The sequence below is a fragment of the Elgaria multicarinata genome, chromosome 9, assembly GCF_023053635.1.
Source record: "Elgaria multicarinata webbii isolate HBS135686 ecotype San Diego chromosome 9, rElgMul1.1.pri, whole genome shotgun sequence".
Classification (NCBI taxonomy): Eukaryota; Metazoa; Chordata; class Lepidosauria; order Squamata; family Anguidae; genus Elgaria; species Elgaria multicarinata.
The window spans coordinates 8540282-8612370 of record NC_086179.1 but is presented as its reverse complement, the minus strand read 5'-3'; the positions used below and the strand labels follow the sequence as shown (position 1 = coordinate 8612370).

The 72089-nt window shown below is 44.9% G+C and overlaps 1 protein-coding gene across 4 annotated transcripts; it reads right to left on the bottom strand.

Annotated features, from left to right (window-relative positions):
• Window positions 1–36838: 36838 nt before the first annotated feature.
• RBM17 (RNA binding motif protein 17) lies at window positions 36839–56751 on the bottom strand. Of its 4 annotated transcripts, none has more exons than XM_063134668.1 (12): window positions 56613–56751; window positions 54852–54990; window positions 53051–53167; window positions 51889–52055; window positions 50039–50136; window positions 48162–48218; window positions 46485–46623; window positions 42585–42736; window positions 40895–40968; window positions 40376–40474; window positions 38073–38145; window positions 36839–37174 (listed from the first exon to the last, which is right to left on the bottom strand). In XM_063134668.1, the coding sequence occupies exons 2-12, from the start codon at window positions 54978–54980 to the stop codon at window positions 37071–37073; spliced, it is 1209 nt and encodes a 402-aa protein (XP_062990738.1). In that variant the 5' UTR covers window positions 54981–54990; window positions 56613–56751; the 3' UTR covers window positions 36839–37070. The 4 variants fall into 4 exon arrangements, with proteins under 4 accessions (XP_062990738.1, XP_062990737.1, XP_062990740.1 ...); XM_063134667.1 differs by having other exon boundaries at window positions 40895–40971; window positions 56613–56750; XM_063134670.1 differs by having other exon boundaries at window positions 54858–54990; window positions 56613–56750.
• Between the last annotated feature and the right edge of the window lie 15338 nt (window positions 56752–72089).

Sequence of the window (72089 nt, the reverse complement as noted above, 5' to 3'; positions counted from 1 at the left end):
GGAATGATCATAGGGTTGCACTCAGTGCCAGATCTGAGAACAAGCCAAGTAAGCCAGGTCTCAGGGCCTCATATTATGAAGGGTTTCTAAATACGTTGGAGATGTCTAAGATGGAAGGCGACTAAGACGAATTCGCTTTGGTTTAAATATGTTGGAAAGTCTGGTGTGACTTTCAGCAGAGTTGGTTTATACAGGGAAAGCGCAGCAACATAGCATTTAGTATTGGAGGCAATACGCACAAACTAGAGGCAGTTTAGAAGAAGTTCGAATCAACTTATTTTATTAGTGCTTTTACACAAATCTTCAGAGAAGGCTATCTAACACTGTTTAACTACAAGAACCCCCCAAATGCTTGGGGGTACCGTTTCATTGCCCTTCGTATGATACTGTAATATACTGTTTTTCTCTTTATTTTTCCGGCATAGGACCTCTGAATCTTGATACGGCTTAAGGCTTCAGCGTATTTTAATATGGCCCTGGTTGCACGGATATTCCCCTGAAACCAATACTTCTCTGTGTACTTTTGATTTTCAGTAGAATTTATGGTCAGCTAAATTTCACTAGACTGCACTCACTAAATTCACTAGATTGCACTAAGCTAGGGTGACCATATGGAATGGAGGACGGGTCTCCTGTATCTTTAACAGTTGTATAGAAGAGGAAATTTCAGCAGGTGTCATTTGTATGCATGCAGCACCATGTGAAATCCCCTCTTCATCGCAACAGTTAAAGCTGCAGGAGCCCTGCCTAGTGTGACCAGATACAAAAGAGGGCAGGCTTTATCAACAGCAGCTTTATCTGTTGTGATGAAGAGGGAATTTCATCAGGTGCTGGATGCATACAAATGACACCTGCCGAAATTTCCTTTTCTATACAACTGTTAAAGATGCAGGAGCCCTGTCCTCCTTTCCATATGGTCACCCTAACTAAGCTGCATTATTGGCTATCAAGGGGCTCAACTGTGGTGGCCATGTGTCCTCTTTTACAGAGGACGGTCCTAAAGGCTGTCCTGTTCATTTCCAGTGGAGGCTGGTGGCTCCGATGTCAGTGGGGTGGTGAATTCACTCCTGGTTTCAGCCAGAAACAGTCAGTACTCTGAAGGAGCTATCCAAGATGCTTAAGCCTATCCCCTGGGTGCAGTGGAGGCTGGTATCTGGACAGCAGATTGAACAGGCAGGCAGATCAGAGCCTTCCACCCTATGGTGAGACGTACTATATTTCTATTTAAATTATAACTTCTAAATTTACATCTATACATATAACTCAGCACATGCAATCTTTATGCAAATCATGTCCCCTTCTGTCCTCTTTCTGTGATGCATTTTCCTCATTTTTAGGGATTCATAAGTGGCCACTGTTTTCTGGGAACTGCTCTTGGACTTTCCGGTTCATGGGACCCATGCAGGGAGCCCCAGAGGTAGGAGGTAATCTCCAAAACGTGGTCAGGTTGGTGCAAACTACACCTGTGTGACCCTCTGCAACACAGATCCTCCTGTGTGAAGCTTACAAAGGGATTTCATAGATTTTGAAGACATGATTTAAAAAATGGATGGAGAGAACTATTCCTAAAGCATACATGGGAATAGGGAGCTAGAGGTCTCTTGATCTTAAAGACACGCCGCTTATTATTAGCAGCTGCCCATGAGAGCCAAGCTGTGGGCAAAGGACTCTTTAATTACCATAATTATCATTAGCATGGTAGCAACAGAAGCGCTGAGAAAGCCCCCCCCCCTTTCTGCCTTTCAGGCATACAAGGACTGAGAAGATATGTAAGGAAAAAGCTTCTGTTATTTACATGAAAGGAAGGGGTTAAAGAGCTACCTGTGTCTTAATAATAATAACGATAATAACAACAACAATCATATTTAAAACATGTCCAATAGTCAGGATATTCTTGAATCAGTAAAAGGCAGCATGACTTGGCAAAGCCCGCCATGTCCATCAAGGAAAAACTGCCATGAGCGAGAAAAGAAGGATAATGATAATAATATCCCTGCACAGAGAAAGCTAACATTGTCAAGGAGATGGCTATATTGCTTCTCCCTGAAATGCTGGTTTTCTATAAGCAGGGACATGTTTAGTAAAGGGGCAGATTCAATCACAGGAGCCCTCCCCACCTGCCGCGTGAAATGGTACAGGCCAGGCACTGGTTTGGGCCTGTGTGTCAGACCTTGCGCATAAAGCCAAAGTTGTCTCTTTGGCCTTGGCTGGCTTCAGAATATGGACCCTGTTCTAAAAACTAGTTCCTAACAAAAGGGCAGGCTTTTTACAGGTGTGGTGGTAGTTCTCTCTTCCTGGCCATTTTCAGCATGAGATCCAGACACAGACTCTAGACCAGAGCTTTCCAAACTGTGTGTCGCGACACGTTAGTGTATCAGCTGCAGTGTGTAGGTGTGTCACGCGAACGTAACGAGAAACCCCTGAGTCTATGTGAAATAAGCAATACCAACTTGCATGCATTTTTACGCAGCAAAGGTGCCGATTAGTATGGTGCACTGGTACATTCCCCTTCCGCCGTATCCGTGTATGCACACCACGGTTGAGGGATCATACAGGTACTGCGCATGCACAGTGTGCATAATCGGGTCGAAACAGCTGATTCCGCGTCACTTCCGGTGACGCGGCTGCACCTGAAGTGACGCATTCGAGAAATTCCGTGGGTCCAGTTTTTTGATAGAAGACCGTCTCGACCGCCGCTTAGTCGCAGCTCGACAAAACTGGTTCAATGTGAAAAGTCTTGGAAATGTATGTTATTATCATGCAAATCATATATTTTTAAAAATATAAATGAAAGGTTTTCATGAGATACGTTGTGTCCCCATACATTTCGTTATTACAATTTATGTACGTGTCCGTATCTCTTACAAGGGGTTAGTTTAACTAGTAAAACTGAATTACTGTGTCGCGAAATGAAAAGTGCGTCACCAACATGAAAAGTTTGGAAAGCTCTGCCCTAGACACTGACTGAAGGCATCTTCCCTATACATTTTCCCAAGCCTATAATATTTACTTTAATTCAATTTCCTGCCTCCCCTTTTATCTGGACTTCCTAGTTTGATGCAAGTCAGCCTTTCAAATCCACCGTGACTCACAAGACAGTACCAGCCATGGCAAAACCGTTTCCCACCCCCTCATCCGCCAATGCCCTCTCTAAATATAGCCCCCCCGGGGTGTGCAAATTATATGTTGATACCGTCACTAGCAGGCTCCTTTCTCCCATTTTCTTTTTTAGCGGCACTTCTACTCGGCCTGTTGCTCATGAATAAAGCCCTTGCAGGTTTAATTGTGCCGGATATTAAAAGCCAGTCAGTCGCTGTACCATAAATTTTGTTTACAGAGGTTGTTTCCAGTTCTCTGGCAAGAGATCGTGTTTCTCTACTACAGCAGAAGTGTATGTATATGTCAGAGATGGATGGTAATGCTAGAAGCCTCCGAGCGAAGATGGAAGAGTTGGAGTGCTTGCTTTTAAAGGGAAACATGGATATAGTTGGCATAAAGGAAACCTGGTAGAATAAAGAGAACCAGATGGATGCAGTCATTTCTGGATAGAAACTCTACAGGGAAGGATGTACTGGAGGTGGTGTTGCCCCGCATGTCAAAGAGGGCAGGGGTCCCCAACCCCCAGGCCACGGACCAGTACCGGTCCGTGGCCTGTTAGGAACCGGGCCGCGCAGGTGAGCTGCTTTCACCCCCGCCCCCACCCCAGCGTACCTGGGCATGGGGCACCATCTCGCCTTCGCAGCCGAAGCGAAGCCAGGACGCTGGAGGGGTGGGGGGCTTCCCAAAACCATCCCCTCAATGCACCTCCTTCGGTCCGTGGAAAAATTGTCTTCCACGAAACCGGTCCCTGGAGCCAAAAAGGTTAGGGACCGCTGAAATAGGGCATCGTGTCAAGCATAGGAGTGCGCAAGGGGTGTGCCGGATGTGCCCAGGCACATCCTAATGTCTCAAACAATAAGTGCCGAATTGAGGGGGACACTGAGTAGGAATCCAGAGGGGGATCCAGACACAGCGGAAAGGCCACGCCAAAGAACTGCTACCTCCGAAAGAGCAGCAGGAACGAAAAGGAATTGCTCTGTTGGGAGCCGGTGAGCATAATCAGTTCGTAACTCAGGCTGCCAGGGTCCCTTGCGAAAGAACAATCTTTGTTCAGCATGAACGAGGCTCTCTATTCTTTGTTCGTGACTTTCAACGTCTATCCCTCAATTGCCACCGGATGCTGATGGAAAGGGTACAACCATATATTCCACAGTGGCGGCTCTAAATCAGTGGTTCCCAAACTTTTTCAGGTACCCGCCCCCTTGTTTCCACAAACCTATGCCCAGTGCCCCCTGGAATTCCAATGGGGTTGGGGAGGGAGGGGGAGGGGTTAATGGCAGTGGCAAGTCCCACGTCAAGGAGCGCCCAGAGGGGCCAAAATGCTGCTCCAAGAGAACGCATGTGCTTAAAACGCAGGTCAATCACAGCAGTATCCTAAATTAATTTTTTTTAAAAAAAATCTCCATTTGTTGCAAACCTCTGCTAGGAGGAGGCACTTTGAGGAGGGCCTTAGATGATGAGAGTAATATATTTGGGTAGGGTCATGCCGGGCAGAAGAGCTGAGCTGAGGAGCTGAGAATGAAAAAGGGGCTGTGCTGCACGTGGCCCCTTTAAATGGGAAGCACCCACTGCAGGCTTGCCGAGGGAAAAGAGAGCCAACGCCTCTGTTTTGTAGCCGGCGTGGCAGGGCACACCAAGCAGGGCATGTCTCTTCATTAGCGTTTTGGTGCTTTGGAAACATTTCAATTCACCGTTAAAAGGACTCTTCTTAAACGGTATTAATATATGTGTGGATTCTTCCCCTATATAGCTTGGGACCAAACTACCTTCTCCCATAAAAAAAGGTTTTAAGACCTTCTGGAGAGGCGCTTCTCGGAAAAGCCCACCTCGAGTGCCCCCTTTACCTCTTAACGCCCCCCCCCCATTCAATCCCACCGCCCACTTTGGGAACCACTGCTCTAAATCAACTCGGGTACTTCAAGACAGATAGCTCCAGCATTACGATCCTAGAGCTATTCCGTCTTTCCCACCTTAACAAGTTTTCTTTGGTAAGCGAAAGAGAAAGAAGTGGTGGAAAAACACGTATCAAATGGAAGATGACTGTGCCTCTGCCTGCTCCCTGCTGTAAAATTCCATGAACAAGACAGGCTGATTGCACAATAAAAAAACTCATCTGGATGCGCCTATGTTCCCACGTGAGCAGGCAGCAAGCCAAGCCTCAATCCACTAGACCAGCGGTTCCCATACACAAAAGATATTAGATTGTGCACTGTGCATTTTTAGAATCATAGAATAGCAGAGTTGGAAGGGGCCTACAAGGCCATCGAGTCCAACCCCCTGCTCAATGCAGCAATCCACCCTAAAGCAGTAATTTAAAGGGTAGTACATAGCCATCCCAGAAGGTGGCTAGTAGTAATTAAAAAACAATAAATACAACCACATAAACGGCCAACAATAAATTAATTACTCCAGCTCAAATGTCTTCTTGAAAAGCCCATTTTGCTGGCCTCTCTAAAAAAGAGGCTGCTGAAATATCCTTATCTCAGACTGTTTAGGTCCTTAAAAGGTTGAAACCACCACCTTGTTGACTTGGGCCCGGAAACAGAACGCCGACCAGTAAAACTGGAATAACGCTGGAGTGATATGGTCCAACAATCTCACATGTGAAGCTTTTCCAAATACAGACCCACCTAGAGTACGTTACAATCATCTCTTTTGAGTGTGAGTAACACGAGACGACGGAATAGTGGCCACACTTTGGGGCCATGACTGCTCACCGACCCCATTCATAAATGTTAAGGGATTGCCCAATATTTCTGGAGCTCTATCACCATGAGCTGGAAAGTGGCTGTTTTGTTGTTATTATTATTATTATTATTATTATTATTATTATTATATTTATTTGTATCCCGCCTTTTGCCCAATGCTGGGCCTCAAGGCGGACTTACAAAGTTTAAAATATACATGGGGGGGGGGGAGAGAAACAAAACCATAAACAATTAAAAAATACACAACAAAATTGTAAGACATTAACATAGATGGAGGGCTGGATTATTCTCCAAAGGCCTGCTTGAACAAAAAAGTTTTAGCCTGCTTCCGAAAGCCCATCAAGGAGGGAGCCAGCCTAGCTTCCCCGGGAAGAGAGTTCCAGAGCACCGGAGCAGCCACCGAGAAGGCCCTCTCCCATGTTCCCACCAAGCGCGCCTGTGAAGATGGTGGGACTGAAAGAAGGGCTTCTCCAGAAGATCTCAAAGCACGGGCAGGCTCATAAGGGAGAATACGTTCTTTCAAATAACCTGGACCTGAACCATATAGGGCTTTATAGGTCATAACCAGCACTTTGAATTGTGCCCGGAAACAGACTGGAAGCCAGTGGAGCTGTTTTAACAGGGGAGTTGTGTGCTCCCTGTAACCAGCCCCGGTCAACAATCTGGCTGCAGCTCTTTGAACCAGCTGGAGTTTCCGAACACTCTTCAAAGGCAGCCCCACGTAGAGCGTGTTACAGTAATCCAATCGGGATATAACTAAGGCATGTGTCACCGTGGCCAGGTCCGACAACTCTAGGAACGGGCGCAGCTGACGCACTAGCTATGCGTAGAGCCTGCCCGTATACCTGCTTATATTCCATCACTGTCCAGATGTTTAGGCTTACAACTCCCATCATCTGTCACCATTGACTAGGACTGATGGGACTTGTAGGTCAAAACATGTGGAGGGCCACAGATTGCCCATTCCTGCTCTATCAGGTGGTATCAACAGGAAAGGAAGGAAGGAAGGCTTCCCTATCTAGCTCTTGTCCAAGACTCACAGAAGTCCTGTGGATGTCCCAGCCCTGAAAGTGCAGAAAGATTCCCAGGGAGCACACAGGGCCCAGCCACATGCCTGGAAAGTCGTCTTTTCCTCTTGCCAGGCAGTTCAGCAAGAGCAGAGAAGGGAAGCAGATCCTGCCTGCCGGAATGTGCCCGGGGGAGGAAAACAACGGGTCAGAAACACTCTCCAATTACATGCCCCACGGCGGTCTTGGCATCAGAGGGCCGGTTCAAAGGCCAAACTCTCGGGCTCCTGTATATTTCCTTCTACTGTTGATTTTCAAACTTCTCGCCTTCAGGAATCTCTTTCTGCGGTAACTGGTCTACCAAACAACTGCTGAACATTGCAAAGGATTCTGGAGCATGCTCTAGATGTAGTCTTGGCCTACAACTCCCCTCAGCCCTAGATGGCAGCATAGTCAGTGGTAAGGGATGATGGGAGTTGTTGGCCAAAACATCTGGAGAGCCACAAGTTGTCCACCCCAGCTCTAGAGTACACATATTTTGAGCTTCTTCATATGAACGAAATAAGGCACGCTCGTGACTGGCCACTCACGGAAGTTCGCGGGTCCTTCTGACAAAGCCCGATTCTGGCTAGACATCAGGAAAAACTTCCTGACTGTTAGAGCAGTATGACAATGGAACCAGTTACCTATGGAGGTTGTGGGCTCTCCCACACTAGAGGCCTTCAAGAGGCAGCTGGACAACCATCCGTCAGGGATGCTTTAGGGTGGATTCCTGCACTGAGTGGGGGGTTGGACTCAATGGCCTTAGAGGCCCCTTCCAACTCTACTATTCTATGATTCTATGCTTTGTATGCAAAAGGTTCCAGGTTCAATCCCTGGCACTTCCAAGTTGGGTTGGAAAAGTTACTTGTTTGAAACCATATAAGCTGCTTCCAGTCACTGTAGATGTGACAGACCACAGCTTCTGAAGGTGCTTCCACACCAGATTTTTTTCTCTGGAACTACCATCCTTTGTTCAAGGCCCGGCACAAGGTCTCTCGCCGCCTAAGTCAAGAGAGAACATGTGCCGCCATGTTAAACTGCCACAACTCCCTCACCCCCTTCCCCCAGGCCATGCCCCCTTTAGCTTCACCTGTTGTGCCTCTGTTTGGGATAGAGGAGGAAGGTTGAATGGCTGAGCCTGAGAGAATTTGAGGATGAGCCCTTTACAGGAGCTAGCTGCAATCCAATGCAGCTGGCCTCATTCAGGCATCAGCAGCACACTATAAGGAACGCCTTAGACGCTGGGGGTCTGCTGGAAGCAATTGTTGTTTCTGCTGCTTTATCCCAGTAGCATTCCTGCCTGCTCCCTGACTTCACTCGGACCATACCTGACCCTGGAAAGACCTCGACTTTTCTTCAGTGCATTCCTGAATCTAGTATTGTTTAACTTGGCTTCCGATGGATTCTTTTGGCATATCAGCCTTGGACTGTTTAATGACCATTCTAGCTGCTGCTTATCTGGCAAGTCCCGTGATTTACAACATCACCAATGCTGCCACCGCCACATCAGCTCTACGGAGAGCCACATGGCCGGAAAAAGCGGCCAGAAGGAGGAGGCATGGATTCCAAGAGTTCCACAACCGTTTCTTCCAGCCACGTGTGACAAGGAAAAGAGAGGGTGGGATGCTGCTCTAGAGAACCCCAACCGTTATTTGGCTTCAGCAAATGCCACGAGAGAGAGAAGCTGACAAGTTCTCCAGAGCACCCGCTGAAGGCTGAGGCCCTCTGAGCAGGGGGAGCGAAGCGGTGCAATTCGCCACTCCGTCACTTGATGTGGGCACCTCATCCTGCTTCATGAGTGGGCCGGCCCTGCTTCGCTCACTCGCTTTTTACAAAGCAGCTCCACTGACGTCATTTTCCAAATTATCCAACCAAGTTGCTTTCAGAAAACAGATCCCTGGCACTAATAGTGAAAAGCACTAAAATCCCTGCCTTTGAAAACAGTCCGGAAACTTCAGCTGGTACAAAACAGGGCAGCACGTTTACTAACAGGGACTGGCCGGCGAGATCATATTACGCCAGTCCTTTTACAACTTCATTGGCTGCCAGTCCAGGTCCGGGCCCGATTCAAAGTGCTGGTATTGACATTTAAAGCCCTAAACGGTTTGCTGCCAGGTTATTTGAAGGAACGCCTCCTCCCATATGTACCTGCCCGGACCTTAAGATCATCTACAGGGGCCCTTCTCCGTGAGCCCCTGCCAAAGGAAGTGAGGCAGGTGGCTACTAGGAGGAGGGCTTTCTCCGCTGTGGCACCCCAATTGTGGAACGAGCTCCCCAGAGAGGTCCGCCTGGCGCCTACACTGTACTCCTTTTGTCGCCAGCTGAAGACCTTTTTATTCTCTCAGTATTTTAACACTTAATTTTAACTTAAATTTAAATTTTACTGTTTTAATTCTGTATTTTAATCTTATATCAATTTTGCTGCGTGGTTTTATCCTGGTTGTGCTGTATTTTGTATTTGTGCTTTTAACCTGTTGGTTGTTTTATTATGGTTTTAATTTTTGTGAACTGCCCAGAGAGCTTCAGCTATTGGGCGGTATAAAAATGTAATAAATAAATAAATAAATAAAGGCATTGCATAGCAATCCCATTCATTATTCCCAGACTGACAAAAAAAAAAAAAAAAAAGATGGATTAAGCAATTGGAACCCACAGGAGGGCTACAAATCGAACATATTATCTGGAGCCCTTGTAAAATTCTGCGACTGAAACAGTGCAATTGCACCAGAAAAGCCTTGTCTGGAAGCCGCCCCCAATGTTTTGTCCAATTTGATTTGTGGCCAATATTGTGTAATAAAATGCAAAGATAGAGCTCCATGTGTCCAATGTGAACAAAGTGTTTTTATGCCTGTTCAGGGGCGCCAGTGCCTTTAAATGAAATACTTCCTCTTCAAGCTTCAGCTGGTTTTATTGCTTCCTTTAGATTTCAGATCAGGGATGAATTATATAGGTCCCTAATGCCAGATATCTGCAATGAAGTCTTGTCTCAATAGGCATTTGGAATTATGCGAGGAGGTCAATATAGACACCGAATACAAAGCTACTGATAAAAGTCCATCACCAAAGGCTATTAAGATCATGGGATAAAAGAACAGGCCCTGTTGCATACTGATCAATGGTAGTCAGAGGTAGGGAAACAGAGAGAGATTTCGAATTGAATTAGTGCTATCGCTTTCGCAGGGTGACCATTTGAAAAGGAGGACAGGGCTCCTGTATCTTTAACAGTTGTATTGAAAAGGGAATTTCAGCAGGTGTCATTTGTATATATGGGGAACCTGGTGAAATTCCCTCTTCGTCACAACAGTTAAAGCTGCCCTCTTTTAAATCTGGTCACTCTAGTATAGCTCCTGCAGCTTTAACTGTTGTGAAGAGGAGGGAATTTCACCAGGTTCCCCATATATACAAATGACACCTGCTGAAATTCCCTTTTCTATGCAACTGTTAAAGATACAGGAGCCCTGTCCTCCTTTACATAGGGTCACCCTAAAGGCTTTCATTTGCTGTTTCATTTCTAAACATGCCTGGCCCCGTGTTTTAATGGGCGTAAGTCTCAAATTGAATGATGCTTCCTCCCCAAGGCTTTAACGCCCGAAAAATTCTGGATATTTTTTGTTTTGTTTTGACAGGTAACTCACCTCTGCTGCTTTCCGGCTGGGCCCATTGCTTAGTTGTCCTCCCTTGCTGTCAGTTAGATGAACCAACTGCCTCCCCAACTGCCTGACTCATCCGGTGACATCACAAGGCCCACGTTGCCATGGCAACTAGCCAAGGCATCCCTGCAAGTGACAGTTCAGCGGTGATGCCACAGAATGACTCAGGCACTGCAGCATTGCAGAAACACTTGAAAATGCGTGGCTGTAAGGCCTTGCGTACGTGACGGCTATTAGCAGGAGTGGCTGAATTAAGCAAACTGAATTCAAAGAGGGAAGAGCTTGGCAAAGTGTTTTTAACTTGAATGTTAAACACTCCGTCCCCTGGCTAAGCATCCAGAAGTATACAACAGCAAAGAAAATCAGACCAGGTTTCTAAGACAGATGAGAGGGAAAGCAGGGCCATTCCACCATCAGCCCTGTTGGGGGGGGGGAATTCCCTCCACCTCTCCTATCTTCCCTCTTTATTCCTTTTTCCTTGTCTGTCAAGTCTTTTTAGATTGTATGCTTGTGGGCCTGTTTTATTGCATGTATGAAATCCGCTTCAGGAGCCTTTTTGGCTGAGGAGCAGCATAGAAATCCTTCAAATAAGTAACAGAATGAAACCACTACTACCCACTATTACAAAACATAGTAAACCTGCTTGTCTTTTTATACACAAAAGCACAGGCTGCGTTTAGACAACACCATAGACAATGGTGGGGTAATAACTTGACAGTTGTTTATCTAGGGGGTACTCCTCACACAACATGATAATAATCAACCATGGTGTGAGTTAGGATCAGCGTTGAGTTGACTGACTCATTCCCAGCCCTCTCTCCCCCCTCAACCCTCCCACTGATATCCCATCAGCCATTGCTGCCAAAAATCTATCCTGCTGGCTGGACTAGAGCGGCAGCCACCATTTTGACCGCTCTTGCCTTGCAACTCTGTGGGCTGACGAAATAACCAACAGTGGCCGAGGAAATAACCAACAGTACCCTCCACACAACGCAATAACCAATGGTGGTTCAAATATCCAACTCTGCAAAGCATTGGTTATTTGCATTGGTTATTTCATCCAAATAACCAACCATTGCTTGAAAAACTCCACACAACACGATAAACCATGGTGGGTTAAATAACCAGCCATCGACTATTTAAATCACCATCGGTTATCATGTTGTCTGAACCCAGTCACAAACTTATTTAGGTCCGCCTAGTCACTTAGCAACATCTCCACCTCCACTACCACCACCTGTTTACACCTAAGGCTCTCTAATATATGCAGAGCTGTTACTTAATTCTGCATCCTGAGTGACTCTTGCTATTTCACCTACTAGCTGCTTTAAAAACTCGGAGGAAGATGAACCCTTAGCTTGTACCTCCTTTCTTGGTGTGATCCCCTGCCGTCACGACTCTAAAAGTTGTTATACATCTGAAATTATGTCTTGAACTACAATGAGAGAGAATTACAATGCAATTCTGTACACACCTACTCAAACGTAAGTCCCATTACATTCAGTGGGCCTTACTCCTTGGGAAATGCACATAAGATTGCAGCCATAGTAACCTCATCTGTTTTCTTGCTGAGTAGGAAGCTTCTCCTGCCAACTTATATAATTTTTGGCTGCACAGCTTGACTAAGAAACATCACACCCCAGTTTACACAACCAGTTTACCTAGCCAGGAAGCCATCAAACAACTGCTCTTATTCCAAGCCCTGATCTCCAGAAGACGCAGGACAAATCTGCGTCCAAACCTCAGGCCTGAAACCCAGCCCCCACCCCACCTACGTCACTGAGCTTTGTCTTCCCTCATGCACCAAGGATCACCAGTCCTCATTCAGTAGGAGCAAATCTACACGTCGTACTGAAGGTGCTTGGATGCGCCTCCAGTGCGCCCCCAAAACGATAGTGTAGATGCTGGCAGAAGAGACGGAGGAAGAGGCAGAGGAGGAGGAGGCTGGGGAATCCGGCCGCGTCCTTGCCGCCGGCACCGCCCACCTCCCCGCCGGCCTCCTGATCAGCCCGGAGGACGTGTTGGGGCTGGGGCTGGCCTGGGCAGGGAAGGAGGAGCCTGGTCCGCTGCGGGAGGGGGTCTCGCCCCCCCACCCCCGTGGCTGGGACGAGGCCGGCGGGGAGGTGGGTGGCGGCGGCGGCAAGGACGCAGCCGGATTCCCCAGCTGCCTCTTCCTCCGTCTCTTCTGCCAGCATCTACACAATCGTTTTGGGGGTGCACTGGAGGCGCACCCAAGCGCCTTCAGTACGACGTGTAGATTTGCTCTAGGTTTTAGCGACACTGTTCTGTACCGCAAGGCCAGGCACATTGGTTGCCGTTTTAGGTCCCAGGTTAGCGCTTCCCTCAAAGAAATTGCCCACTGAAATCTCTCACGAACCATCTTTTCTATGAAGCCTTTGGCTCCTCTCTTGTTTCCAGGCCTGCAAACCACCTTGTAAGTTCCTCAAAGAACCTGTCCCTTGTACTCTATGGACCCTGTTCAGAGGACACCTTAAACCCTGCTGGTTAAGGCTTTTGGTTAAGCAGCAGGGATTAAGTTGTCTTGTGCAATGCGTTTTGCTAAACCCTGCTCACTCACTCACCACAGTCAGACCACCTGTAGCAGGGTTAGTGGCGCTAACCGTGGCTTAAAGTGTTGTGTGTGACAGCATGGCTTGTGGTTAGTGTGAACCCCAAAAAACCACAGTTTCGCTAACCACAGAGCCTGAAGCGTCATCTGAACAGCCCCTATAAGGTGCCTTGAACACTAAACGCACTGTAAATAATAAAGAACATCTTCAGAGACCCTTTTCTGGAAGGGCTTTTTCTGTGGTGGCACCCAGTTAGAAATCTCTTTTCCTAGACGTGTTTGCCCGGCATAGTCTTATCTTTCAGGTGCAAAGCAAAGGCCACCTTGTTCTCCCATGCTTTCAATGGTACCTGAGATCCTTTTAATGGTTTTTTAGCAGACATTTCATCTGCTGGCTGCTGTTTCGCTGTCGCATAATCTTATATTGTTATAATTGTTGTTTACTACTGTTGTAAGCCACTTGGAAACTGCGTGTGCTGAAAGGCAGACTGGATATAAATGAATGAATAAAACACTATTTAAAAAGAAAAGGGGGGGAGCCTAAATAATGTGCAGAATCAAGCCGGTGATGAGAAAGCAATCCCAAATCAATGAGGTCTACTTGCACAGTCCCTCCATGGTATATTTACAGGCATCTCTCTGGGAGAAGGTGGTTCCTGCTCAGCACTGGAGATGTTTAAACTTTGATGTTGACCAGCTTTGTGAACATGTCTTTAACAGGAATGGTTTTCAAATTATTTCCCTGGGCGTCCAGATAGCCATGTGTCCTACTTTACAGAGGACAGTCCTCTGTTTGAAAGGCTGTCCAAGTCCAATTTAAAGAAGAAGAAACAGAAGGGAGAGCAAAAGTCCTTAAAGCATGGGTCACACGATCACACTTCCCAACTAATGTGAGCTGTATCATGTAGTATTTCTGAATCTACATCCATATGTATTGGGTTGGATCCAGGATCTGCCTTCCCCAACAGAAAGGGACCTTCTGTGAGAGAAAAACCTGTGCTTGCGGGGGGAGAGGGGTCTCTCTGCCCGATTTTTGGCGACCCTCTTTCTCCTCTCCCACACCTTACCCCATTCTCAGGGGCTACTGACTCTCTGGGCCAATTCACACATAACGAGAAGCCACTGTGGGTGAATTTCCCCATAGGGCTTCTCATTGCAACGCCAGCTGCCATTTTGAAAATTCAAGCCGGGGCAGAGCCGTGCCACAGTTTGTCCCTATGTGCGAACCCAGCAGGGTCGGTGGGTTGTTGGGGTGGTTAACAAGCCACCCACAACCCTAAAACAAGCCCTGGGTTCTGGGTAGCTTGTTAATAACTTCAGCAACCCACCCTCACCCAGTTCACATGTAACCACAAGCCGCAGGGCGTCCCCACCACAGCTTGAATTTTGAAAATGCAAACCGGGAAGCCACAGGAGGAAATTCGCTCATGGTGGCTTGCAGTTATGTGTGAACCAGGTCACTGTGTAGCATTTTCAGGGTGCTGGAAGGGCTGCTATGGGAAGGAGTGGGTGGGGAAGTATACTTCCGTCCACACAGGTGATCCAGCTTAAATTTGGATCCAACCCACAAAATTATCAGATGTAAATAGGTGTCATCATTTGCCCTTGTTTGGAGGGGGTGACGCAATTCCTCCTTTTGGGGGCATCACATAAGCAGTCACCCTTGAGACTGTGGGCTTTTTTCCTGGAAGATGAGTAATAGAAAACAAACTATTTGACAAGCGGTTTGCCGACCACCAGCCGTCTTTCCCAGAAATGCAGAGCCACGAAGGAGCACAGTGTGCATTTTACACTCTTCACAGGTAGCAACAACCAAGCTCATCGAAACCAGACCGCATCCCATTCGAAACAAGAGCACACGTGAGGCAGACAACAAAACGTTGCACTGCGGAGTGTTCCTACTCAGGTTTTGCCAGCCGTGACCTCTGCCGGATCCTCCATTGCACCCTGGGCTTTCCGTTTACCCTCCCCCCCCTTCAGCCAGTCAGCAGTCTCTGCCCACTGAGCATGTTCAAACTTCCATTGGCTGTTTTAGAGTCGTCATCCCCCACGCTTTTTTTTCCCCTAAAGTGTTTTGTACTTTTGCCAAACTTCAACCTGAAGCCTCCCAGTTCCTCTCTCTTGTGCAGAGGTGACAAACCTTGTTCACCCTGAGGACTGAATTCCATTTCAGAGAAACATTCACATGTTAGCATTTTGTAGGGGCAAAGGGGCCAGAGCTGAAAAATCCACCACCATCCCAATTCCATTGTTACCCATTTGTAGTAGGAAGCATGTCTACTCAGCAGTAAGCATGACCATCATTGCCTACTCAGCAGTAAGCATGACCATCATTGCCTACTCAGCAGTAAGCAGGGATTTTGGAGTGGGGTGATCTCAGAAGATGTTTGCGTGGGCAGCTCCCCTTGTAGCTCAGGTGGATTTTTAACCACATCACTTTGTCGGGTACTTCCATTAATGTAGTCAACCCTTCCCTTCTGCCGCAAAATGACAGAAGAGGCTGTTAACATAAGGGACTTCCCATATTATACACAGCCCAGGCAGGACATAATTTGAGTGGAGCTCTTCCTGTGGAAATACTTGCCACATCTTGTAAAGACATGCAATTTTTTCTCCTGGGCAGGATCTACACTACTGCTTTATAATGGTATTGACAACTGTTGGGTGCCATGAGACACATTCCATACACCGTTTTCAAAGTGTTATATCCTGCTTGGTGTAGATCTGGCCCTGGATTGGGGTCAGGGAAAAGTAGTCCTGTATACAGATTGGCTGAACACTTCCCCTATCCCTCCTCCCTGCAGCAATTTTTCCACGAGTTAAAAACGGATTCTGCATCGAATAAAATAGGGGAAGGAATTACATGGGGCATTTTTGTTTTGTTTAAGGCAGACAACACATATGAAGCACCGGAGGAGGGGCAAGACAGACTTCCAAATCAACGTTTGATTCGCCAGCCAGCCCACCTGTTAAATGGGCTGTGAAGGTGGGGTGGAGGAAGGCAGGCTTGAGCTGCAGAAGGAAAAAAGGCACAGCAAGTCCTGATTTGCACGCACATTTTGTACACACACAGAGTCCCTTTTCCCAGACAGAGGACATACTGTGAATACAGAAGGTCTGAAACTGGATCCTCTATTGCCAGAGAGGAATCCAGTGGGAGCTGGTGCCTCCGATGTCAGCTCTGGCCTCCGTACCTTCGGTAGATCCTTTAGAGTTCTGACTGAAATGCAGGGCAGGTTCACAGCCCCACTGACATCAGAGCCATCAGCCTCCACTGGATGCATCCATTAGCCGCAGGCACGCTGGAAGGCAAGCAAAACAGAAAACAAAACTGCTAGCTCTGTCCCTTCTATTCTAGGAAACAACCGTGAGTGTATTTATGAAACATATTTAGTGCATGCCCCCAAATTCCACCCACCCACACACTAAAGCCACTTGGATCTCTTCATTGGACAAGATTATGCAACGTTGTGCAACTACTTGAGTTCTAGAGGGAGAGAAAACCAGCTGTTGAATGCGGGATGCATGAAAAAAAATATGTTTTCTCTTCTCGAAGCAGGGAGCAGGAAAAACACGGGAGTGTCCAGGGCTGCTTGTTTATCAGGCTTGCTTGTTCCCGAGACTTCTTGGAACAACCACGGAGGCGGCATGTGAACGGGGCCGCCAGCAACAATGAGCTCGCACGCGTCTTTCACATGGCTCTGGAGCCTCTCGGAGGGAGGCTCGGTGACAGAAAGGTCAGAGGGAAAGGAAAGGAGCCGTCCTGCTTCTGCACACGCGGAGGGAGCGTGCACAGGCGGACCGGCTGCTAAGACACCTCACCTGCCATCTGTGCGCAGGGCTCTCCCCGAGAGGCCAAACTGTTTATTTGCGCACCAACGCAACTGTACCCTGCAGAAGGCAGAGCCGAGGACATTCCCGGGCCGGGATGGCAGCTTCCTGCAGCCGACGGCCTGCAAAGAGAAAACGACGCGCAAACGCAGGCTCCCCTCCCGAGGCACTGACAGTTCCACAAAACAAATTTCCTGACCCAGGACGTGTTGGAGAGGAAAACTTTCTTCGAAGCAGGGACACTCAGTGGCGCAAAACCACTGTCCGGGAATCCCAGTGTGGATCTACCCTACTGCTTCAAAGCGCTTTATAACAGTTTTGACAACTGTTGGGGCCCAGGACACACTGCATATACAGGTTTCAAAACGTTTTCAAAGCGCTTTAAAGCACTTTAAAAGCAGTAGTGTAGATCCCCCCCCACAGATTTCATTTATTGTAATGCTTATTATTATTATTATGCCTATCGATTGGTGAATCCAATCGAAACCACAAGACGGGGGAGCGACATTCATTCCTTTAACACCTGCACGTTAAGAAATGCATCATAAATAAAACAAAACAGCCCCCCCCTCAAAAAAGCAGTAGTAAAGTAATAATTGTGGTAGAAATAAACTTATATGCGTCTCCTGTTTACCCTTGCCTCCATTTGCCTTGCCTCCCTCTGTTGTTTTACGTTGTGTTGAATTATGGATTAGTGTAAGCCCTTTGGGGCAGGGACCTGTCGTACTATGTAAAGCAGCCTTTCCCAACCTGGTGCCCTCTGAATGTGCCAGGCAGTCCAACACATCCAGAGGGCACCAGGTTGGGGAATGATGGACTGGAGCAACGCTGATTTCATTGCAGCATTTAGTCATCTATACCCAGTTTTGCACAGTAGCAACAAGGCAGTGGAGGCTGGTGACTCTGATTTCAGTGGGGCTGTAATCCATTCTGGGTTTGCGTCAGAACCTGCCAGAATGCTAAAGAAGCTATTGGAAGCGCTTCACCCTATCCCCCAAAATGGGTTCAGCACCTTAGATAGCTCTTTTAGAGTTCTGGCTGGTTCTGGATGAACGGATTACATTCCCACTGAAATCAAAGCCACCAGCCTCCACTCCCACAATGGCAGCTTTTTTACAAGCATCAGCCAGAATCTCTCATTTCCATCCATGCCAACTTTGGAGAGGGTCGTTGTTCCTCCTCTAGGCTGCGAATCTGCACTGTCGCAAATCCTTGGGTCAGTGGATTCTTCACAGTGCCACAAGTGGACACCCGCCGTGCAGCCCCCACGCAGCTACGTCTTGCAGTTTTAACTTCACAACTAAGCGATGGAGTCAGGGACCTGAGAAGCGCCCCCGCCAGTTAGTCCTGCTGCCCGACGTCTCGGAACTAAGAGCCAATCCAGCTCTTCAGGCCATTTGCATTCCAGCTACCAGGATGGCAGTTTCATGACGCACAGAGCCAAACTCGTGGAAATGCTGGGGGATCTATGACCACATCTCCCATGGAAAGTCTTGCAATTCCAGTTTAAAGGAGCAATGGGCAAGCCATTGGGAGGGGCTATGGCTCAATGGCAGAGCGCCTGCTTTGGATGCAGAAGGTCCCGGGTTCAATCCCCAGCATTTCCAAGTAGGGCAGGAACAATGGCTGCCTGAAACCTGGGGAGCCGCTGCCGGCCGATGTCGACAACACTGGGCTAGATGGACTGAGTATAATGCAGCTTCCATTGGCACCAATGGGACCTTGGGGTTCACCTGGTTGAGGTCTTGGGGCTGGTTGGCATTGGTTCTTGGATCCCAGTGAAGTTGAGAGCTCCCGGCACCGGTCCCTATTGGCAGTGTGCCCAATTGAGGTGACCCTTTCCTGCATTGAGCAGGGGGTTGGACTTGATGGCCTTATAGGCCCCTTCCAACTCTATTATTCTATGATTCTAAGCTATGCTGAAGGAGGGAAAGGTTAGCCCTTCCTCCTTTGGGAAACAGGCTTTAGCCCAGTGGTAGAGTCCATGCTATATATGCAGGTGATCATAATTTCAGTCCTTGCATTCTCCAGTTCAAAGGATCTGGTAGCAGGTGATGAGAAAAATCCTAGAGAGCCACTGTTGGGCTAGACATACAAATAGTGTGATCTGATATAAAGCAGCTTCCTGTGTTCCCCTGCCAGTTTTTTATTTCATCCTCTCTCATGTTTCCTTGTTCTAAATCTCCCCCTCCTTTGCCCACTCCTGCAGTTGCTTTGGACTTAAAAAAAACTTAACCTGCAAAAGGTGGATCTCTCAGTGACCCAGTTCACATGATACCGCTGGCCCATTGTGGGTTATTTAACCCACAAGTTGTGCCACATGCCAGGCACGTGCTCTGGCTGTTTCAATTCTGCAAGTCCTGATCACGGCGATTGCAGGTTGAGCAATGTCATCCGAACTTGGTCACTGTGGATTATTCGAAGGCTAAACAACCATTGCTTAACCCAGGATTTGCAGTGCATGCAACAGCTCACAATAGGACAGCCGTGTCATGCGAATCAGGTGAGTGTCTGATTTTCTTTGGCTGTCTTTTCTTCGTTTACGTGTCCCTCCTCCTTGTAACCTCAAGTGTTCAAGAATCCCTACACTGAAAACCATCAGGGAATAAAAACTAGAGTGCAAAATATGTTTAGAACTGGACCACACAACTTGTGACCCGCTAGGTAAAGTGTTTAAGAACACACCCACTGGCGTGTCCATGTATGTTTCCCCAAGAGAGGAAATGCATCAGCAAAACAGAGGACAAAACAGACAATAGATATCTGCATCAAATGTGTACATGCTAATTAATATGCATAGATGCACATTTAAAAATAATTATTATAATTTAAATAGAAAAAAAAATCTCTCTCCATAATGGAGACTGTCAGATTTTCCTAGCATTGCTCAGTTTCCCGAATAATGTTAATCCGTTTCCCTCGGCTCGTCGCAGATGTTGTTTTTCGCTGCTTTCTCAAGGAGTAGCATCACCAAGGAGTGGAAGGAAGCAGCTCTCAGTGGACGTGGGCAGCAATGGGCAAGGCATGCTGGGAGGTGTAGCTGGTTCAGAAATCTCACACGATCCCCCGAGATGTCTGAAATGCCTACACCTCCCAGAATGCCTTTGGCAGACCACAGGCAGCCCCGTCCTCTGAGAGGTGCTTCCTCGACAATTGCTGGGAGTTGTACGCATCAGCGTAGGATTTGTTTTAAATTGTTTTTAAAAATAGGTAAACCACAAAAAACCAGGTTTGGGGATTTTGGGGGGTCCATTGTAGAGGAAGACCTATCAGCGTTCCAAATTTCAAGTTTGTAGCTCATCTAGAAGTGGGTAAATATTTCCGGACATACAACCACACAAACATACGTTCACCTTTATAGGTAGAAGACTATGACCTAGTAACATGTGTGCCCTGCCCAGTCTGATTTTCCAGGTGCTCAACTTGTAGAAGAGCAGCTCCATGGCCCCTGTTTTTCCTTACTCTGGTTCTTTGCCTTCAAACTGGACTTGGTCTGGACAACCCTTCAAACAGAGCAGCGGTGTTGCATCTCTTTCAGTCCAAGGGCTGAATTCAATTTCAGAGAAGTTCTCGGGGTCCGCATTCCAGCGGAGGGAGGGGCCAAAGGCAAAAGTGAGGACAGAAATACCAACGATTTCAATCAAGCTCCTCCTGGGCTCCCATCCTTGGCCAGGGGGTTGCGCTGACTTAGTCAGTTGCACTGTTTGACACATGAAGCAATCACAAATGTGTGCTTTGCAGCGCGTAGGCTCACTGCGCTCCTCCGCACGTGGACCAGCAGAAAAATCTGTGTGACCACCACGCGCAATAATGCACTCAGAGATTGACTGCAGGGTTTTTTACGGCATCTATCGCCCACACAGTCCCGTTTAAAGCTCCTCGTTGTTTTAGCTTTTCTTCAAACAACAACAACGAAGGGAAATGAATTAAGACTTCCGGTTTCTATTCCCGGTAATGCTGCTGTTGCACTTAGTGACCTTCAAGAAATCCCCCCCCCCCCGCTCCTGTTCGCTGCTCCTGGATAAAACTGAGATATTTGCCATCTCTTGCTTGTTGCCTTTGCACTGATGTTGGCTTAGACTGGTGTGACCCAGTTTAGAAACATTGGGAGCCGCCCTATTTGCTGATGTAGGACCTGTCTCAGATTTCCCTTCCCAAGCTGGGTCCCTCCAGGTGTTGTTGGAGTACAATACCCATCAGCCCCAGCTAGTATGACAATGGCCAGGGATCAGGTGAGCTGCAATTCAACATCATCTGGAGCAGCCTTCCTCAACCTGGGGCGCTCCAGATGTGTTGGACTGCATCTCCCAGAATGCCCCAGCCTGGCTGGGGCATTCTGGGAGTTGTAGTCCAACACATCTGGAGCGCCCCAGGTTGAGGAAGGCTGATCTGGAGGAAGGACCGAGATTGGAGAACTAGGTCAAGCACAACCCACCAGCTATGGATTGTGGTTTGCCACACACCCACACTGGGGTGATCCATCCAGTGTCTCAGGCTGAAATTTTCCCCATCACGTGTTACTTGACTTTATTTTTCAAAACAGGTGTGGGGCATTGAACCTGGGACCTTGCAAAGCTTGTGCACTGAGCTACAGTCCTAAGCAGGTTCAGATCTCTGCCACGCATGAAGCTCAGTCTGGCCTAGAGACATTCGTTCTCAGCTTAACCTAGCTCCCAGGGTCGTTGAGAGGATAAAGTGGGAGAGGACAGATACACCTTCCTGAACAACTTGGATAAATTTCTCTTTCCGGCCCTGAATCTAAGTCCAAGGACTTTGGATAGAAAAGGTGATCCGGGCATTCAAAGTTAGGGTGACCATATGGAAAGGAGAACCAGGCTCCTGTATCTTTAATAGTTGCATAGGAAAGGGAATTTCAGCAGGTGTCCTTTGTATGCATGCAGCCCCTGGTGAAATTCCCTCTTCATCACAACTGCTAAACCTGCAGGAGCACTGCCCTCATCTGTATCTGGTCACACGAGACAGGGCTCCTGCAGCTTTAACTGTTGTGATGAAGAGGGCGTTTCACCGGGTGCTGCATGCATACAAATGACATCTGCTGAAATTCCCTTCTCTATGCAACTGTTAAAAATACAGGAGCCCTGTCCTCCTTTCCATAGGGTGACCATATCAAAGTAAAATACACACACACCCCAAAGCGTGCATGCCACCACCACCCCATGCACATTTTCATGCTTTCGTCTCTGAGGGAAAGTGTGCATTTTCAGCCAGAGTTGTTTTATTTTGCATACTAAATGCGTGTAAAATTCCATAAAATGAAGAAAGAAAGAAAACAGTCCAGAAGTCCACGGAATCCGTGCGACTCAGGAAAAATTGACCTGCTGTGGAACCCACAGGTCAGTTTCATAAAAATCTACTCATTTGATTCTGCCGTGGCTTTCTCCGACATGCCTACCTGACAAGCGTCTCCTATGGCCTGCCAAGATTTTCCACGCTGCACCTTTGTGTGGTGATTTCCTAACCCCCTTGGACTTGCACCCTGTTCTCACTCTCAATGAAACCTAATCCATCTTACTGGTTTCCACAGGGACACAGCTGACGTAAGACGAGTGTTTTGCAGGCAGGGGAACGAAGGGTTCAGATCTGAAAGGTATAATATGTCTAATGGCGGAACACTGAACAAAACGTTGGCAGTAAAGAGCTGGTCACTTTGTGTTCCTGCTGAAAAGGATAGTGTGTGTGTGTGTGTGTGTGTGTGTGTGTGTGTGTGTGAGAGAGAGAGAGAGAGAGAGAGAGAGAGAGAGAGAGAGAGAGAGAGATTCTGTCCATGCACAAGCCACGAGGGAGGCTGTATCAACACACGCTGAAAAAGCATGCCTTCCCATGAAGATTATTGGATCTTCGCCAAAAATGGGCAACCCAGACAGCCTGAGTCATCAGTAGCGTTGCGGGAAAGTTCCAATAATAATTCTACTTGCTAGTAATTGCACCAAAAGGCAGGGTGAAGGGCGGGGAGGGGAATCAGACCTTTTCTTCTATGTTATCTATAAGAGGAAGTTTTCAAACGTGAGAGTGGAGAGAGCGCCCTTATGTTCCTGCTCAATATGCCCTTGGCTGAGCCTATTGCTCAGCAACTGATAGGGGGGAAATAGAAGCTATGTGCGTTTATGCTAAGTGCTCACAGAATGACAGCCAGCAAGGCAAACCGGGCCTATCCATGAGGTCTAGTGGCATGACTCACCAAAGAGGATTTGGGGGGGTGGGCGGCTGGGAGAAGATTAATTACAAAGCATTATTCACCAGCATATTTCCATGACACACATTTTGTATCCGCATTTTAATCTTACAGTATAGGGTGACCATATGAAAAGGAGGACAGGGCTCCTGTATCTTTAACAGTTGCATAGAAAAGGGAATTTCAGCAGGTGTCATTTGTATATATGGAGAACCTGGTGAAATTCTCTCTTCATCACGACAGTTAAAGCTACAGGAGCTATACTAGAGTGACCAGATTTAAAAGAGGGCAGGGCACCTGCAGCTTTAACTGTTGAGATGAAGAGGAAATTTCATCAGGTTCCCCATATATACAAATGATACCTGCTGAAATTCCTTTTTCAATACAACTGTTAAAGATACAGGAGCCTTGTCCTCCTTTCCATATGGTCACCCTATCTTACATCAATTTCTGCTGCGTGGTTTTATCCTGGTTGTGCTTTTTATACTGTGTTTTGTATTTGAGGTTTTAGACTGTTGGTTGTTTTATTATGGTTTTAATTTTTGTGAACCGCCCAGAGAGCTTCGGCTATTGGGCGGTGTAAAAATGCAATAAATAAATAAATAAATAATTTCTTACTGCTAGCCAGCATTTATTCCTCAGCACTATGCACGTCTACTCAGAAGTAAGTCCCATTGAGTCCAGTGGGGCTTACTTCCAAGAAAGCAGGTATAGGATTGTAGCCTTAGGCCTGGAAATCTCAATGTAATAGTTAATATCAAAATTTCATATTTACCTAAATGGAAGGCATGGTGGACAAAGCCCTCATTAGGACATTCGGGAGATTTCTCGTTTTCCCGTGACGCCTATCCCAAACAGATCAAGCCCTTGTTTTTTATAACCTCCGTGATGTTGGTGACCTCACCCTAAATTTCAGACTTGGTCATATCTCTATTCCCATTTCCATCATATAATCCCCAAAGAGCTGTCTCCCAATGTAGCCAGATTTACCATTGACACCAGTAACACTGTAACAAAGGTTTCCCTCCTAAGCTAAGCAGCTTTCTGCTTCCACTACTTAACCTTGTGGCCGATTTCCAAGAATACATTCCAGTACTCAGTTAGCTCACAATACACACAAAAGTGATCACACATCTACAACGTACAATAAATTCTTAACGATTTCACTTGCTATAAGGCATATTCCGCTACATCACCACTTCCATTTTATCCTCACAACAACCCTGAGAGGTAGATTACTAACCAACACCTTTGGGACACACATCTAACCCTTCAAAGAGCACTTGCTCCAAGCTTTCTCGGTTCCCTTGTCAGCATTCCTGCACTGTTAAGAACTGTGCGACAGGAAGAACATTCAAAGATGCCCATGCTGCATTTCCATGACTGGGAGAACATACATACAATATAAAATGGACCACTACATAGGATGTGCACCCCTGCTTCTGAGCAGCGAGAAATTCACAGATGACACAAAATTGGGTGGGATAGCTAACACCCTGGAAGACAGAAACAAACTTCAAAGTGATCTTGATAGGCTGGAGTGCAGGGCTGAAAACAACAGAATGAAATGTAATAGGGATGAATGCCAAGTTCTACATTTAGGAAATAGAAACCAAATGCACAGTTACAAGATGGGGGATACTTGTCTCAGCAATACTACAAACGAGAAGGATCTTGGAACTGTTGTAGATCACAAGCTGAATATGAGCCAACAGTACGATATCGCTGCAAGAAAGGCAAATGCTATTTTGGGCTGCATTAATAGAAGCATAGCTTCCAAATCACGGGAGGTACTGGTTCCTCTCTATTTGGCCCTGGTTAGGCCTCATCTAGGGTATTGCGTCCAGTTCTGGGCTCCACAATTCAAGAAGGAGGCAGACAAGCTGGAGCGTGTTCAGAGGAGGGCAACCAGGATGATCAGGGGTCTGGAAACAAAGCCCTATGAAGAGAAACTGAAAGAACTGGGCATGTTTAGCCTGGAGAAGAGAAGATTGAGGGTAGACATGATAGCACTCTTCAAATACTTAAAAGGTTGTCACACAGAGGAGGGCCAGGATCTCTTCTCGATCCTCCCAGAGTGCAGGACCCAGAATAACGGGCTCAAGTTAAAGGAAGCCAGATTCTATGATTCTAAGTTTCAGATTCTTAGAATCTATGATTCTAAGTTTCAGGGTCTGAGAATTTAGTTTCTTTAGGAGCTCCCTGAAGACATACAGAGTCTCTGGGGTATAAAATGTATATACACAGGCTGAGCATAAAAGGAGGATTCACTTCACAGCATTAGCACTCTCCATCAAATGTACAAGGGAACCCATCATGCCCTAGGATTTCTGGCAGAGAGCACTCATAACCAGAATGTTGATGGTCATTCCCTATCTATTGCCAGGTCTTTGTAAACTGTTTGCTCAGGGCATCATGCTGATAACTCTACTTACTGAAATCTTAGAGTCAAGGATTATGGTAAGCTAATCCATAACAGTACACTGCTTCCGAGTGTTCAAATCCAGGGGTGTAAACTACAGGGGTGCGGCTAAATGATATAATAATATACACATAATGACATAATCCAGGTACTATTAAACACTTTTAGCTACCTAAACTTATGCATGTTTACTTAGAAGTAATTTCCAGAGAGCTAACTGGGCTTACTTAATTATAAAGTATCTCCTTAAATTAATACAGTACATCTCAACTAATGAGTCAAAAGCATATTACGTATCAGACATTTTCAGATTAAGCACAGGAAGAGGACTTGTGGGTATGTGATATTATTGCACTGGGTCATAGGAAGAAAAGTTTGAAGAACACTGATATATTGTATAGGACTATGAATGGTGGGGTAGTGTGTAAACTATCATAATATTATAATTAAAATGTAATATTTTTGTTGAGTACTTGTTATTTTAATATGTGGCTTTAAACATTCTAGGATCCATTGCTGATGAGGGATGGTTTCCAGGAATAGAAATATATACATAAATGTAAACAAATAAGCCTATAGTATAGAATCATAGAATAGCAGAGTTGGAAGGGGCCTATAAGGCCATCGAGTCCAACCCCCTGCTCAATGCAGGAATCCACCCTAAAGCATCCCTGACAGATGGTTGTCCAACTGCCTCTTGAAGGCCTCTAGTGTGGGAGAGCCCACAACCTCCCTAGGTAACTGGTTCCATTGTCATACTGCTCTAACAGTCAGGAAGTTTTTCCTGATGTCCAACTGGAATCTGGCTTTCTGTAACTTGAGCCCATTATTCTGTGCCCTGCACTCTGGGATGATTGAGAAGAGATCCTGGCGCTCCTCTGTGTGACAACCTTTTAAGTATTTGAAGAGTCTATCATGTCTCCCCTCAATCTAGCCCTGCTTTTCCAAGTTTAGCCCCATGTCCCCCAAAATTGAGAAGTCTATGCCCTTGTCCTAATCCTTACAACAATCCTGTGAGGTAGACCATTATCATTAACCCCACATGACAGGATGAGAGAGTAAGGCTTGAGTAAGACCATCTAGTAAATTCAAGTCACAACTGAAATTCAAAACAAGGCCTCCCAGAAGATTCAAGACTCAAAGCTCAACTACTGCATTAAACCAGCTGTCATGCATAAATAAAGCTTCACAGATTAAAATCTTAGCATCAACTAGGCATCCCAATTGCAGGAAAAGTGCCATAAAACAGGAATAACCCTAATTCAGCAGCAATTCACAGAGGTGATAAACCTTGTGCTTGATCTCTACCACATCAGATTGCAGGAGGGGGTGTTGGAGGGGGTTCATGTGACTGAACACTCCTACACACACGCACACTACACACACAGAAATCCAGCAGCCTCTAACAGACGGAGATGAGGAGGAAAGCAAGACCATCCCACTTATTGAGGGATGTAATTTTTCCTCTTCCCTTCCCATCCCTTCTTCCTTTTGTGCCATGTCGTTTAAGATTGCAAACCTGCAGGAAGGAACTGTCATGTGTGACTGATGGCATGTAAATCACTCCCAGAGCCTTTTGGGGCTGAGGAGCATGATAATAAAAATGCTATAAATAAATAGATAAATTTAGCATGTCAGCGAAGAAGGGCGTCTACCTGCCATGCTAGTTTTTGTTGTGCGGAGAATTCTCCTCACCCCTTGGGGAAGTCTCAAGAGACACAACCCATACGCAGGTCAACCACACGAGTTGAAAACAAGCCATGGAGGCAAATCGGATCTGAAAAGCAGCCAAGCCAGAACCTTGAATCTTCCTCCGAGATTAGGAGGCCATCAACACAGGTAGAGGACAAAATATGCCAGCCAGCTCCACCCCAGTTCCTGCCTTGGAGGCCTCGACCAGGAAAGCCCCGCCTTCAAAGTTGAGCAACAGTGAAATCTTTTACCTTTTCGGAAGGGCATCGCAGCTAGAGATGTGGGTATTTCTCACTTAGAGACCGGGGCCAGTCCGACTGCTGCAGATGCTTTGCCTCTGTGGATCCTTGCCCAGAAATGTCCCGCCGTCCCTGTTTCCTGGTAATTGGCGCATCTAGAAGGAAATTGACAAATTTGGTCAATTCCTCCCGGCAGCGTCACTGCCTTTGATTGCAAAGGAGGAAGCGAATTTGCAGGATGCAGCCCGAGCGTTTTTTCCCCCCTTTTAACTCTTTCTCCACCCTCTGCCTGCTGCTTCACCGCTCATTTCCCCTCCCGACCCAAATTTGCTTAAATGTAAAGATGGTTCCGCTTAGAAAACGAAAGGCAGGCGCAGGAGTCTGCAATGCGCATCGAAGCTTGTGTAAAACGTTTCTAAAGACTCCCGGCACCCCACCCCTGCTCTGTGGCTTTAATGGGCTGTGCTAAGGCGAAAACTCAACAGGTAGAGTTTTCTGCAATCAGGAAATACAGCGAGTAGGCAAGCTGACCCTCTTAGGGTGACCATATGAAAAGGAGGACAGGGCTCCTATATCTTTAACCGATGTATTGAAAAGGGAATTTCAGCAGGTGTCATTTGTATATTATTATTATTATTATTATTATTATTATTATTATTATTATTATTATTATTATTATTTTATTATTATTATTTATTGCACCATCAGTGTACATGGTGCTGTACTGCGAAAAACAATAAAATAGCAAAACCCTGCCGCATAGGCTTACATTCTAATAGAATCATAATAAAACAATAAGAAGGGGAAGAGAATGCACCAAACAGGCACAGGGTAGAGTAAAACTAACAGTATAAAAGTAAGATCAAAATCAAGTTCTAAAAGCTTTAGAAAAAAAGAAAAGGTTTCAGCTGAGCTTTAAAAACTGCGATTGAACTTGTAGTTTGCAAATGTTCAGCGTTCCAGGCGTAAGGGGCAGAAGAAGAAAATGGACGAAGCCGAGCAAGGGAAGGAGAGACCCTTGGGCAGGTGAGAAACACGGCATCAGAGGAGCAAAGAGCAGGAGCGGGGCAATAGTGTGAGATGAGAGAGGAAAGATAGGAAGGAGCTAGACTGTGAAAAGCTTCGTAGGTCAACAGGAGAAGTTTATATTGGATTCTGAGGTGAATTGGAAGCCAATGAAGAGATTTCGGAAGTGGAGTAACATGGTCAGAGCAGCGAGCCAAGAAGATGATCTTAGCAGCAGAGTGGTGAACAGAAACCAAGAAACTGATGTGAGAAGAAGGAAGGCCAGTGAGAAGAAGGTTGCAGTAGTCCAACCGAGAAATAACCAATGCAGGGAATTTCAGCAGGTGTCATTTGTATATATGGAGAACCTGGTGAAATTCCCTCTTTATCACAACAGTTAAAGCTGCAGGAGTCCTGCCCTCTTTTAAATCTCGTTACTCTAGTATAGCTCCTGCACTTTAACTGTGGTGATGAAGAGGGAATTTCACCAGGTTCTCCATATATACAAATGACACCTGCAGAAATTCCCTTTTCTATGCAACTGTTAAAGATACAGGAGCCCTGTCCTCCTTTTCATATGGTCACCCTAGGCCCTCTTGAACAGCAATTCAAGGCACAAGAGGATACCCACCCGGGGGGGGGGGGGAGAAGGAGAAGATGAAAGCAACTATTAAGCATTTTCTTATTTATTTTTTGTTTTCATGGCCGCTGTGCCCCAGGTGTTTCTACTGAAAATTTGTTATTATTATTATTTATTTATTTATATAGCACCATCAATGTACATGGTGCTGTACAGCGTAAAGCAGTAAATAGCGAGACCCTGCCGCATAGGCTTACATTCTAATGATCGACATTTATTTTACGAGATGCATTGCACTTCTGTTCTTTAAGAAAATAAAAAAAAAATATCAAGGGAAAATAAAAAGAGGAGTGTGCTATCCCTGTCATACTTTGTTCCTTTCCCCCACTCCGTAAATGTGCCCCTTTGTCATACTTAGGGAATGGCTATGTACACCAGTTGCTGGGGAACATGGGCGGGAGGGTGTCCTGCTTGTGGGTTTTCTGCAGGCAGCTGGTTGGCCACTGTGTGAACAGAATGCTGGACTAGATGGTCTGATCCAGCACTGCTCTTCTTATGTTCTAATAGATTTAAGGGTGCAATCCTATACGTGTTTAGATGGGGGGGATCCCTACAACTCCCAGCATGAGTAGGGTGGATTCCTGCATTGAGCAGGGGGTTGGACTCAATGGCCTTGTAGGCCCCTTCCAACTCTGCTAGTCTATGATTCTATGACCCATCCAGCTATGCTGATAGGGGCATGCTAGGAATTGTAGGCCTTTTTTCTGCCTTAATATGCGTAGGATTACACCATAGAATCATAGAATAGTAGCGTTGAAAGGGTCCAACCCCCTGCTCAATGCAGGGATCCACCCTAAAGCATCCCTGACAGACGGTTGTCCAGCTGCCTCTTGAAGGCCTCTAGTGTGGGAGAGCCCACCCTTGAGTGATGCTAGTATTGTTATATTAGTAGTAGTAATATTTCTATACCACCCTGTAGTCAAAGCTCTCTGGGCAGTTTAGAAAGGTTAAACTTTATTGACTTTATTATTGGCTTGGGACCTCAATACTTGAGAAAGCGCCTCTCCCTATATATCTGCCTGCCCGAGACCTTAGATCTGTTGGAGGAGCCCTTCTCCACATCCCACCAATGCAACATATACATTATGATGGGACAAGGGAGAGGGTTTTCTCTGTGGTGGCACCCCGACTGTGGAATGCCCCCCCCCCCCGGAGGCCCAATTGGCGCCAACGTTGATTTCATTTTGACGCCAAGTAAAAACATGGCTTTTTAACAAAGCCTTTGATGGTTAAACTCACTGGCACATTGTTTAACTGTATCTATTGCTTTTAAATTATATATTGTTTTAACTTGGATCATGGTTTGATTTGTTTTTAACTGTGTATATTTATTGTTTTATACTGTATGTTTTTATCTGTACCCTGAGATCTTATTGATATAGGGCGGGATATGTTTTACACAATAAATAATAATAATTGAGTTAATCTACAGTAAACGGATACAAGATTGCCACCTTAATGATATATAGTGTTGCTTGTTTAAAATTGATTAATCGTATACCAGGGACAAAACAGACATTACTTTAAATCTGTATCTAACAGCTACATCTCTCTCCCCCCACCCCTTTCAGTTTTGTTTATTTGTTTAGAAGAGGCACAGGAATTCTAGTAGGAATGTAGGAAACTATCTAATACTGAGTCATACCCTTGGCCTATCCAGCCCAATATTGTCAAGACTGTTTGGCAGCAAAGATTCTTCAGTGACTCAGGCAAGATTCTTTCCTTGCCCCACTTTGAGATGCTGAGAACCTGGGACCTTTGGCATGCAGGGGCTCCACCCCTGTCCTGCAATCATAAAAGCCCCCCTACCCCCATGCCAGACCAGAGTCGCAATCCAGATAATCTCCTTGCATACTTTCTCCGCTGTGGCACCCCGGTTGTGGAATGAGCTCCCCAGAGAGGTCCGCCTGGCGCCTACACTGTACTCCTTTCGTCGCCAGCTGAAGACCTTTTTATTCACTCAGTATTTTAACACCTAATTTTAACTTAAATTTAAATTTTACTGTTTTAACTCTGTATTTTAACCTTATATCAATTTTGCTGCGTGGTTTTATCCTGGTTGTGCTTTTTATACTGTATTTTGTAATTGTGCTTTTAACCTGCTGGTTGTTTTATTATGGTTTTAATTTTTGTGAACCGCCCAGAGAGCTTCGGCTATTAGGCAGTATAAAATGTAATAAATAAATAAATAAATAAATAAATAAATATGGAAATACTAGATACATATTTCAATTAATGCTTGTTTTGGCCCTATGACTGCTGCTGGCCTGTGAAATGTTTTAAACTGCTTTTTAAATGATGGTATACTAGGATGTGGGTAGTCTGGGGTTTGTTTTTATGTCATCCAGTGCTCTGCCCTATAGGTAGCCTAGAAATACTTAAAATAAAGATGCAATTCTATGCCTGTTTAGATAGGGAAAAAGCACTACAGCTCCCAGCATGCTCCAGACTGGGGAATGCTGGATGCTACAGAACTTTTGCACCCTAAGTGAATCAAATAAATCAGACTTCCCCATGCTAGCTGAGATATTATGTGCTTGAACACATCCGGAGAGTGTCAGGTTGGGGAAGGTTGAAATAAATGGTTGGAGACTTCTGCTTAGATCAAGAGGGACAGTAATGATGCATTTGTGGACCTGGAAGAGGACACTTGTAAAAACAATTGCCTCTTGGTACTCCGCTTTGCCACTGCTGCCATCCTGCAAGCAAACAGAGCCAATAGCTACAGCAGTTGGAAATCAGGCTGGGTGATGAAGCATGGCCCCACGAAGACTGAAATGGCTGCTAAGCCTAAAACTGGAGCCGCACAAAACTATAGCACCACTGAGAGCACCTGGTTATTCTGAAACTATCATTGTGAAGGCGCTATCGTCCACCTGTAAATCAGATTTTCTTACTGAGACTGGCTGTGAGAACCATTATGATCAGAAGAGATATAATACAGCTTATGCTTGTCCTTGAAGAGCGTTTGGAGACTGCAGCAGGTGCAAAATGCAACAGCAGGATTGTTTCTTGGGCTGTGATGTCTAGACCTTATTCCAGCCGCTTTGCATCAATGGCACTGCCTTCTGATTTTTTTTGGGGGGGGGGGGGAAGGCTGTGCACTCTTTTCCAGCCCTCAAGCACATGGCTGTCATGCGTAGTCATCTCATTTACAAGGCTGTCTATCAACGCTGCCCACACAAATCCACATGCACTGCACAGCACTTTCTTTCCCAAGAGGTAGTCCATATGGTGTGGAAAGTCATCACACCACGGGCCCCTCCCATGCTATTTTCTAGTTTCAGAGATCTTTAAAAAAACACGGTAAGCAAATGATCACCTTGTGAGGTAAGACCTGTACATTGAACAGAAACAGTGCTGATGATCATAGATATGTATCGTCCTGCCAGGTTGTCAGTCCTGGCTTTTGACAAGTACACCACCTTCAAACAAATTGGTTACATGCACATTTCCAATTTTTTTGGTGCACTCTTTAAAAAAATAAGTGCCATGTGTCAATTAGCCCTGATGATTCCAGGGTTGCTTAACTTAGGGGCTGCTTAACTTCCTTTATACAGCTTTGCTTTACACTTAAGCGTCTCTATATGTAGTGTCGTGCCAGTCTGGGATACAGATGAGGTCCGAAATCTTTCATTTTGTGACAGGGATGTAAGAAGTGTGAGATTCCCCAAGGATCTGTGCTTTTAAACTTGCTCAGAAATGACACGGAGTTATGGATAAGGGGTGAGGAGGCCAAGTTTGTGGATGACAGCAAATTATTTAGCGTGATTTAACACCAGAATTGTTTGCAGAGTGCTCCTGCAAGATCTCTTTGAACCCAGCTGAAGGGCAAAACAGCAAATGTGGTTAAACATTAAATAACTGCTCACGATCATAATACCTTTATAGACACCTATGGTGCAATCACGCTGGGAATACATCTCAAAAGGGGTAGTGTAGAGCTTGAAAAGGGCAACCTAAATGATCAGGGGGCTGGAGAAACTCCAGGGATGACTACATTTGGGGCATTCTGTGGCCACTGAGCTCATTTGGGCTCATTTCTCTCTCCTTAGGGTTTGCGTTTGGCACCCTCTCCTTGTGGTTTGTATTTTGCCATAAAGGCTATTTGCACTTCAGCTTCAGCAAACCTCGGGGTCCATCTCTCCCGCCTCACAACCTGCCTATATTTCCTACCTCTTGTGCATGGGTGGTGCTATTTTTGTTGTACATCCTAAAAACGAGTGCTCTGTTGCTTGTCATGGAGGGAGGGAGACATCAGTAACACTAGACCCCAGTCCCATCCAATAAAGCAGACTGGTGGAAGGTTGAAGTCATAGAAGAAAGCACTTTTTCAGACAACTTCTGGAATTTGCTATTACAAAATGTGGTCATTTAAGATGGCTTTAAAAAAGGGGGATTAAATTCTTGGAGGCGAAGGGTATCAATGGCTACTAGCCCTGATGGTTGTTTGCTATCTCCAGTCTTTGAGGCAGTAAGCCTGTGTGCACCAGTTGCTGGGGAACATGGGTGGGAGGGTGCTCTTGCACCACGTCCTGCCTGTTCATCCCTGGCCGATGGCTGGTTGGCCACTGTGTGAACAGAGTGCTGGACTAGCCTTTGGTCTGATCCAGCATCAGGGCTCTTCTTATGTTCTTATGAGTCCCTCCATATTTCATAGAATCATAAAAGAGTTGGAAGGGGCCTACAAGGCCATCAAGTCCAACCCCCTGCTCAATGCAGGAATCCACCCTAAAGCATCCCTGACAGATGGTTGTCCAGCTGCCTCTTGAAGGCCTCTAGTGTGGGAGAGCCCACAACCTCCCTAGGTAACTGATTCCATTGTCGTACTGCTCTAACAGCAAGGAAGTTTTTCCTGATGTCCAGATGCTCCCAACCAGGGTGGATTTGATTTAAATCACTACTCAGAAAGACTCGATTTAATCATGCGACTCCCCCGCTCCCCCAGCAAAAAGTGCACCTTATTCATTTTGAAACTTAGCCCTTAAAAGGTAAGGGGTTGATTCTATGTGTACATAGATTTGAAAAGGAACAATGGGATTGTGATTTCTGCAGACACAAATTCAGAGTTTTGAGAACTGTAAAACCAAGCATCTGTGATAATATCTTCTAGATAGAAAAATTGCCCAATAATCTTACAGAAACCTCTGGAAGAGCATGAAATTGTGAATGGATTAATGGAATTCATTTATCAAAAAAATTAAACATTGCATGAATATATAGCCTCATGCTACATAATTAAAAACTGATCCTTATTTCATGATGAATAACTTTTGGACTATAATGTATCTTAAACAGAAAACCATCTTTAGATAGATTTTTCCTCAAAAAGCATTTTATTAAAAAAATCCGATTTAAATTTTAAAAATCCAATTTTTTAAATTTATTTTTTTAAAAAAAACATTGATTTTTATCTACCCTGGTCCCAACATTTGTGATTTGTGCCCCCACCCCGCCCCTGATCCCCTACAGTGCTCACTGTGTGTGGTGCCCAGGGGACTTTTTCAAAACGTGTCAATGGGCCCAAAACCTTTGGAGACTTCTGTCTTAAAGGACTTAAAATAGAGGCAAGATAATAAAATCAAACTGCCCCACAAAATTCACTGTAGGGTGTAAGTGTTTGGGATGAGGAATTAGTGCCGAGGTTGTATTTGTGATTACATAGTACAGAGAAAGTGTGTACAGAATCCTGAGCACGTCAGTGTCCACGTTATAGAAAAATCCAATTTTTCTCTGTGAAATACCTCCTGCTCAGTTTGAAAGTGTGAACTCTCAAGCCGTATTGTATGTGTGCCTTGAGCAGGATTTCTAGGGGAACAAGGGATAGAAGCCTTAAGTGCCCTGCATGGCTCTTGGTCACTGAAACAGGAAAACTATATAAAATATAGGTAGATACACCCAGCATAATGCCTGCAAATTAAATAATTAAAATTTCTGACAAAGAAGTCGGATTACTTGGGGGAGGGGAATCAGCTTTGAAGTATGCTCAGTGCTAGGTTTGCCATCACATCTGCAGAAATGTCTCAGGTGCATGTGAAGTTCAAGAAATCCATCACACAAGTGGTCCTAAACCACTTGTGTGAAGCAACTGCCCATGAAGACGCTTACAGGATACACACCTAGAATTCTGGCTCTGAATACAGAGTTCTCATTTCCTTAATTCAGAAGAGAGCATATCAGGGGTTGTCTATTTTTTTGGAATTTTTATGAAGCATTCTCTCTTCTGGGAGTATTTTTCTCTGAAACTAAATAACCTTGGCCGTTGAAGTTAACAGGAGTCTTTAGAGCAGGAGAAGGAAGACAGGTTGGAGATATACCATAGCTCTTCCATTATATACCAGGCAAATCCCAACAATAATAAGAAAAGCCGTAAACCCAATGAGTTCCTGGCTATGCGGGAAGAAAGCGCTGGTGAGTGTGGCGTTTTGCTACTGCCGCTTGGATATTGGGAAGGAAAGTTAGGAACAGATGGCCTAACTCCAAAAATACGTTTTGGAATCTCTGTTGTAAAGCAGAGAGAGATACTTGCAGTCTTGGGGAAACACAGACAGTTAACGGTTCAGAAAAGAAATGTCACGTCAGGTTAAGAAAGAATATGATATACTAAACCAGACCATTGGTTTATCTAGCTCCAAGAATACTACTGAGTGCTGTGGTTGGAAGAAGAGAGTCACTAACTTTCCCAAGTCTGGGCAAGATGCAACACCAAATGACAATTTAGTGCTAAATGAGCAAGCCCTGTGATCACACAGTTTCTCTACTTCTGTGCTTCAATTCTCTCTGGCTTCTGATTTAGCGGTAAATCCTAATTTGCCAATTCTGGATGTGATAGCATAGAATTATAGAATACCCTATTTCTTCGATTCTAAGACGCACTTTCCCCCCCATATAAACATCTCTAAAAATGGTGTGCGCCTTAGAATCGCGGGTGTGTCTTAGGGTTTTTTCCCCTGTTGGTGGTACTGAAATTAGTGTGCGTCTTACAATCGATGGCGTATTACAATCGAAGAAATACGGTAGTAGAGTTGGAAGGGGCCTAGAAGGCCATCGAGTCCAACCCCCTGCTCAATGCAGGAATCCACCCTAAAGCATCCCTGACAGATAGTTGTCCAGCTGCCTCTTGAAGGCCTCTAGTGTGGGAGAGCCCACAACCTCCCTAGGTAGCTGGTTCCATTGTCGCACTGCTCTAACAGTCAGGAAGTTTTTCCTGATGTCCAGCTGGAATCTGGCTTCCTTTAACTTGAGCCTGTTATTCCGTGTCCTGCACTCTGGGAGGATCGAGAAGAGATCCTGGCCCTCCTCTGTGTGACAACCTTTTAAGTATTTGAAGAGTGCTCTCATGTCTCCCCTCCATCTTCTCTTCTCCAGGCTAAACATGCCCAGTTCTTTCAGTCTCTCTTCATAGGGCTTTGCTTCCAGACCCCTGATCATCCTGGTTGCCCTCCTCTGAACATGCTCCAACTTGTCTGCGTCCTTCTTGAATTGTGGAGCCCAGAACTGGACGCAATACTCTAGATGAGGCCTAACCAGGGCTGAATAGAGAGGAACCAGTACCTCATGCGATTTATGATCTGCCAGTAAATCAGAAGTGAGAGGGATTCAGACCTCGGAAACACAGGTTTCATTCATGCTGTGACAAACCAACTCTTTGCCACTTACAGGAAAGTGAAGGTTGATGCAAATACTGCCTTGGCAGCAAAGTACAAGAGGATTCTGGAGCAGCAAAGGAAAAACAACAATGTTGGATCTTGAAAGAAAAACAGGTCACATCTTTAAGGAAATGCACACTACAATAAAATAATAATAAAAAAAGGAAAGAAACTGTGTCCATCACAACGAGTAGGAGAAATCCATTCAGACTTATTTCCAGTTTGCCGGAAATGCTTCCGCTCACTCCACTCTCAGCATGCAGCTGAAACTTGCGAGATGCCAGATGTGATACATCCATGTTTGGCTTTTAGGAAAATGTCAAATCAGGCTAGTTCGGCAAGGTCCAAGACTCTGAATTTATCCAGGTTGTAGAAACACGCCTTCACCACTCGTCCTCCGAAGTATCTTCCATTCAGGTCTACAACCGCTGGAACCCAGACATAACAGATGCCCATCAGATACAGAGAAGAATTCACCAGGTAAAGAAATAGTGCACTTATATGGAATGGGAGGGGGAGTGTGTCAGGTTTGCTACATTATACCAAGCAGGATGCATAATTCAGAATTGGGCAATATATGATTCATGGAACCAAATGGATTGTTTGAAGCAGCCTTCCACAACCTCTCCAGGTATGTTGGGACTACAGCACCCATTATCCCCCAGCCAGCATAGCCCATCAAATACTTAAAATGTTGTCACACAGAGGAGGGCCAGGATCTCTTCTCGATCCTCCCAGAGTGCAGGACACGGAATAACAGGCTCAAGTTAAAGGTAGCCAGATTCTAGATGGACATCAGGAAAAACTTCCTAACTGTTAGAGCAGTACGACAATGGAACCAGTTACCTAGGAAGGTTGTGAGCTCTCCCACACTAGAGGCCTTCAAGAGGCAGCTGAACAACCATCTGTCAGGGATGCTTTAGGGTATTCCTGCATTGAGCAGGGGATTGGACTCAATGGCCTTGTAGGCCCCTTCCAACTCAGCTATTCTATGATTCTATGAAATATGGAGGGCACCAGGTTGAGGAAAGCTGCTTTAGAGGATCCCTTCACCTAAGAAGTCTAACTATAAATGGTGTTTCATCCCCTGTGTGCTTCACAGTTGATTGAGAAAAAGGGGACACTTCATATCACACAAGAGAGTGATGAGGACGAAGTCCCTGGGCAACATAAAAATCTCTCTATCCCAATCAGTGGGTTTCAGGCAGGCTGCGGGTTAAGAGACACATTTTTTAAAATCTATTCTGACATCACCAGAAACTTAACTGTATAACTCTTCATAAGCATCAGAGCGAGAAGTTAAGCGCTTCATCATTGCATTATTACCTTTAATTGCAGATTCAACCCTCTCAAACTCTAAAAATATTCTCACAGCTTCATCATCAGGAGCACCTGGAATCTAAAGCAAACAAACACAATTACAAGGGACATCTCAGGTTGAAGACAGACTCTAAAACAGCACGTGATCACCTCTAGCCTAGCCGGCTAAGGCCTAACAATACCATTGCACCTAATTCCCTTCCTCCCCTTAGAACTGCTCCTCGGTAGCACTGAGGAATCACTTGTAAATCATCCCTTCTTTAGGCCTCAACTAGATAAATGGCAACTCTCAAACCTAAATACAGCTGAGGTAGCTACTGAAATCAGAGGAGTATTTGGAGAAAAATAAATGAATAAGGGCAATTCACAATTAGCAATTCATTAGAAGTGTGACAGCAGAAGGAATCAAGAACCTAAAGAGTGTTTTTTTTAAGAGGGGATGTAAGAACAGTCTTCAAACAGGTTGTTTTAAAAAGGATTTTAAAAAAAGAGCATTGAGGAAAGAGCAAAATGCAACTGGTTCAACCTTCAGTAGATTTAGGAAGCGATCTTATGGCCCAATTCAGTGTCTCTGGGCCCATATGATTTTTTTTCATTGCCAATGCCAAGGTCGCAGACAGTGCTACGACGTAGGAGTTGAGGTTTGGGTGCTCTGTGGCCACTTTCACTCACAGACGGAGCAGAGAGAACCGCCCTGGCAGCCTCTATGAGCTTGCAAATGTAACTTTGGAAAGCACGCAAGGAGGGTGGGCAGGAGAGGAGGGGATGGCTTGCACAGTATCTCCAGCCCTCCCCGAAGCCTCTGCTAGATGGGCAAAAACACCCATCTAGTTAAAATGCATGGGATACTCATAAGCCTCTGAACTGCGGTTTCGGAGGCTTACGAGTACCCAGGGCAGATCTAATAGGATTGTGCCCTTAGGCCTCTTGGCAGCAACAGAATGAGAAGCCCTTGTAGCAGTTAGAGGGTTGGACTATGACCGGAAGAACCAGGTTCAAAGCCACACTCAGCAAAGAAGCCCACTGGATGAACTTGGGCCAGTCACTATCTCTTATCAGGTTAGCCTATCTCATGAGGTTGTTGTGAAAATAAAAAAAGGGTGAGGGAAGGAAACAAGACAGAACATAGATCACCTTGGAAGACAAGGCAGATAAAAAAGTTATGCATATTTTATGGGGAAAGGGAGACGCTTTTGCTGGAAGTGTCTAAATAGAAACTGGATGAATGCTCACTGGATTTGTGTTTGTTTTTCGGGTGTAAGTCACCCTGGCCATTCTGGGAGGCAGACCGAGCAAACCATCTCCAAGGATTCTTTTCAGCTCACAATTCCAACTGACTCAGGCTGCCTGCCTGATGACTTTTGACCCACTAACATCAAGATAGGTAAACCCGCAAGAACCGTATGAACTAATCTCAAATCGCTGGGTGGATGCCAGACTGGAAAGCATGGCCAGAACTAGATTAATCTCAAGGACTTCATGTGGTGTGGGAAGTGACCAAGTTAGCAAAGTTTACAGTATTTAAAAAAAACCACACACATCAAAAAATACCCAAGAAATATCAGCCTGGAAGCAAAACTCTGGAGCCAGACTGTGTGCTATATATCAAGGATCACAGTCTTGTATATTCAAACTCAACTTGATCTACACAAGACATGCTTTGATGCAAGTGTACGATTTTGTATGTTCAGAAATAAGGATATTGTGGCGTCTGATGAACTGTTGTTAAACTCAAGAGAGTCAGATCAGCCCCACATATATCACAGAGAAGAAAATTATCCTCCCCTCCAGATTTTAAGCTTGGAGGGGGGATAGCCTTCAGCCCCTCCCAATAAAGCAATGTGGCATTCTGGCTCCATTTCTAGAGATTTTCCCCCTTCAATCCTAAAGTTTAATAGTTTTTAATAGTTTTTAAGCATCCATCAGGGATCTCCATTTAAAAATCCAATTTATTGCACAGTGGCTAATGAACATTCGGTGGCTAAAAACGAAGGAATAATGGTTTGTGGTGGGAAATCGCAGCTTTTAAAGCTCAACTAAAAACTTTTCTTTTTCCTAAAGCTTTTAAAACTTGATGTTGCGCAGACTTTATACTGTTAGTTTTACCCTACCCTGTGCCTGTTTACCCTACCCTGTGCCTGTTTGCATTCTCTTCCCCTCCTTATTGTTTTACTATGATTTTATTAGATTGTAAGCCTATGCGGCAGGGCCTTGCTATTTACTGTTTTACTCTGTACAGCACCATGTACATTGATGGTGCTATATAAATAAATAAATAAATAAATAATAATAATAATAATAATAATAACCTCAAAGATGACACACTTCCCCACTTTGCCATATTTTTCACACTCCTCCTTGGTTTCACCTTCAAGATCTTCATCGACCTCCCCAGCTCCAACCATATTCTGCAAGAAAAAAAAAGGCAGTTCAACAGGCAGATTCTAGGTTACAGTTTCTGGGCTATTCTCTCACTGGTTTACAAAAGATTAAAACTTTTTCAAAAAATATATAACATAAAACACAACGAAAGAACCATTGACATACAAAACAATTTAAAACACAAGAATAAAATCAATGGATTTTATTTGACAGCATAGCAAAACACTTTTGATATGCTGTCAAATAGCTGGAAATCATAACCTGCTTCCAAAAGGATGACAACGTTGTTGCCAGGCAGAACTCAGTGGGAAGGGTATTCCACAGTCGCGGTGCCACCACCGAAAAGGCCAACTACTTTAAACATGAACTTCTCTGGACGTTCTGAAACCAACCACATACTCAAAACCATCAATGCAAGGAACACAGAAACGAAAACGTATACTTACCCGTAGCAGAACCACTTTGGTAGGGCACTTTAATATCTCTGTTAAGGGATTTGAATCTGACTTCTTCGATGCATCTGCTATTCAGAAGAAAAAAAAGCAGTAATCGTGCCACATTAAATGCTAAATCATTACTTCACTTAACAAACTCATGTTAGATTATCGTGCCACAAGGAGAGCCTGAGGGTGTTCTGAATTGCACATATGTTTCAGCACACTGAAAAATTCAGGTCTCATTAAAAGTAGGGAAAACAGCACACCTAACCACTATGAATGCAAGGGTAGCCTTCACAGCATGTAAGTAATAGACGGCGATTTCTCAGTATCTAGGGAGAGAAGCTGAATAAGTTCCCAAAGAATGGGGTTTAAATTAGAAGTAGGCAACTTTTTTGTGTTTTGGACACTGGTAGGAAGGGCTAGTGTTACATGCATCCATCCATTTCTCTCCCACCCCATTCATAATCTCTCTCTCGCTTTACTGACTGCAGAAATCCTGATCAGGATTTTGGGGTGGGGAGGTAGGGCTAGATTAAAGCCTCTCCCCTCAAGTAATGGGGGGAGAGGTGAACCCCCCATCAAGATTGCTCTGTCCCCCGATGCCATAAGGAAACAGCTACTTTGATTGGGATAGGGAGGAGGGGCAATACCAGTCATCCTATTCAAGATCACTGGGTGATAGGCTTAGAGGTTAAACCCTCTCCCAGCAATCCTCATCAGGACTGCTGTTTCCTTGATACTAATAGAACAGAAAGAGTGATATTTAACTATGACCATTAAAGTAGCCAAATAACTATTAACACCTTTCCCCTGAGGCTTAAGCCTCTGTATTTATCTTTCCATCTCCTCGTTTCTCAAGGGGTTAATACATAGAATATGATACAAACAGAATATAAATCAACCTTAGAATTCCTACCGATCTATTTCCAGCCAGCTCTCCTACAGGAAATGGCCTGCAGAAGCACTTCTAAGAATGCAATATTGGAACTCAGTCTCAGAACCATAGTTTGACTGTCGTAATTTTTACATAATAGTTTAGCTGCACTGAATGACCACAGGTAGCAGTTTCTCATCCCACTACCAGAATTGGCTGGAAATGATGGGAGTTGGTAGTCCAAGACACCTAAAGGGAGCCAGGTTGGAAGAGGCCGTTACAGAACCTGCGGAAGGAGGAGGGATGTAAGCTTATCCAGGCAACAGCCTTGTGAGTAGCCCAAAGCACCCACACTGCAAATCACTCGAGCAGGTAGCTCCTCCTGCTGGCAACTTTCTCTCCTACGGCGAGAACATAGCACTGGAAATGAGTTTATGACAACATTTCCATTTGTCAGGCCGAAAGCTCTGTAGTGAAAGCATGCAGTAAATGTGTGCTTTTAAAGTGGGAGCGGAGAGAGGGAGAACAATCAAACAGCAACGAACAGAACTCTCAATTAAGGTGATCTTTTCGGAAATTACTTTGAGAGATAAGCCAAAGTTACGCCAGTTACAGGTGGCCACGGAGGGGAACTTAAGACAGATTAAAACAACAGAAAACAATAGGACAGTTAATGATTAAATTGCCTTGATTGCCAGCACTCGGTACTGAGACCATGTGGTGAGAGGCATAGGAGGTCTCCTCTCTGACGCCTCATTCAGCCAGCACTGCCCACCTGGGAACAAGGTTGTCCCGTTTTCTAGAGAAGCTTGTCCCAGTTACCTTTATCAGCGGAATCGCCAACAATGATTTTTCCACCCCTCTTGCTCGTTTTCTCCACCGACAGGGCCGTGCTCAAGCCCTGCTCATGCTTCCCCAGTCCCTGGCCCTCTCGGAAGCCGTACTTCTGCATGATCTTGTGCGCCACCGTGCCCCTGATGACAGAAGAGAGAGTCACGTCTGAGTGGGGCGACCCAACATGGGAAATCACATGGCATGGACAACATGCTTTGCAGGGGCTCAATCTGATGACCCTCTGCAGCATTAAACTCCTATGGTAACATGCACAACACCAACACCACCGTTTATTTGTAAATGCTGAAGGAAAGGAATACAAGATGCAGCTACTTTTCTAAAATATCAAAGCAAACCACATCTGTTCATTAAACGCGGGAAAGCAGACAAATCTTTATCACCAGTGATTAAGACTAACTAGGAGCTCGGTGTAGTAATGACCATGATTACATAAGGACTCTTATTTTGCTTTATTCTGTTTCCACTTTAAAAAAAACATTTTACATTATTTATTATCATACATAGGACAGTGAAACCAAAATCTTATCTGGCTACAGCTTAGGGTTCTTAAGATCCCACATGTTTTCAAGCATATCTTTGCACCCAGAGGGGCTAAAATCTTGTTGTTTTCTAAAGCGAAACTGCACTTATTTATTTATTACATTTTTATACCCCCCAATAGCCGAAGCTTTCTGGGTGGTTCACAAACTTGAAACAGAATGAGGTAGTAGAAGAATAAATGGTACGACTTCAAACTTCAGTTAGAGGGATCCCACTTCTCAATGCTCCCTCAAAATAATACTCCCTGCAAATTAAAACGAAAGGTGAATTCTGGGCCCGAAGTCATTTCTCCCTTTAATGCTGAACTTGGCACTGATTGCAAATGGCCTTGTAGGGAGAACAGGGCCACCTACACACCCTGAAATATGCACAAGTATAAAACTTTAATAGTTATGTCTGCACAAAAGGGGATAAAAAAACACACCCACATGTGTGATCTCACACACAACAGAGGGGAAGAGAGGAAACATGCAAGGGGAAAAGAAACCAACACACTCCTGAGGGCACAATTCTTTGTTGCAATTCCCATTTGTACTTTCATGAAATTGTAGAGTCCTGGTTATTAGTGTCCATCTCGGGGTTCTAAAGAAATCTAGTGATCTCCATGCACAGGTATCAATAACTCAACTTATTAGATCATCAAAAGAGGACCATGAGAGAGTGACAATATGCTAGGCATTTGCTTAAGACATCTGAAATGATCAAGATTATATTGGTCCAGTTCACACAGGCTTCCCCTGGAATTGAACTTGGTTTTATATCGCCTTTTTAACTTTGAGGGCACCAATAAGCCTATTACTGAGAAAGCAACCAAATTTTTGAATCTGGCTATTCCTATTAGACCACGCATGGATGTCTGATCATTATTTTAAACATGCTGATTAGCATTTTTACAGATTTTGTATCCTTTCTTTTTACCATCATTTATTTTTATTAACGTCTGTGTACTTATATGCTACAACAATGGTCTGTTGACTGTAAATAAAGATTGACTGATTGAACTTTGAGTATTTTAAATTTACTTGACACTGTTGTATTTTAGGGTTTTAATTGTGCATTGCCCAGACAGCCTCGGCTGCTGGGCAGTATAAAAATATAATAGATAAAATACATACGCTGATTGCTCCTGCTGCAGCTAAACAAAACACAGACCTTCCATCTGTGGCTTGTTTATCATTACGTGTGAACTGGGAACTCTGGCTTGTCTCTCCCCCAGCAAGCCAATAAACAAAGCCACAGACAGAAGTTCTATGGTTTGTTTAGCCACTCCCATCTGTCGTGGGAATGACCAGGCAGGATGCATGAGCATGCTGCTTGCATACAATAAGCCAGGGCTTTCAGCTTATCATTGCGTATGAACCAGGTATCATGCCAGGTACAGGAAAATATCTCTCTATATAAATCACTTAGGTAGGTTTCCATAAAGGCTTCAGCTGATACAGGTTGCTAAGCAACAGTAACAACGTGCAACGTCAGCTGATACAGGTTGCTAAGCCCCTCGCCTGACTCCTCCGGGCTTTCCAAGGTAATCCTACCCCACTTTCTGCCACTTTGCTTCCCCCATCCACCCAACGAAGGGGGCAGGGCCACGGTCTGGAGCATGAGCAAGGTACGGCCAGGGCCCTTGGTGGCCAGGTGGGAGGCCGCTCACCTGCTGCAAGCCGAGGCCCTGGCCTAATCTCATGCGAGCTGGGTGGACGGCCCAAGGCTGATATGCTACAACGGCGTATGTTAAGCCTGGTACAGCTAGTATATATAAAATTTAAAAGCTTTGTGCAACTGGCACAAGAGGCAGCTGGACAACCATCTGCCAGGGATGCTTTAGGGTGGATTCCTGCCTTGAGCAGGGGGTTGGACTCGATGGCCTTGTAGGCCCCTTCCAACTCTGCTATTCTATGATTCTAACTTGCCAGGGCTTTGCCCCTGCTTACAAGGCCACTGTATGGCTACTTACCCATGATCCGGCAGTTCCACCAGAAAAGGTAATGAAATAAAGGCGAAGCCAGAGTTGGTCAACATAAAACTTGCTGACTATGTGTGAATTAAATTAATAGCTACAGCCCTCCTTCTCACATTGGGGAATTAAAATAAGGACATAGCTGCTAGCCAAATACGATATTCAAGAATATCACATGGAACAGCCTTCCTAGGAACTGAACCATTTCATTCTGCAGGTGAGGGATTATAGAATTAAATGCTCCTCCATACAAAAATATTCCACGCACATGTAAAGCTTACACGTTAGCCTCCTCTCCAAGTTAGAAGGCTCCCTGCTATCCCCAGATATAATAGTTCTCCACATGCAGTCTATCCTAGGCGCACACACACACACTTTCACACGGTGTGCTGCCAGATCTCTCTCTCCCCCTATAGCTTCCAGATGCACCACCATTCTCTCCCCTCCATAGCCTGGCCTGTGATGCCCAGGGATCTCACAGCTCTCTGGGCCCCACAGATACCACAGTAGACATTTCAGCCTCCTGCGAATACCTTGCGCCCCAGATAAAATGGAGCCAAAGACAAATAAGAGGAGATATGTATGAGGGTGTGGTGGTGTTGGGGAAAGTGTTCCAAGATGCCTCCCTTGAAGAGAGTCCAGGGGCTCCAGTTCGATTACACTAAAGAACCTAGGAAACTTAGTTCTGCTAAGGGAAGACTGAGGGGAGACATGATAGCACTCTTCAAATACTTGAAAGGTTGTCACACAGAGGAGGGCCAGGATCTCTTCTCCATCCTCCCAGAGTGCAGGACACGGAATAATGGGCTCAAGTGAAAGGAAGCCAGATTCCAGCTGGACATCAGGAAAAACTTCCTGACTGTTAGAGCAGTACGACAATGGAATCAGTTACCTAGGGAGGTTGTGGGTCCTCCCACACTAGAGTCATTCAAGAGGCAGCTGGACAACCATCTGTCAGGGATGCTTTAGGGTGGATTCCTGCATTGAGCAGGGGGTTGGACTCGATGGCCTTGTAGGCCCCTTCCAACTCTGCTATTCTATGATTCTTGTTTAGCCTCTGGCTTGGCCTCAACAGCCCAAATGGCTGTTATTAGAAATTGCTTGTAAATGTTGAAGGCAAAACAATAATTCTTCACTTGCTATAAACCAGCCTTCCCCATGGCCAATGGCTATGCTGACTGGGAATGATATGAGTTGCAGTTCGACACATCCGGAGGGCGCTAGAGTTGGGGAAGGGCATGGGTAAACCCACCTAAAAGAATTCCTTCCACAAAATCATCCCTGAGTCTTTGCTGCATTTCCACAGTACTCTTCACTACCGCCCTCTAGTGGCACTCCACAGGGAGTGTCGACAGGCTACAAGGACTCACCCCATATTAGCAAGGAAGGAATTGCTAGGTCCTGTCGGGGATCGAGGTCTTTCGGGCTCATCATACATGGGGGGAGGAATGGCAGCTTTGGACGATGAACCACGAGGCCTTGGCTCTTCTTCATACGATGATGGTACGGCTGGAAGGGAGATGGGGCATTTACCACGAAGCCAAAAACATACTTGTATGAATATCTGTGCATTAGCTTAGCACACATTCTCTGAAAATGGAGATGAATCCCATTTTAAGGCTCATCTTTACTGCCAGAGAAATAAAAAGGAATGCTTTTGTCTAACCAAATCATAGGCCCTTTCGCTTTCCTCAAATCTGCTTGTAATTCTATTACAGCCGGCATTACGTCTCTTCACTCAATTATACAGATAACTTTAATAGCAGCCTCATAAACCTCGGGTCCTTTTACCCACAGATCTCCATTATCCTCCCTACTAAACACCAGATCCAGTGTAAATAAAACCCATTAGAAACCACTTACGGCAACAAGACGTCCTTTATAAAATAGCTACACTGCAGTTCGAAAAAGCACAGACTGAGGTTGCTGTTTTACATAAAAGTCCTTCAAACTAGATATGCAATTACAAAAATAATACCACAAACCATATCACATCAGGCCCTTATTTATATACTCTGCATAATATCATGCATCTACTAGACTCACAATACATTAAAAAAAAGTTTCTGCTCTCCACTGCCTGACCTCTGATTCGCTATATTCTTTCACCCCTCAAACCGGCACACACACCCTGGACAGTTCACAACTGATCCTGGAAAAGTAAGATCTTATTCCTTCTTTTCAGGGATCCCTGCAGAAGTGTGACGAGGGGAAACTCTGGGCTTGGCCTGTTAACAAGCCTATTACCCATAAATCAGCCTTCCCCAACCTGGTGCCTTCCACATGATGTGGACCAACTACCAACAGTCCCAGCCAACACAACCAATGATTTATTTATTAAAACATTTGTAACCAGCCCTATATCACAAGGATCTGAGGGCGGCATACAGGTTAAAATCATACAAACAATATAAAACAATAAATACGCACAGCAAAAAACAAACGGAACGATTAGTAAGTTAAAACCAGGATAGAATTTAAAAACAGTAAAACCCATTAAAACTATGTGCAGGCTTGGTGAATTTAGCCATCAGAGGCTTTGTTAAGCGATTAGTGATTCTTGGAGTTGTGCTCCAAAATCACTGGAGGCTACCAGATTGGAGAAGCCTGCAATAAATGGTTCTGTGGCAGACATCCAAAGCAGCCAAGTATGTTTGGAAAAGGTTCCCTGAGGGCAGTTGGAAGCTATGGCTTCAGCAAATGTAAAGAAAAGGAAAGGAACCTCTCGTGCAATTATACTTGAGTCATTGCTGACTCCTAGAGGGACGCCTGCTTTCGCTGACGTTTTCTTGGCAGACTTTGTAGCGGGGTGGTTTGCCATTGCCTCCCCAGTCACCGTTACCGGTTTCCCCCAGCTAGCTGGGTACTCATTTTACCGACCTCGGAAGGATGGAAGGCTGAGTCGACCTGAGCCGGCTGCCTGAGAACCAGCTTCCGCTGGGATCGAACTCAGGCCGTGGGGAGAGTTTCGGCTGCAGTAACTGCAGCTTACCACTCCGCGCCACACGAGGCTTCAGCAAATGTAAAGGAAAACTAAATTTACATACGTTCTTTATCCTTCTCAACCAAAGAAGTAGGCGGTGCGATGGCAGCTCCTCCCATACCTGTGTAAGAAACAAATCGCGTGAAATAGAAAGCAAGAATCTGCAGAAGCTTATGCCGTAATAGATCTATACACTTTTAAGACAAGATACCTGGTTGTTTTTGCTGCGAGAGAGTGAACAGGGCTACCCATCTGGAAGTTCAAACAGGGTAGGAGTTTGGCCAGCTGGGATAATGAGGATTTCTTCTGCACATAGTAAAACTGCTCAAATATCCATGTGGCCAGTACCGACGGCCATAGAGGCAGCTAGTGCCAGAAAGTATCCCCAAAAGTCAGGCTATTTTGAACCATGGCCAACGTTGGTTGCTGTGGCAAGCCCCAGGCCACATCGACCACAACGCTTCTTAGTGGAAAACACCCATCTTCTGCAACATGCTGCCGGAAGCAAAGGAAGAACCCGAAAGGCGCGTGTGGATGGCAACAGAACTGCATCAGTTTGTTGCTGGCAAATATAGAGTTCCTGCCAGTCCTCACAGGCTGGCTCCTAGAAGCTATAAACGTAGGCTCTATGAAAATTTAGACCCACCAGAACTCCCTTCTTCAAGACGAGCAAGAGAAAAATCAGTTAATACGTTATTTGCACCCCACCATTCTTCCCAAAAAATGGCACTCAAGGCGGCTTACAGAAGCAATTAAAATTGATTAAAATACAGTAGAGATGTAACAAGAACAAATATTAGTATAGGGTAACCATATGAAAAGGAGGACAGGGCTTCTGTATCTTTAACAGTTGTATTGAAAAGGGAATTCCAGCAGGTGTTATTGTCATGCATGCAGCACCCGGTGAAACTCCCTCTTCATCACAACCGTTAAAGCTGCAGGAGCCCTGCCCTCTTTTGTATCTGGTCATGCTAGGCAGGGCTCCTGCAGCTTTAACGGTTGTGATGAAGAGGGAATTTCACCGGGTGCTGCATGCATAACCACGACACCTGCTGAAATTCTCTTTTCAATACAACTGTTAAAGATACTGAAGCCCTGTCCTCCTTTTCATAGGGTCACCCGGAAGGCTCTGGAATGTCCTCTCATTTGGCACTAGGATGCTACAAGGATTCTTCAGTCGGATGCAGGGAGAGCTTTCCTGGCTATTGTGCAACAGGGTTGGCTGGAAGACTGAGGACATTGTAGCTGGTAGTGGACTCTAGCCCAGCTGGGAAAAGTAGTGGATTCTGTCCCAGCTCGGAGAGGGACAATCCAGACTCCCCAGAAATACATTGGCCACCCTTGGCAAACTATAATTAGATCTAAGCCTGAGGCAGCTTTTAGAGGGCCCTGCGCAGGCTGCCCTCAGTGGATTCACCCCACCCCAGCATTAAACAAGCACCTGACAGAACAAGGCACCACTTGGGACTACTCCCACTTCCCGGTGGTGCTGCTACAGCGTCCTGTTCTTCTTCAGGCACTAGCTTGTGAGTGGCTTACTTGGCAACGACGCATTACAGCACCTCCACCAGATAAGCACACTTGAGAGATCTATGGGATGGGGAGGCGAGGGGCAGCCATCAGCCTCCCTTTGCAAGCAGTAGCAGTGTTGTAGTGTGCCACTGGCAAGTAATTCCACTCACAAGCAAATGCGCACAACGGGGAGGTTGGCAGCTGCAGGAGTGCTGCCCTGGGAGGGTGGGCAGCAGCAGGCACTGGGGGTGGAGCCAAGTAAAACCACAGCCCAGGGTGGATCCAGCATGCCGGCTGCATAGGAATATAGGAAGCTGCCTTATACTGAGTCAGAACCATTGCAGAAAAGAGGGAATAACCACTCCACATCCAGCTGAGACAGCAGTGTTTGATCGACATCCACATTCTGTAACTAAGAGATGTCCTTACTTCTTTTCCGTCTCTCCCTTTCGTAATCTTCATCTTCATCTGAATCTGGATCTGGCCGCCTTGAAAAGCCACTGGCCTCGTGTCTGTCTTTGCGCCTCCTTGAGAAATTAAGACAGAAGTTAATAAGGCAGCCCTCTAGCACAACTACCCATGTAGTACTACACAATACAGCAGCGGTGGGGAATCTGTGCCTGTCCAGATATTGTTGGACTACAGCGCCCATCATTCCTGACCATCAGCCATGGCAGATGAGGTTGACAGAAGCTATAGTCTGACAACATCTGTAAGGCTATGGGTTTCCCAATCCTGCAATACAGGATATTAAATTTTTTGCCTACAGGTAATTATAACACCCACATATTAATATGTGCATTCTGTAGATGCCACATATTTCTTTTTCTGGAAAACGTAGTTTGCAGGGATTCGCTTCACTAACAACTTCATTGCAGTTCAATCCTTTTCTATCTGATGTATTGATGAGCCAATTTTGCTACAAGAATTCAATGAATATTTAAGAACTTGTCAATGATGGCTACTTCTTTCAGTCTGAGTGCCTCTGATAACAAGCAGGTTTTTACTAAGCCCTAGGTACCATGCAGGGCTGTGGAGTCGGAGTCGTGGAATCGGAAGCAATTCTTGGGTTACTGGAGTCGGAGTTGGTAAAAAGGTACCGACTCCGACTAAATTTAAATTGTATGTAGAGTTGTGGTATGTCCCTGAAAACCAAGATTGTCCTGGATTCCAGCTAATTCAAAACTGACTATAGAAGAAGCCATCCTAGTTTATCCAGCGGTTACTAGTGATGCAGCTAGAACTGTAACAGCAATGCCACCCACACAAGTCAGTGTTGAAAGACTGTTTTCAGCACTGAAAATAGTCAAATCAGATTTAAGGGCTTCTATGAGGGAGGATTTGGCAGAAGCAATTCTGTTTCTAAAAGCAATATGTTAGTCTTCAATTTTCTACAATATAATGTTTCTTTTATTAAATGTATATTCACTTGAATTTTATATTCAAACGATACTTTAATCTCGAAAAAGGTTTATGTTACTTATGTACCTAACTGAGTTCATTTCTTTTAAAGTGGTCATTTGTTAAGTTGTTTTAGGTGTTCAGTTGTTTTTAACTTTTTTGTAGTTTTGACTTTGATATCAAAGTATATACTTTATTGAACTAGTAGAGAAAGTTGTTCCTGATTTTCTTTTATAGTTGCATATCCTATTAATTTATACCCCATAGTCTTTTGATAAACCGCCCAGAGAACTTCGGCTATGGGGCGATATAAATGCAATTAAATAAATAAATAAAACTATAACCTCATGGTTTTCATTTTTGGGCTTCTTTAATAAATAAAATAAAAAACCCAGAATGTCTTAGCTATAGCCTTTAGATCTGGGCTTTAACAGATTAAGGTTCTAAAAAGTTGCGTGCTTGCAGTCGATGTAGGAAATATATAGGAAATGTATTTCCTATATCGATATATAATTAAAGGAGTCGGAGGTGCCATGAATAAAGGAGTTGGAGGTTTTATGTACCGACTCCACAGCCCTGGTACCATGCACACAGAAATACTCCCAGCAGTCTAAGCAATATTATTTTACTGGACATTGATTTCAAAATATCAAAGAAAATTATTCCCAGAGATGCAAAATTGCATGCCTTGGTATCAGAGAACCAATGACATCCCGTGGTGAAAATGCCTCATGCAAGTGAATTACGGGATCACAGGTTTAAGGAGATTTTACAAGATCAAGAATTACTCCAGCTGGCTTCTTCATTAAACACTTTAATGCAATCAAGATGCTTTCAAACACAAGTATATTAATGGCTTGTAGCCTCACACAACTCACTTCTCTCTTTCTTCGATTTCTTTCTGCCTCTCCAGCTCACGCTGTCTTTGCCGTTCTTCCCGCTGGCGCTTTACTACTTTCTCATAATCATTGGGGAACATAGGATCGTACTCATCAGCCAAAGGAATCAATACATCTCCTGCAGAAAAGCCGCTGGGAACAGGATCCTGGGATTGAAAAGGGGAGATGCACCGATAAAAGTTACGCAACTTCACTGCAGCCAATTCCCTTTCAAAGCAATGCCCCGAAAACTCCTCTCAAGCTCCTTCATACAGAAAAGCAACCATATCCCAACTCAACCCTCAAATCAAGATTGTGTCTACACTCAAAATGATCTGTAAATAAGGTACACCAAGATGCATATCCAGGCTGTGTCCGACTGCCCCGGAAAGAGGACACTGGGAATGGGCCCACTATACGCTGAGGGCCCACTGGCTCTGCACTGGAACAGGCAGAAAAGCCTTCTGCTTGCACTTGCAAGCAGAATTAGAAAGTATTCCTGTTTATGTGTGGACATCCTAACATTATTTTATTACTACAGCCCATATTATATTTATCCTGATCAAACTGCACTGTTTGTTCATTTGCTTCTGGGCTCATTTTACAGTACCGGGTTTTTCTATAAAATTGTGCAAGGCATGGGCAGGCATATGTAACCACGTCCCCTCCCATGTGAACCCTCCACTACCACTATAAAAAATATATATATTTTCAGGAGCCATGGCTCCCAGCTCTCTGTCCTTGGTAGACTCATTTGGCAACTTCGTGGAAAAGGACCCTTTCAGGAACGGTGCCAAGGCTGTGGAACAGTCTTCTGAGCCTTAGCAGGCACCACACACCTTCAGACAGTGTTTCTCTCTCTGCAGTCAAGCATTTGGAGACCTAGCTTAATTTTTATGCTACTGAATGGGGCTTTGTCTATTGTAGCTATAGAGTGAGCTATTGTCGTTTCTGTTTGTTTTTTACTGTTGATATACAGCTTTCATGATTCATGCTATATCTTAGATACGATGCTTATATTTTTGTTACCCAACTGGACTATTTAGTATGGGAAGAGGCAATCATTCAGCCACTGGTTCCTTTTTGCTTAGAATTCCTCTGATCTATTTTATATGCCCATATTTTCAAATTCTGGCTCCCCTCTGAACAACCCCAGTCTTACTTTCAGGCCAGCTGCCACGTGAGGTGGGGTATCTACGATCTGTCGCTCGTCGGAAGCACTGCCTCGCTTTAGGTCAATCACAGGAGCAAGAACTGTGCTTTGCTTTGTCCTCTGACTCTGAAAATCAACAAAGCATAAACCTATTTCAGGCAGCCACTTCACCCCTTCAGCTGCGGTTTCCCCCATCCCTCAATCACTGAGGAAGGCTTGGGAAATTTATTTGTCATACAAAAACAGTTTTCCAATAACTTTCTGCATTCAAATTCATATTTTCAGATTATTCTTCTTGGGCTCCAAACCAGCAGTTACATAATATTTACTTCAAAAGAAGCATGTCAATAAACGAAGGACAGAATATGGGAATTAAGGGTGGCAGAACTATACGGACGGCTTCACTTCTGTGTTCTCCTAAAGACATTTTAGCACATCTTTGAAATCATAATGGCTGGTTTCACACATGAAAGACTATTACAGAATGCTACTACAGAATGACGGAACAAGTGTAAGTAGACCCAGTTTAAGCCTAAGCATTTTTTCTAGAAGTGCTGGAATATTTGTTTATATTGATTAGATAGCAGGGGCTGCTCAAAAAACCATTTAAATTAGACACCAAATTACCAATTAAGGGTGTAATCCTATGCATGTTTAGACAGAAAAAAACCCCTATAACACTCAACACGCCCCACCCCAGCCCCATGTTCGCAGTGATAAGCTGTTCTTTCCACTGTCAAAAAAACCCTTCCTTATTGATATACTGCTGGGAAGCGTAGATTTTTTTCCTGTCTAAACCTGCATAGAATTATGCCCTAAGAACATAAGAAGAGTCATGTTGGATCACACCAAGGGTCCAACTAGTCCAGCACTCTGTTCACACAGTGGCCAACCAGCTGTCAATCCACAAGCAGGACATGGTGCAACAGCCCATGCTCCCCAGCAACTGGTGCACATTGGTTTACTGCCTTGAATACTGAGGGTGAAGCCTCCCTGTTCAGAGGCAGCTACCGTATGTATTCCTGCATTGCAGTTACTAAGGAGAGAAAGAGGGAGACTAGTCAGTTGTCTTCATGCCTTGTTTGTAAGCATCCTGGAGATGCTTACAAACAAGATGCTTATTTATTTATTTTATTTATTTACAATACTTATATACCGCTCCCCATTCAAAATTTCAGAGGGGTGTACAAGATAAAATACAATAAAAACAGAATAAAACACCTTAAAATAGATTTTTAAAAGAAGCAAAATGAAAAGCGAACTTTGACCTGTGGCTGGTCATTAAGGAAAAGGCTTCCTGGAACGACGACGTTTTCAGGAGGCGCTGAGAGGAATACAAAGTTGGTGCCTGCCAGACCTCCGAAGCAGGGAATTCCATAGGAGGGGGGGCCACCACACTGAAGGCTCTTCCCAGTGCAGTTCCCTCAGCAGAGGAGTTGCATGCTGGAAAGGGACAGCTCCAGACAACAGCCGAGCTGCAGCATTCTTCACTAACTCCAGCTTCTGGACAACCGTTGAGGGCAGCCCCACATAGAGCACATTGCAGTAATCCAATCTTGAGGTTACCAATGCCTGTACCACCGTGGCCAAGCTATCCCTTATTGGCTGCACTGGCAAAGAGCACGCTAGACAAATGGACCTTAGGTCAAACTGATGCCAGGTGTGGAGAAATTGGAACGGGAGACATTTTCTCTCTCCCTCGCTGTTCTAATATTAGAGCCCAAAGAGGTCGCCCCATGAAGCTGATTTGAGTATTTCCCCTCAGGAGCAGTGAATGAAAGGGAGGCTTCACCCCCACTGGCTGTGTTACCTGTACCTTGGCTTGGGTAAGAGCCGCCTTCTTCACTTGCAGCTGGGACTGCAAGAGCTTGAAGTTTTTGGACCAGCCTTCTGTTTTGGAATCGCTGGTCTCCACTCCCAGGTCGTCGTACAGCGACATTTTCTTGAAGCTAGGAAAAACGAACAGGTGGCTCTGAGTGAGCAGGGAGGCATGGAAACAAAGCCCTATGAGGATAGACTGAAAGAACCGAGCATGTTTAGCCTGGAGAAGACTGAGGGGAGACATGATAGCACTCTTCAAGTACTTGAAAGGTTGTCACACAGAGGAGGGCCAGGATCTCTTCTCGGTCACCCCACAGTGCAGGACACAGAACAATGGGCTAAAGTTTCAGTCCCACCATCTTCACAGGCGCGCTTGGTGGGAACATGGTAGAGGGCCTTCTCGGTGGCTGCTCCAGTGCTCTGGAACTCTCTTCTCGGGGAAGCTAGGCTGGCTCCCTCCTTGATGGGCTTTCGGAAGCAGGCTAAAACTTTTTTTGTTCCAGCAGGCCTTTGGAGAATAATCTGGCCCTCCATCTATGTTAATGTCTTATAATTTTGTTGTGTATTTTAAACTATGTTCCCCCCCCCAGTGTATGTTTTAAACTTTGTAAGTTTAAATATCAGGAAAAACTTCCTGACTGTTAGAGCAGTATGACAATGGAACCAGTGACCTAGGGAGGTTGTGGGCTCTCCCACCCTAGAGGCATTCAAGATGTAGCTGGACAACCATCTGTCAGGGATGCTTTAGGGTGGATTCCTGCATTGAGCAGGGGGTTGGACTCGATGGCCTTGTAGGCCCCTTCCAACTCTATTATTCTATGACTCTATGATTCTAAGATCTGGCTGTCCAGTCTCCTTCTCCCCACAGAATGGGGGAGAGGGGACCATATTGTCTTTTGCCTGAATCAGCAAAAAAAAGCCCTGCATATGGAAGGGAATGTTGTTGCAGATCACAAGCTGTATATGAGCCAACAGTGCGATATGGCTGCAAGAAAGGCAAATGCTATTTTGGGCTGCATTAATAGAAGTATAGCTTCCAAATCCCATGAGGTACTGGTTCCTCTCTATTCGGCCCTGGTTAGGCCTCATCTAGAGTATTGCGTCCAGTTCTGGGCTCCACAATTCAAGAAGGACGCAGACAAGCTGGAGCGTGTTCAGAGGAGGACAACCAGGATGATCAGGGGTCTGGAAACAAAGCCCTATGAAGAGAGACTGAAAGAACTGGGCATGTTTAGCCTGGAGAAGAGAAGATGGAGGGGAGACATGAGAGCACTCTTCATGTCCTTAAAAGGTTGTCACACAGAGGAGGGCCAGGATCTCTTCTTGATCCTCCCAGAGTGCAGGACACGGAATAACGGGCTCAAGTTAAAGGAAGCCAGATTCCAGCTGGACATCAGGAAAAACTTCCTGACTGTTAGAGCAGTGCGACAATGGAATCAGTTACCTAGGGAGGTTGTGGCCTCTCCCACACTAGAGGCCTTCAAGAGGCAGCTGGACAACCATCTGTCAGGGATGCTTTAGGGTGGATTCCTGCATTGAGCAGGGGGTTGGACTCGATGGCCTCGTGGGGCCCCTCCAACTCTAAAGTCCCATGATTCTGCGATCCCTCCCCCTCAGGCCACGGCTTTTAAGGAGGGCTTATTCTTTAAACCCCAGCTTCATCCCAAAGGGGTTTTCTTGACGCTTAACCCTTTATAAATATCGTAGCCTATAAACACGCATCTTACGAAGCGGGTCCACGAAGGCTTACCCTGCAGTCCGGCTCAGGCTCCAACGGCTTCTTGCCGCCTGAGGCAAGAAGCCGCCGCTGCCTCCTCCCCGCCGCCTTCCTTCCCGGCTGTGAAGCGCTTCCCGGAAGTAGTCAGACTCTCGCGAGGCTACGACTGAGTTCCCGCGGGACTTGGCACAATTCTCCCGCCGTCGTCGCCGCCTACCTGCCTTCGAAAGCTCCCCCCCCCCCGAAGCTTCGCGTAAGAAACTTCAGTCGGACTCTCGCGAGAGGCTTCGCCGGTCTTTCTTAGCTGTCGGGACGCCTCAGACGGACTCTCGCGAGACTTCGCCGGCGAAACTTGCCCCATTCTACTCGCAGCGCTTCAGTCGACTTCTCCAAGTCTCGCGATGGTTGTGTCGAACGCTCGCGCGACTGCAGACGCGCATGGGTAAGCGAGCGGCTGTTTCAGAAAGCAAATGCCGCAACGGGCGGTGGACAATAGTCTGGAACAGCCGCTGGAGGGCGCAGGCGCAATTCTCCGCTCTTCCTCTCCCCCCCCACCGGAACCGTTCTCCTGAGGTAGTATCCACCGTTATTCCTACATAGAGTAGACCCATTGAAATGATTGATACTTAAGTCCCGTTCATTTCAATGGGTCTACTCTATGTAGGACTAACGTTGGCTACTGCCCCTTATGCCCTGCCCTGTGGCTGCAATACATTAGTTCGACTTTTTAGATGCCAGAAAAGGTTCCTGGTTGTTGGGAAAAGAAATGGGAGCACCTCTGCAAATAAATATTTATTTTCTAGTATGCATTATTCAATTTCTTATACTGCCTTTGCACAAAGGGACGAATATAAAAAGCAGTGACTTCAAAACAACAGCAATATGGTTTTCTGAAGACACCCCAGCAAAAACAAAAGGGAAAAGTTGCAACCTTTAAAACAGTGGTTCTCAACCTTCCTAATGCCGCGACCCTTTAATATAGTTCCTCATGTGGTGACCCCCAACCATAAAATTATTTTCGTTCTTCTCTACACGATCCATTGTCATGGGATGGTTTGCTAATGAAAATAATACATAACAATAGCTTTAATAATACAAAAGATGATACATGACATAGTTCAGTCAATACAGTTTCCTAAGACCATCGGAAATATGTGTTTTCCCATGGTCTTAGGCGACCCCTGTGAAAGGGTCATTCGACCCTCAAAGGGGTCCCGACCTACAAGTTGAGAACCGCTGCTGTAAAAGGAGATTGGAGGAAAGTCCTTGGATGTTTCAACAGAAAAAAAAGAGTCAGGGATAGAAGAAAAAAGGCCCATGTTGGCTGGGGCATGCTAGGAGCTGGGATTTTTTTTTCTGTCTGAAAATGCATAGGATTGCGCCCTAAATGAAGCCTCCTTATTCAGAGGCAGTTATGTGTCCCTGCACAAGGCTCTTACTAGGGAGAGAGGTAAGAACTAGTCAGTTGCCCTCGTGCATTGTTGGCACCCGAGTAACCTTGTTGGCTGAAGTGGGAAAGAGGACACTGGACAAATGGACCTTTGGTTAAAATTATGCAGGGGGTAGAGAAAGTGGACAGGGAGACATTTTTCTTCCACATAATACTAGAATCTGGGGGCATCCCATGACGCTGATTAATGGGAGATTCTTGTAGTACTAGTATTTGCTAGTACTACCTATTGATGAGGGGAATGCTAACATAGTGAGTGAAAGCGGAATATGGCAGATTCAACAAAGCACTATTAGATTCTTTTTTCCTTCTTTACATTATTTATTTATTTACATTTATATACCGCCCCACAGCCGAAGCTCTCTGGGCGGTTCACAAAAGCTAAAAACAGTAAACTTTAAAAGTATACAAAATTTAAAAACCATCAGAGACATAAAAACAACAGTATAAAAACAGCAGCATCCATTTAAAACAACAATTCTGGGGTCCATTAAAAAACAACCTTAGCGTTCAATGCCGTTAGATGTTGCTCGCCACCAGAAAGAGGGTCTTTCAAAGAAAATATCTTGAGTTTAGTGCAAATTCCTTTTGTGCTTGCACTACACTTTTCTACTCTAAGGTTACTGTAATCTAGTCCTGCTAGGTTGGAGTGTGTTTGTGTGTAAGAGCCTCGTGTGGCGCAGAGCAGTAAAGCAGCAGTTTCTGCAGCGGAAACTCTCCCCACGGCCTGAGTTCGATCCCAGCGGAAGCTGGTTTCAAGCAGCCGGCTCAGGTCGACTCAGCCTTCCATCCTCCCGAGGTCGGTAAAATGAGTACTCAGTTAGTTGGGGGAAAGGTAATCACGGCCGGGGAAGGCAACGGCAAACCACCCCGCTATAAGGCCTGCCAAGAAAATGTCAGGGAAACCTGGCGTCCCTCCAAGAGTCAGTAATGACTCAGTGCTTGCACGAGAGGTTCCTTTCCTTCTCCCAAGAACGGAACACTAGGGAAAACTAGAGGCAGAGATGCCTGGAGACCAGGGAGCTCTCTCTGCCCTGGGCTTGCAACAAATGTGGAAGGAGGCCATCTTGGACAGGGGATGGTATGTATCCCTCTGCAGAACCTGCTTCCCCATTTGTTGCTATGCCGAGGGCAGAAAGAGATTTATTTATTTATTTATTACATTTCTATACCGCCCAATAGCTTAAGCTCTCTGGGTGGTTCACTAAAATGATTCGGGAGAGTCAGCTGGAGCGGTGGCGGCTGACGATGGGGGATGCTAGGATCTCCTGAATGTCTCAAATAGCGTCAGGAGTTCCTAGCATCTCCCATCCCTAGTATTTCTCCATGGCGGAGCAGGGGAAAAGGATGTGCACGTCCCTGGGAACATAGATGATGAGATTGGCGGTGCCCCCACCAGAGATGGCATGTCCCTGTCCTGGGAAGCACGTGGGGAGCTGCGGATCACGCACCCCACCAAGGGATGGTATGATCGGAGGCTCCCCAAGTGCTCCCCAGATAGGATTATTTCCCTGGGTGAGACCTGCTGGGCAACAGCAGCAGGGGATTCATTTTGGGTTGCATTAATAGAAATATAGCTTCCAAATCACGTGAGGTACTGGTTCCTCTCTATTCGGCCCTGGTTAGGCCTCATCTAGAGTATTGCGTCCAGTTCTGGGCTCCACAATTCGAGAAGGAGGCAGACAAGCTGGAGTGTGTTCAGAGGAGGGCAACCAGGATGATCAGGGGTCTGGAAACAAAGCCCTATGAAGAGAGACTGAAAGAACTGGGCATGTTTAGCCTGGAGAAGAGAAGATTGAGGGGAGGCATGATAGCACTCTTCAAATACTTAAAAGGTTGTCACACAGAGGAGGGCCAGGATCTCTTCTCGATCCTCCCAGAGTGCAGGACACGGAATAACGGGCTCAAGTTAAAGGAAGCCAGATTCCAGCTGGACATCAGGAAAAACTTCCTGACTGTTAGAGCAGTACAACAATGGAATCAGTTACCTAGGGAGGTTGTGGGCTCTCCCACACTAGAGGCCTTCAAGAGCTGGACAACCATCTGTCAGGGATGCTTTAGGGTGGATTCCTGCATTGAGCAGGGGGTTGGACTCAATGGCCTTGTAGGCCCCTTCCAACTCTGCTATTCTATGATTCTGCTGTTCTTGCCTCACGACTCTAGATAGGAAAAATAATCAACGGAGCCCGCCACACAACACAATAACCAAAGGTTATAATCAATTCTGCACACCGCTGATTATAGGCACTGGTTATTTCCCTGAGCCGTGGCGTGACTTTCCCCCAACAGACAACACAATAGTCAATGAACTATTTAGTCTACCGTGGACTATTTAATCAACCATTGACTGTTGTGTCATCCGAACCCAGTCAACTCTGTACCAGATGACAGATACTTATTTTTAAATTTTAATTAAAAATATATTATCCTTTTCTATAACAAAATGGTGCTTACTCCTAAGTAAGTGTGTTCCATAGCAAAAGGAAATGCTGTTTCATTTTTGTATTCATGCTAGTATGACATGATGAGTTAAAGGCATAATCCTATGCATGTTTAGACAAAAAAATCCTGCAACTCCTAGAATCCCTTAGCTGGCATGGCTGGCTGGGGTAAGCTGAGAATTGTAGGACTTTTTTCTTTCGAAACATTCATAAGGTTGCACCTTAAGTGAGTTTAAAGTATGAACCTTCTCACATATGTGGAATATATATTACCAGCAATGTAGCACCAGTTGTCAGTGTGGAAGCATACCTGCCATTTGAAGTGAAGCAATGCATTTTAAGATATAAAGTGGCCTATATACGTTAGGATGACCATATTTTAGAAACCAAAAAGGATGACATCTATCATGGCTGCCCACCCCAACATGGCCTTGGTCACATGTCTGATTCTACAGCTCACAGTTAAGATAAAGCAGTTCTAAATGATATGTTAATGTTAAAATCACTGAAATAAAGAACATGTGAGACATTAAAATGTATCTGAAATTTAACATTTATCTTTAGTTGTTGTACAAATTTTAAGACTCTTCCTCGTGATGTACCCAGGAATATTTTTCGGTGGATCTCAATTTTCTTAAAAGAGGCTGGCTGTTAAGCAGGAAAGTGTGGAATTCCTTACAAGACATTTGCTTGTAATTGTATTGCACCTGTAGAATCCCTTTCAATGTCTCCACAGACATCTGGCTCCTATCCTTTGTCCACTGGTTTTGCATTAGAAAGAAAACACGCTCCAAGTTAGCATTGAGGGAGGGAACCGCAAAAAAGAACTGTGCAATTTTCAGCAGTTCTGAATGGCAGTCAACGCTTTCCGAGCTCTCAAAATACTTAGTCCACTTCTGGTGTGCCATCAACTTTTTGAAGTCTTCATCGTTGCACATACTTTCCACAAATGTCCTCAGATTTGCAAATTGATTGAAGCACTTCACTTCGTCTATGAACACTCCCTTCTCTCTTAAGAACTGAACAGTAGTTTCTACATCAGTCCAGTTTGGTGCCCCAGTCAGGGCAATCCACATGAATATAGAGAACTCTTTCAGGGGTCTCATCCACACCTCCAGATATTCAATGCATGTGGTGTACTGACATTCCACTTGGGCACAGAATGAGTCACACTGTGCAGCAAGTCCCCACTTGTGATTTTGTCCCAGGAGTTCCTTGACTTCCAGGGACATGAAGTTGTGTGCCTGGCGTTCACGCAGGATGTTGCTAACGGAGTCCAAACATTTCAGCACTTCCACCACAGAGTTGTTTTCACGTTCAATCTCTTCGATGTGTGCTTGGAACACACTCATGAATGAGTGCATATGCCAGAGGTAGATCTCACTGAAGTCATCCTCAAAGAACTTCTTGAGCGCAACAGGTGTTTTGTTTTGAGAGAGAAAGAAGGACTTCAAAACCGGAAACACCTGCAGTAGTCTTGTTATTCCAGGGAATGACAGCCACTGTGTCTTGCTGTGAGAAAGCAGCTTTTTGTATTCAATGTCCACAAAGTCACAGTACTCCTGCAGATGATCAGTTCTCACAGCGTAAATGTTGAAATACTGGTATATTCTAAAAATAATATTCTCCACATCCACATCAAGTGTGTCTGCCCCGTGATGCAAACAATTGTTCAAAATGTGTGCTGGGCAACTCACACCAATTAGTCCACCAAATATAGTATTGCAGTTGTCACCTGTGAATGCAATGCACTTCTCGAGCAAGCTATTCTTCTCCAGAGTGTCCTTCACATATTGGGCAATTGTATCAACTGTCTCATTAGCTTTGTTCCTCACTTCAATGAGCTTGGATTGCAACCCACCACTCTTCCAGTCAAAATATTGGACTATAACTGGAAATATTTTCACTGCACCGTGGTCGCTTCCATCCGTTGAGACTCCGCAGTACGGTATGTTGTAGTCGTTCAGTGATTGCAAGGCACTTTTCACAGACTGCGGTGCAAGCACAGAGTTCACAATTGCTTCTGTCTTGGTGCGAGCACTTGAGAACTTCCGGGCTACTTCTGAATCAGGGAATAACTCCTTCAACAAACCAGAGGTGCAATCCATTGATCTAAAGGAGCTGTGATGCATCACAGTGTGGAAGGCCAGCGTACCCTCCGCCGCAGAGATGGCATCCTCAAATTTGATTCCTGGTCTCACAAAGAAATCAGTCATGTCAATGGGGAAACTCTGTCCTTGATCGGCTTTCTTGTGCTTCGCTGATTGAATGTGGTTCTGCAAATCTGTAGCGCCTTTATGTGCAACAGACACAAACGTTCCAGGCCTGCATATGGTGCATTCAGCCTCGTTTCTATCTCGACCTTTCCTGAAGCAGGGAAATTTGGCCTTCATCTGAGGCGTGAATTCACACTTCCATTTTGGCATTCTGAATGTATTTATGCAAAGTGTTTATTGAATTGTAATCCCGAATCTGAAAGACAACAAAGTAAGCTAACATTGAGCATCTCTGAATCCTACAACTGTTGTGGAATGCAGGCAGAGTTTGGAAAAAGAAGGGGCAGGACTACCACATCACCACTTCCCATGTTTATTTTAGAAACATGTCTCTTAAAAACAAAAGTGGGTTTCATCACCATCAAAGAAATAAAGTGCTGAGATTTCATCAGGCGTTATGACAACTTCCAATGACATCTTTGCAGCCGCAAAGGCAAGAATCCTTCTTTGCTCTGACTTTATACTGTTAGTTTTACCCTACCCTGTGCCTGTTTGCATTCTCTTCCCCTCCTTATTGTTTTATTATGATTTTATTAGAATGTAAGCCTATGCGGCAGGGTCTTGCTATTTACTGTTTTACTCTGTACAGCACCATGTACATTGATGGTGCTATATAAATAAATAATAATAATAATTATTTAAAAGAAAAACTCAGATTCTCAATTGGCTGAACTCTGGGACTAGCAGTACCTCATTCTGCACTTCTGGCTATTAAAAAACAGGTCAGATCACAAATCAAATTGTGATCTGACCTGTTTTTGCTAGCCCCCACCAGAGCAGACACATTGAAGCAATGGAACTTAGGTAAGGGTGGACTTAACACGTTCCCATTGTTTCACTGGCCCCGTTCAGACAACACGCTAAACCATGCTGCTTAACCACAGAATGGTTAATGGAATACATTAAGGTCAATGCATTCCATTAACCATTTTGTGGTTAAGCAGCATGGTTTAGTGTCTTGTCTGAATGGGGCCACTGTGTCTACTCCAGCTGGGAGTAGCAACTGGATTTCCGCCATTATCTCCCTTTCGAAACAGAAACAAGTAACAGAATAAGGATATTTTTCTAATGTACAAATGTCATTACTACCAGAGTTTCCTACATCCCATAAACCAACAAACCAAAAGCAAAAGCACAATGATAGCATATTCCTTCCCCTTCTAATATTTTCAAATAATTTAACTGCTGCCAGCATACAAAATCTCTTAATTTCCTCACAACAACAGCCCTTTGGGCTGAGAGTCTGTGACTGGCCAAAAGTCACCCAGTGGGTTTCCATGGCCGAGTGGGGACTAGAACCCAGATCTTCCAACTCTCAGTCCGACACTCTAGCCACTATACCACACTGGTTCTCTTGCTTCATCTGGTTAATGTGCACGTTTTTTTCAGAGCAGATTAGATTCAAGACTCAAGGGCATTTTCCACGACAACTGCTATCACATGCAAGTAAAATGACCCAAAGTTATTCCTTTGCCTGAAAAGCTATGTAGGAACATTGAGTAGCGGTAAAAGATTCAGGGGCATATGTTAGACATCCAAATATTATACATGAGAATACTTGCAGGCAACATGTAAAAGAACTGGCAAGAAAGTTCAAGAGTTTTAGCATAAACTATTTTCAATATACAAAGACCAATGTTATGTACGGTGACCATATGAAAAGGACCATATGAAAAGCTTTCCTAAAGCTTTTAAAACTTGATGTTGTGCGGACTTTATACTGTTAGTTTTACCCTACCCTGTGCCTGTTGGCATTCTCTTCCCCTCTTTATTGTTTTACTATGATTTTATTAGATTGTAAGCCTATGCGGCAGGGCCTTGCTATTTACTGTTTTACTCTGTACAGCACCATGTACATTATTATTATTATTATTATTATTATTATTATTTATATAGCACCATCGATGGTGCTATATAAATAATAATAATAATAATAATAGGAGGACAGGGCTCCCGTATCTTTAACAGCTGTATAGAAAAGGGAATTTCAGCAGGTGTACCTTGTATGCATGCAGCACATGGTGAAATTCCCTCTTCATCACAACAATTAAAGCTGCAGGAGCTATACTAGAGTAAGCATTTTAAAACAGGGCAGGGCACCTGCAGTTTAACTGTTGTGATGAAGAGGAAATTTCACCAGGTTCTCCATATATACAAATGACACCTGCAGAAATTCCCTTTTCAATACAAGCGTTAAGGATACAGGAGCCCTGTCCTCCTTTTCATATGGTCACCCTAATGTTACGCCTTTCCAATTAGGAGGTGAAAGCATTATGTTTGTAGGTGAAAAACTCCAAAGGCCTCTTTCCAACAAAGTGACACTTGACAGCATTATTCCAAGACAGTCCTGGAGAAAGCAAGCCCTTGAGTAGAAGACTATAAAGAAAAGACATTGTGATCCAGTAGATAGCATGTGATCTAAGTTCAAATCTGCATTCCAATATATCCTTATTTTCTTGATCAATGAGAGAAAGAAGTCCATGTCCTGAAACTATTAAACTACCAACTTAAGTCAAAGATATATAACCATCTGCCTTGCGCAACTATCATGAACATCATGGAATTTGGCAGAAACCTGTACATATTAATAACACACTGCACATTGTCAGTAATTAATGCAAGTAGGCTGGACAGAAACAACCAATTAGGACAGGCAGGTTAGGAGTTTAGCCAGACAGGTACTGCAGTCTAATTGTACAGAAATTAGTTGCCAATAATGCACTTAAAAATAATTTGGGGTAAATTACAGCCTAGGGTGACCATATGAAAAGGAGGACAGGGCTCCTGTATCTTTAACAGTTGTATAGAAAAGGGAATTTCAGCAGGTGTCATTTGTATGTATGCAGTACCAGGTTAAATTCCCTCTTCATCACAACAGTTAAAGCTGCAGGAGCCCTGCCTTCTTGGCTAGATACAAGAGTTCTTTCCTCTTCCTCATCCAAATATAATTCTGTGTGCCATGGAGATGGTAATAGATTACTAGGAATAGGGTGACTATATGGAAAGGAGGACAGGGCTCCTGTATCTTTAACATACCCACTGTTGTATTTGGTCATGCTAGGCAGGGCTCCTGAAGTTTTAACTGTTGTGATAAAGAGGGAATCTCACCAGGTGCTGCATGCATATAAATGACACCTGCAGAAATTCCCTTTTCAACACAACTTTTAAAGAGACAGAAGCCCTGTCCTCCTTTTCATATGGTCACCCTGCTAATGTTCCATTCCATTCCAAACCCCAGAAACACTTGGGAAGGGGAGGAAAAGAGGATAATTGGTGTGTGGATCACTTAGAAGGAAAACAGAATATAATGCAAAGATATGAAAATGGACCCTTCAGTATCTGCTGACTTGTGAAGTGTTGGGAGGAAAAGCAGGGTCGGGGTGGGTTGGCTTTTCTGAGCAGAAAGCAGGGAAGGAATCTTCTTTCCTTCTCACCTTCTCTATTCTGTTCTATGAATCTGGATTGCTCTTTTTATCCCTCCTCTCAGGATTTAGTAATCAAAATAAAACAAAGCAAGTCTTTCCTCAAAGATTGGTCCTGGATGTGGGAAAATGGATTTTTAGGTGGCAGACATTAAGGGGAAACGTCAATTTTATTTTATTTATTTTATTATTGCATTTATATCCCACCTTTTTTCCCCTCCAAGGAACCCAAGGCGGCGTACAGAATCCTCCTCCTCTCCATTTTATCCTAACAACAGCCCTATGAGGTAGGCTGGGCTGAGAGTCTGTGACTGGCCCAAAGTCACCCAGGGCTCCTCTTTCCTTCCCCATGTGAGGAAAAGGATGGGAATTGATGGATAGTATTTTTAAAATATCTCTGGTTCTCATAAATCGAAGTGAGCAAGATAGCCAGAGGGACTGAATGACTGTGTTAAACAAAAGAGGGCAAAAGAGTCATGTAGTGTGGTGTAGTGGCTAGAGTGTTGGGATTGGGGAGACCCGGGTTCTAGTCCCCACTTGGCCATGGAAACCCACTGGGTGCCTTTGAGCCAGTCACAGGCTCTCAGCCCAACCTACCACACAGGGCTGTTGTTCTGAGGATAACATGGAGAGGAGGAGGACTATGTACTCCGCCTTGGGTTCCTTGGAGGAAAAAAGGGATACAAATGCAATAATAATAATAATAATAATAATAATAATAATAATAATAATAATTTATTTATTTAATTACATTTATATACCGCCCCACAGCCGAAGCTCTCTGGGCGGTTTACAACATTTAAAAATAGTAAACATTAAAAGTATACAATTTAAAACACACACACACACACACACACACACACATAAAAAACAGTATAAAAACAACAGTATCCATTTAAAAACAACAATTGTGGGGTCCATTAAAAACAAACTTAACGTTGTTAAATGCTGTTAAAATGCTGTTAAAAATGCCTGGGAGAAGAGAAAAGTCTTGACCTGGCGCCGAAAAGATAACAATGTTGGCGCCAGGCGAGCCTCATCCGGGAGATCATTCCACAGTCGGGGGGGCCACCACTGAAAAGGCCCTCTCCCTTGTTGCCATCCTCCGAGCTTCCCTTGGAGTAGGCACTCGGAGGAGGACCTTAGATGTTGAGCGCAGTGTACGGGTAGGTTCATGTCGGGAGAGGCATCATCATCATCATCATCATCATAATAATAATAATAATAACAACAACAATAATAATGATAATAATAACAATAACAATAAAAATGACAATAATAATGATAATGATAATAATAACAATAATAATAATAATAATAATAATAATATAGTCCTGCTTTCTTACACCATATTGGGTTTTCAGGGTCTCAGAGCTCTAAAATACACCGAATCCTTGATTTTTCTTTCCATTAAAATAAGGTTAGAAATCAGTGTAAAAAAAAATTCATGGTGGGGGCTTCTGTGGTTGTGGTCCTGAAGCAAGATCTGAAATATCTACATGTTAACATCGAGGAATTAAGGCAACCAGAGCACAATGGCTGGGCAGAAAGCTGTATGGAAAACGTCTGCAGCACCACTTGCTTTGTGGAAGCCCTCGGTATCCAATGGAGCCTTCTTTTCCGCTGGTCTTCAACAGCAAAAAGAAAAACAAACCCTGGTCCCCTTCCAGACCCAGGCCCTATTTTCCCAAAAGAGCAGAATTTGGGGTGTGGGGTGGTGCTCCGTAACGCCCTCCACCACCACCACCACCACACCATTAATTTGTTAGGTGAAACTTCCTGACTGTTAGAGCAGTACGACAATGGAACCAGTTATCTAGGGAGGTTGTGGGCTCTCCCACACTAGAGGCATTCAAGAGGCAGCTGGACAACCATCAGTCAGGGATGCTTTAGGATGGATTCCTGCATTGAGCAGGGTGGGGGTGGTGTTGGACTCGATGGCCTTGTAGGCCCCTTCTGACTCTGCTATTCTATGATTCTATGAATGATGACCCACCTACCTGGACAAAAGTCCGTGGCAAGAAGCACAGTAGATGGCTGCCAAGGAAGTTTCTGCCTTCACCAGAAATTCAGAGGCAGCAGCAGCAGCAGGAGGCAACGTGAATGATGAAATCTTCCCCACTCTGCCAAATCTCACTCAGGAGCAGCAGTGGTCCAGGGGCGGAAAGCAACACGAGAAGCAGCCAAAAAGAGATATAGGAAGCTGGGTTTCTTCCCCATTATCTTGTTCTGGACAAAGAAGATGCAAATTTGCCCATTTGCAGCCTGTTTTTCTGCTAATTGCATCAATACAAATAGAACACATAAACAAAAGAAAATGCTCTCCACTCCAGGAATGGGCCCGGGGCAACCCACTCGAATAGAAATTTTCTGAAGGTTGGGTGTGTTATGTCACATGGTAATTCGTATCTTTGGAGCCTTTGGAGAGGGACTGAAAGAACTGGGCATGTTTAGCCTGGAGAAGATAAGATTGAGGGAAGTCATGATAGCACTCTTCAAATACTTAAAAGGTTGCTTGATGGGCTCAAGTTAAAGGAAGCCAGAATCCGGCGGGACATCAGAAAAAACTTCCTGACTGTTAGAGCAATATGGCAATGGAACCAATGACCTAGGCCTCTGCCACACTAGAGGCCTTCAAGAGACAGCTGGACAGCCATCTGTCAGGGATGCTTTAAGGGGATTCCTGCACTGAACAGGGGGTTGGACTTGATGGCCTTATAGACCCCTTCCAACTCTACTATTCTATGATTCTAGGATATGCATTCCGAAGATTTGAAAGACTATCCTGCCAGAACATGCTCCTCAGTATACTTGGAATTAAATAATACAATGTCTGTCAGTCCCCGTCCTTAACCTCGCCAAGACTATTACTTATTTAAATTCTCAAACCCTTCCTTCCTCAATTCTGAAGGGCTTGCTGCAATTCTTCATCAAAAGCTCTTTGAAAAGCTTAAACAAACTAGCAGGCACATGACAAAAGACACATTTTTTGCAGTGAGGATGTACATGGAAAGAAATCCCTTTTGTTGCAGGAAAAAAACAAAAATCCATGGCTGCTTCAAGAAAAGACAAGACTGAGCTCAATCCAGACAAGCTCAATCCAGACAAGACTGAGATGCTGCTGGTGGGTGGTTCCTCTGATCGGATGGGGGGTGTTCAACCGGTTCTGGATGGGGTTGCACTCCCCCTGAAGGAGCAGGTTCGTAGCTTGGGGGTTCTCCTTGAACCATCTTTGTCACTTGAGGCTCAGGTGGCCTCGGTGGCACGGAGTGCTTTCTACCAACTTCGGTTGGTGGCCCAGCTACGCCCCTATCTGGACAGGGATAACCTAGCTTCAGTTGTCCATACTCTGGTAACTTCCAAATTAGATTACTGCAATGCCCTCTACATGGGGCAGCCTTTGAAGACGGTCCGGAAGCTGCAGCTTGTGCAAAATGCGGCGGCCAGATTGATAGCTGGAACAGGGAGGTTTGAGCATGTAACACCGATTCTGGCCCGCTTGCATTGGCTGCCTATATGTTTCCGAGCCCAATTCAAGGTGCTGGTCTTAACCTATAAAGCCCTACATGGCTTGGGACCACAATACCTGATGGAACGCCTCTCTCGACATGAACCTACCCGTACACTGCGCTCAACATCTAAGGTCCTCCTCCGAGTGCCTACTCCAAGGGAAGCTCGGAGGATGGCAACAAGGGAGAGGGCCTTTTCAGTGGTGGCCCCCCGACTGTGGAATGATCTCCCCGATGAGGCTCGCCTGGCGCCAACATTGTTATCTTTTCGGCGCCAGGTCAAGACTTTTCTCTTCTCCCAGGCATTTTTAACAGCATTTTAACAGCATTTAACAACGTTAAGTTTGTTTTTAATGGACCCCACAATTGTTGTTTTTAAATGGATACTGTTGTTTTTATACTGTTTTTTATGTGTGTGTGTGTGTGTGTGTTTAAATTGTATACTTTTAATGTTTACTATTTTTAAATGTTGTAAACCGCCCAGAGAGCTTCGGCTGTGGGGCGGTATATAAATGTAATTAAATAAATAAATAAATAAAAGTACGGTGGGTGTTCAACATGTTCTGGATGGGGTTGCACTCCCTCTGAAGGAGTAGGTTTGTAGCTTGGGAGTATTCCTAGAACCATCTCTGTCCCTTGAGGCTCAGGTGGCCTCGGTGGCCAGTACTGCTTTCTACCAACTCCGGTTGGTGGCCCAGCTACGCCCCTATCTGGACAGGGATAACCTAGCTTCAGTCGTCCATGCCCTCGTAACCCCCAAATTAGATTACTGCAATGTGCTCTACGTGGGGCTGCCTTTGAAGACGGTTCGGAAGCTTCAGCTTGTGCAAAATGCAGTGGCCAGATTGATAACTGGAGCCAGAAGGTTCAAACATATATGACCCACTCTGGCCTGCTTGCATTGGCTGCCTATACATTTTTGAGCCCAATTCAAGGTGCTGGTTTTAACCTATAAAGCCTTACAAGGTTTGGGACCACAATACCTGACGGAACGCCTCTCCCGACATGAACCTACACTCAACATCTAAGGTCCTCCTCCGGGTGCCTACTCCGAGGGAAGCTCAGAGAATGGCAACAAGGGGGAGGGCCTTTTCAGTGGTGGCCCCCCAGTTATGGAAAGATCGCCCCGATGAGGTTCGCCTGAGGTTCATTGCCAGGTCAAGACTTCTCTCTTCTCCCAGGCATTTAACAGCATATGCTGAGTTTTAAATTGACCCGAGAATAGTTGTTTTAAATGGATATTGGGGTTTTTTATATACTTTCGATGGTTTTAAATCTTGTATATCTGTTTTTAATATTCATTGTTTTTAACTTTTGTAAACCGCCCAGAAAGTTTCAGCTATGGGGGGCGGGAGTATATAAATGTAATAAATAAATAAATAAATAAAAGTATGCGTGTGTATTTGTGTTTTTCAAATGGGAAGAATTATAAATACCTGGCATGTTTTCTGGAACTTCCTCTCTTTTATGGGGAAACTAGCTTATTTATTTATGTATTTCTTACATTTATATCCTGCCTGTTTACTCTTGCAAGGAACCCAGGGCAGCTTACATTAGCCTCCTCTCCCTTTTATCCTCACAGCAACCCTGTGTGGTATATTATTATTATTATTATTATTATTATTATTATTATTATTATTAATAATAATAATAATAATAATAATAATAATAATAATAATAATAATAATATATTTATAGTGCCCAACCGCCTAGGCTCTCTGGGCAGTTTATAACCAAAACCATAATATAACCATAATTTAATACAGATTAAAACTTTAAAAGTCACATAAAACCAGAATAAGTTACAATCCACGGAAGGCTTGTCTTAAAAGATATGCTTTTAGGAGGTGTTTAAAAGATATTACATTTTCTGCCTCCCAAACCGCACGAGGGAGGGTTTTCTAGAGGGTGGGTGCTGCTACAGAGAAGGCCCTGCTGTTGAGGTTCTTCATGGCGACATTGTCTACATCTCAGAATGATGATCAGGCCTCCTTGCAAATGTCGCCTGGGTGTATACAAGGGAAGGCGGTCTGCTAGGTATGCTGGTCCCAAGTTGTTTAGGGTTTTTAGGATAACAGCACAACCTTGTATGTAGCTAACAGACAGCCAGTGCAGTTCTTTTAACACTGGTTTTATGTGGGCAGAGCTAGGCATCCCAGTGAATACTGTACCTGCTGTGTTCTGTACAAGCTGCAGCTTCCGAACCACACACCTGGGTAGCCCCACATAGAGTGCATTACAGTAGTCTAATTGTGAGGTTACCAGTGAATGAATGACTTTGGCAAGGCTATCCCTATCCAGGAATGGGGGTAGTTGGCATACAAACCGAAGTAGGTTATGCTGAGAGTCAGTGAAAGGCCCAAGGTCAACCAGTGAGCTTCATGGCCCAGTGGGGACTAGAACCCAGATCTC

Coding starts and splice junctions, on each gene's coding strand:
- RBM17 (XM_063134667.1), bottom strand. CDS start 54,980: ATGTCGCTGTACGACGACCTGGGAGTGGAGACCAGCGATTCCAAAACA. Junction 48,219..50,038: donor AAGGGAGAGACGGAAAAGAA/GTAAGGACATCT, acceptor TTTCTTACACAG/GTATGGGAGGAGCTGCCATC. Junction 37,175..38,072: donor GGTTGAATCTGCAATTAAAG/GTAATAATGCAA, acceptor TCTGGGTTCCAG/CGGTTGTAGACCTGAATGGA.